General features: G+C 43.2%; 8 protein-coding genes across 8 annotated transcripts; 5 read left to right on the top strand and 3 right to left on the bottom strand.

Moving 5' to 3' along the window:
- Positions 1 to 9526: 9526 nt before the first annotated feature.
- Positions 9527 to 10420, top strand: LOC311051620 (purine nucleoside phosphorylase-like; the record flags this gene model as incomplete). The annotated part of the gene is made up of 1 exon (XM_084066200.1): positions 9527 to 10420. The coding sequence occupies one exon, from the start codon at positions 9527 to 9529 to the stop codon at positions 10418 to 10420; it is 894 nt and encodes a 297-aa protein (XP_083922326.1).
- A 2013-nt stretch (positions 10421 to 12433) lies between these two features.
- Positions 12434 to 12916, bottom strand: LOC311051619 (cytosolic iron-sulfur assembly component 2B-like; the record flags this gene model as incomplete). The annotated part of the gene is made up of 1 exon (XM_084066199.1): positions 12434 to 12916. The coding sequence occupies one exon, from the start codon at positions 12914 to 12916 to the stop codon at positions 12434 to 12436; it is 483 nt and encodes a 160-aa protein (XP_083922325.1).
- A 12492-nt stretch (positions 12917 to 25408) lies between these two features.
- LOC311051618 (translation initiation factor eIF2 assembly protein-like) lies at positions 25409 to 26494 on the top strand (the record flags this gene model as incomplete). The annotated part of the gene is made up of 1 exon (XM_084066198.1): positions 25409 to 26494. Exon 1 carries the CDS (start codon positions 25421 to 25423, stop codon positions 26492 to 26494), a length of 1074 nt encoding a protein of 357 aa, XP_083922324.1. The 5' UTR covers positions 25409 to 25420.
- A 1288-nt stretch (positions 26495 to 27782) lies between these two features.
- Positions 27783 to 28280, top strand: LOC311051617 (acyl carrier protein, mitochondrial-like; the record flags this gene model as incomplete). The annotated part of the gene is made up of 1 exon (XM_084066197.1): positions 27783 to 28280. The coding sequence occupies one exon, from the start codon at positions 27783 to 27785 to the stop codon at positions 28278 to 28280; it is 498 nt and encodes a 165-aa protein (XP_083922323.1).
- A 2423-nt stretch (positions 28281 to 30703) lies between these two features.
- LOC311051616 (ATP-dependent RNA helicase DHX29-like) lies at positions 30704 to 34816 on the bottom strand (the record flags this gene model as incomplete). Its single annotated transcript, XM_084066196.1, has 1 exon — positions 30704 to 34816. One exon carries the CDS (start codon positions 34814 to 34816, stop codon positions 30704 to 30706), a length of 4113 nt encoding a protein of 1370 aa, XP_083922322.1.
- Positions 34817 to 35898: 1082 nt separating this feature from the next.
- LOC311051720 (NADH dehydrogenase [ubiquinone] 1 beta subcomplex subunit 9-like) lies at positions 35899 to 36426 on the bottom strand (the record flags this gene model as incomplete). Its single annotated transcript, XM_084066328.1, has 1 exon — positions 35899 to 36426. The coding sequence occupies one exon, from the start codon at positions 36424 to 36426 to the stop codon at positions 35899 to 35901; it is 528 nt and encodes a 175-aa protein (XP_083922454.1).
- Positions 36427 to 55260: 18834 nt separating this feature from the next.
- LOC311051957 (small ribosomal subunit protein RACK1-like) lies at positions 55261 to 56330 on the top strand (the record flags this gene model as incomplete). The annotated part of the gene is made up of 2 exons (XM_084066695.1): positions 55261 to 56215; positions 56247 to 56330. The coding sequence occupies one exon, from the start codon at positions 55261 to 55263 to the stop codon at positions 56209 to 56211; it is 951 nt and encodes a 316-aa protein (XP_083922821.1). The 3' UTR covers positions 56212 to 56215; positions 56247 to 56330.
- Positions 56331 to 59383: 3053 nt separating this feature from the next.
- On the top strand, positions 59384 to 59929 carry LOC311051615 (NADH dehydrogenase [ubiquinone] 1 alpha subcomplex assembly factor 3-like; the record flags this gene model as incomplete). The annotated part of the gene is made up of 1 exon (XM_084066195.1): positions 59384 to 59929. The coding sequence occupies one exon, from the start codon at positions 59384 to 59386 to the stop codon at positions 59927 to 59929; it is 546 nt and encodes a 181-aa protein (XP_083922321.1).
- Positions 59930 to 72089: the final 12160 nt, after the last annotated feature.

Raw genomic sequence — 72089 nt, 5'->3', positions numbered from 1 at the left:
GTACTTAACATCAGCAAGAGTACACATGTTACCAACAAGATCCTGTATGAAGGAATGCCAAGGGTGAGCGAGGAAATAGCTGCCAGGAGAATGAGACTAGCAGGACACTGTCAAAGACATCAAGAACTGCCAGCCAGCAAATTGGTGCTGTGGGAACCAACGCACGGTCATCGGTCACAAGGACGTCCCACAATGACATACGTGGATGTACTCATGAAATGATGCAGGAACGCAAAGTACCAACAAACTGGCCAGATGTATGGAGAACCGGGACGACTGGAAGCAACGATGGAGGGCTCGTCTGAGGACGGCCTAGAGAGAGATTTACTTCTACTTTTACTTGCACTTTAACTATTTTTAAAAGCATGCACTTTTACTTTTACTTGAACCTTAAGTATTTTTTAAGAGCATGTACTTTTGAATATTCAAGTACATTTAAAAGCGATTACTCTTTTACTTTTACTTGAGTAAAATTGTGACTGAGCTACTTTTAGTTGTAGTGGAGTCAATTTGACCAGGAGTATCTGTACGCTTACTCAAGTACTGGGGTTGAGTACTTCATCTCCTCTGAGTAAATATATAATGTTTATGTCTCTGAGATGTAGTGGAGTAGAAGTAAAAGTGTTGGAAATTGGAAATACTCCAGTAAAGTAAAAAAAAAAGAAAACTCAAAATTGTACTTAAGTACAGTACTTAAGTAAATGTACTTAGTTACTTTACACCACTGCAAATAGACATCACCCAACAAGTGTAATTAAAACAAAGTCCTACTGTACCTGAGCTCCACAGCAAGCAGAATAGAATCCATATTGTCTCCATATCTGTGTGTAGGACAGCTAGCAGGACAGCTGCATGGTCGTGGTGCTGTTATCCAGACTGAAGTGTTAACTGAACAAACCTTTCTGCCTTATAGGTAGCTCTTTACTGAGGACAGGATATACGTATGCCCATGTGGTTTATCTGTTGTTTCATACTGGCAGGAAGATGCAAAAAGCTCAACGCGCTGACCACAAGAGTGAGGGCAGGAAACATTGTTGCAGCTGCATTTCTATTTAACCCTTAAAGAAGTCATGGGTGTCTATAAGACTATGATGAAACAAAACAATATCGTCGCCTTGCTAAACTAATGGCCTAAAGTCATTTTTTAAAGTTTTTCAGGAAAAATAAAAAACTGATCCAAAACAAAACTATATGATATTTCTTAATCATTTCACCCAAAAAAGTTTATAACAAATTATGACTATTTAAATAGAAATAACACTGTCTGTCAGTTATGTAACATAAGAGGTGTAAATAGGTTTAAATAGGATTAAATCTGACTTAGGCCAAAAAAAAGCAAAGAAAATTACAAAATGACATAAATCAGTAAATAATTTGGCTTAAGTCACAAAACCATGTGACTTAGGCCAAAAAAAGGCCTATTTTGGACTAAGTCACACTAGGGAGTTAGGCCATTATACTAAAAGGGGAGTGAACAGCATGATCCTTTTCAATTAGGGGATAGGCCAGTGTCATGAGGAGCTGACTTAGGCAAAAGTATCATTTTCTAAGATACTGTTATACAAACGTATACAACGTATTTTCAAATCAGGTTGCATCACACCCATACTGTAAGGATAATCTTCATGCTCAAACTACAACATTTTAAAACAATTGCACATCAAATGCTACAGGATATAAGATTATTGTGCCCACACTTCCTGCATCTCAGCTATGCTATGCTACACACCCGTACAAGAGTTTTTTTTTTCTTCTTTGTGGTCACATGTCTAGCGTCTGTCAGGGTGCTATACAGGCTGCAACGTGGCTAGACAATGCTTGTGATTCCACCAGACATTGTTTCAGACTAGACCGTTGGGTACCGGCCTACTTGGGAACTATACTTGGTAATGCAGCCCCACCCAGTTATGCCATACCCGTTATACCCGTAAAAATAACCAACAATCCATTTGATATTGAGGGGTGGATAGTAGATCTACAAGCTCGCTAAGAAAGAAAGAAAGAAAGAAACACATTTGCTTCTGTTCTGTGCTCTTGTCTTTAGCAACTTAACCACAAACTTGCCAGTTGGCTGTTTTCACTACTTTTAGTGATTAAGGGTTACAATCATAGATGGAAATAAAAGCTGCTGTATAAATGTTTTGACCCATAGTAGGGACGCTTGGTTTGTCTCTCCAGCATGAAAAGACAAACCAATTTCACTTCCCCAAACATGTAATCAGTGGTGTCTAGACTTTAGAAAATCTTAAAATCTTAAAACTATTGGAATCTCTAGAGTTTGCAAAATCCAATAGTTATAAGATTCATTTTTTTTTTAATTTGAGCCACACTGGTTTTCAAATCAGGTTGCGTCGCACCTGAAAATCTCTTCTCTATAATCTTAAACATGCACACACTACAACATTTAAAAAATAATTGCGCCCAAAAGATTATTGTGCCCACACATTTCCTGCATCTCAGCTCTTCTACGCTACGCTACGCACCCGTACAACAGGGTTTTTCTTTCCTTTTTTCATTGTGGTCACATGTCTAAAGTCTGTCAGGGTGCTATAGCTGCGACGTGGCTGTAGACTAGTGGTGCTAAAAGTGGGGCCTGGGGACACCCAGGTATCCTTGGGGGGTTTCCAGCGGGTGCCCAGTCAAATTAGTTAATATAGAATCAAAATCAGGAATTTGACAGAGCCATTGGTGCAATGGGTGTATCAGTCGGATCGGCGGTAGGGATAGGCTTAGTAATGTCGGAACAATGACATGTCGGAACAATGAACCGGTGTATACAGTAGGAGTACAATTATTTAGGTCTGGTTCCTCAGTCATGTCTATGTTTTTATAGGTGTTTCTGCAGGCTTTGTATAACGTAGTGGTTCTACAAGCACAAAGTGCATGCAGTGCAGGTGGTTTCAGAGAGTTCCTTCTCTGTAACAAGAGTTACAAGGTCCTATAAACTCATTGTGAAAACATTACAGCAATTCATCTATATACAAATTAAGAGATTTATAGAGTATGTTCTCCTCTATGGCAGTGAATGCTGGACCCCGAAGCCAACCCTGCAGAAGTCTCTAGGTGGGTGCTACACCAGAATGTTGTGTGCAGTACTTAACATCAGCAAGAGTACACATGTTACCAACAAGATCCTGTATGAAGGAATGCCAAGGGTGAGCGAGGAAATAGCTGCCAGGAGAATGAGACTAGCAGGACACTGTCAAAGACATCAAGAACTGCCAGCCAGCAAATTGGTGCTGTGGGAACCAACGCACGGTCATCGGTCACAAGGACGTCCCACAATGACATACGTGGATGTACTCATGAAATGATGCAGGAACGCAAAGTACCAACAAACTGGCCAGATGTATGGAGAACCGGGACGACTGGAAGCAACGATGGAGGGCTCGTCTGAGGACGGCCTAGAGAGAGATTTACTTCTACTTTTACTTGCACTTTAACTATTTTTAAAAGCATGCACTTTTACTTTTACTTGAACCTTAAGTATTTTTTAAGAGCATGTACTTTTGAATATTCAAGTACATTTAAAAGCGATTACTCTTTTACTTTTACTTGAGTAAAATTGTGACTGAGCTACTTTTAGTTGTAGTGGAGTCAATTTGACCAGGAGTATCTGTACGCTTACTCAAGTACTGGGGTTGAGTACTTCATCTCCTCTGAGTAAATATATAATGTTTATGTCTCTGAGATGTAGTGGAGTAGAAGTAAAAGTGTTGGAAATTGGAAATACTCCAGTAAAGTAAAAAAAAAAGAAAACTCAAAATTGTACTTAAGTACAGTACTTAAGTAAATGTACTTAGTTACTTTACACCACTGCAAATAGACATCACCCAACAAGTGTAATTAAAACAAAGTCCTACTGTACCTGAGCTCCACACCAAGCAGAAGAGAATCCATATTGTCTCCATATCTGTGTGTAGGACGGCTAGCAGGACAGCTGCATGGTCGTGGTGCTGTTATCCAGACTGAAGTCTTCACTGAACAAGCCTTTCTGTCTTATACGTATATCTCTTTACTGAGGACCGGATATACGTATGCCCATGTGGTTTATCTGTTGTTTCATACTGGCAGGAAGATGCAAAAAGCTCAACGCGCTGACCACAAGAGTGAGGGCAGGAAACATTGTTGCAGCTGCATTTCTATTTAACCCTTAAAGAAGTCATGGTTGTCTATAAGACTATGATGAAACAAAACAATATCGTCGCCTTGCTAAACTAATGGCCTAAGTCATATTTTTTTTGTTTTTCAGGAAAAATAAAAAACTGATCCAAAACAAAACTATATGATATTTCTTAATCATTTCACCCAAAATGTTTATTACAAATTATGACTATTTAAATAGAAATAACACTGTCTGTCAGTTATGTAACATAAGAGATGTAAATAGGTTTAAATAGGATTAAATCTGACTTAGGCCAAAAATAAAGCAAGCAAAATTACAAAATGGCCTAAATCAGTAAATAATTTGGCTTAAGTCACAAAACCATGTGACTTAGGCCAAAACAAAGGCCTATTTTGGCCTAAGTCACACTAAGGAGTTAGGCCATTATACTAAAAGGGGAGTGAACAGCATGATCCTTTTCAATTAGGGGATAGGCCAGTGTCATGAGCAAGGGGCAAGGCTTGGATATTTACGATGAGGCCAACACGGAAGCTTATGAATGGCCAGAGTGGCGCTGTTTTACCCTGCGCCGACCTGAAGTGTCAGAAAGAATTTATTTTAGCGCAAGTGAATGGGTTTTTGACAAACTTTAGACTAGATTTTCTTACCGTAATAAAAATTGTCATAAATTCTATATGCTTCCAGTTGCTAGTTTAAAGTCTCCTTTCAATCATCATGATATGCGTTTTGCTAAATTATGGTCCCATTTATTCTAAAATTGACGATAAAGTAGGCTATGCTCCAGGAGGGGCGGGATGATTTGATTGACAACCTACACAACCAATAGCATTAATTCCCCGCCCCCGCTCTTGATTGACAAGCTACCCAACCAATAGCATTTTTGGGGGTGTTTTCCGGTTCGCTGGTCACGTGTCTGGTCTCAACCAATAGCGTTTGAGTTCCGGACGTGGCCAACTGTATATATTAACGATGGAGGAATGCATGTTCCTGAACTATCGGCTTCATTTTCGTTCTGTAGAAAGCAGGGGAGTGGCTTTGTCCATTCTTTTTTACAGTCTATGGTCATGAGGAGCTGACCTCAAAAGAATGACTTAGGCCATTACTTTAGCAAGGTGACGATATACAAATAGCAAAGGCAGTGAATTTAACTACTCCAAACATGTAATCAGTGATAGACTCGAAAATATTAAAATGTTAAAACAATTGGGTTCTCTATACTCTACAGAACCCAGTAATTCTAAGATACTGTTATACAAACGTATACAACGTATTTTCAAATCAGGTTGCATCACACCCATACTGTAAGGATAATCTTCATGCACAAACTACAACATTTTAAAACAATTGCACATCAAATGCTACAGGATATAAGATTATTGTGCCCACACTTCCTGCATCTCAGCTATGCTACGCTACACACCCGTACAAGAGTTTTTTTTTCCTTCTTTGTGGTCACATGTCTAGAGTCTGTTAGAGTGCTATAGCTGCAACGTGGCTAGACAATGCTTGTGATTCCACCAGACAGACCGTTGGGTACCGGCCTACTTGGGAACTACTTGGTAATGCAGCCCCACCCTGTTATGCCATATACCCATTATACCCATAAAAAAGAACCAACAATCAATTTGATATTGAGGGAGGAATAGTAGATCATACAAGCTCACTAAGAAAGAAAGAAAGAAAGAAAGAAAGAAAGAAAGAAAGAAAGAAAGAAACACATTTGCTTCTGTTCTGTGCTCTTGTCTTTAGCAACTTAACCACAAACTTGCCAGTTGGCTGTTTTCACTACTTTTAGTGATTAAGGGTTACAATCATAGATGGAAATAAAAGCTGCTGTATACATGTTTTGACCCATAGTAGGGACGCTTGGTTTGTCTCTCCAGCATGAAAAGACAAACCAATTTCACTTCCCCAAACATGTAATCAGTGGTGTCTAGACTTAAGAAAATCTTAAAATCTTAAAACTATTGGAATCTCTAGAGTTTGCTAAATCCAATAGTTATAAGATTCATTTTTTTTTTTAAATTGGAGCCACACTGGTTTTCAAATCAGGCTGCGTCACACCTGAAAATCTCATCTCTATAATCTTAAACATGCACACACTACACCATTTTAAAAATAATTGCGCCAAAAAGATTATTGTGCCCACACATTTCCTGCATCTCAGCTCTTCTACGCTACGCTACGCACCCGTACAACAGGGTTTTCATTTTCTTTTTTCATTGTGGTCACATGTCTAAAGTCTGTCAGGGTGCTATAGCTGCGACGTGGCTGTAGACTAGTGGTGCTAAAAGTGGGGCCTGGGGACACCCAGGTATCCTTGGGGGGTTTCCAGCGGGTGCCCAGTCAAATTAGTTAATATAGTATCAAAATCAGGAATTTGACAGAGCCATTGGTGCAATGGGTGTATCGGGAGGCATGCGTTAATCCGACAGACCTTTTCTCCGACTATGTGCTATCCGCGCGCGGTTAGGGTTAGGGTGCGGGTTTGGTTCGGGTTTAGTATTGGAAACGTCGGAGCGCTGCGCTGTCGGAGGAATGCGCTGTCGGACTAACGTACTGCACCCGGGTGTATCAGTCGGATCGGTGGTTCTGGACAACCGCCTATCTGACTCGACGCCGTGCATTCAACTCCCTCGGGTCGTCTGCATGCCGAATTAGAAGTCGGTCGAACGGTTCAAGAGTTAACTACGTACAGTGCATTCGTGTTCAGCAACATGACCACAGACTATTAATAACACTGTGACAATACCCCCAAAGTAGAACACTGTGACAGCTATGAGAGGTGGGACTGCTACGCGTGTGTGTGTAAGCGTGTGCGTGTGCGTGTCCATGTGTGCGTGTGCGTGTGCGTGTGCGTGTCCATGTGTGCGTGTGCGTGTGCTGCAGCAAGGCAAGAAAGATGCAGTTTAGTTCTGGACTTGAGATGAGAAGTGTTCTATAGGTGAACACATGGCTGTTATATTTGTACTTTTGGCATGTTTTTACATGTGTTTTTTCTCTGCATCTTCACAATGTTCTTACTGGCAGGAAGCAGTGAAACAAACAAGAGGCTCAACGCTCTGAGTAGCTGACCACAAGAGTGAGGGGGCAGGACACGCTGCAGCTAACCACACATTTCCTGCATCTCAGCTATTGATAGGCTCTTCTATCATTTAATTTCTCCTTAGGGCTTTGATCACAGCATCAATAAAACAAACACGCGACACACTCGGAGATCTCCTTCACAGTATTTTACTTGCGCGCACAAGGAGACATGCACAGCTTTGACCTGCGTCATTCTAAAGTACAATTACTTTACATTGGTATATATACAGCAACATGAGAAGGAGAGACAGAGAAAAGGCAGGGGCGTGACTAAAAGTACTTAAAAATATCAGATTACTCTGAGTAATAGATACTGAATGTAATAGATAACAGCGTACTTGAAAGCTTGGAGGAGAAAGCTCCAAGGGCTGCAGGCACAAGAGATAACCGTGGAATGACAACATCTGTAACTTACATGGACCTGGTAACAATAATAGACCATCCAGTATTGGCCCTTAGCTCTCTCCTCCTCTCAGTACCCAACACAATAGAAATGAGCATTTATGCATTAATTATATGAACACATTCAAATATGAACAGAACTTATAATCACACATTATATAAAACTGAGAATCGGACCTTTCAGCTATGCTACGCTACGCACCCGTACAACAGGGTTTTCCCCCCTTGTGGTCACATGTCTAGAATCTGTCAGGGTGCTAGATGCGACACAACTCTATACACCAATCTTGTATGGGGGTCCCTAGCACAATTTTCAGATTGTTCATTTTGGGTGTCCTTGACATGAAAAGGTTTGAGAACCACTGCTCAATGATTGTGATTCCACCAGACATTGTTTCAGATGCATAAATATCAAACATGTTTGATAATCATCAGGGTGACACCAATGCATCAGTGAAAATGCCATAGGACCCCATACAGCATTATCTTGTATGGGGGTCCCTGGTAAAAACAATATTCTCAGATGGGGGTCCGTGGCCAAATACAAATGAACTTGGGGTCCTTGACATGAAAACGTTTCAGAACCACTGGTCTAATTTCTGCAAAGTGATAAAACAGGATTTGTGTTTGTGGTGATGAGTGTTGTGGTTTTACTCTGTACTTTCATAGAAATCTGTGTGGTGAGTGTGAGCGTGTGCGTGTGCGTGTGCGTGCGTGCGTGCGTGCGTGTGTGTGTGTGTGTGTGCGTGCGTGCGTGTGTGTGTGTGTGTCTGTGTGTGCGTGTGCGTGTGCGTGTGTGTGTGTGTGTGTGTGTGTCTACGTGCGTCTCACTAGGAGTCTCACACTTGGAAATACATTTTAACTCGCCCTGTACGTTTACACAATAATTGAAGAACCTTGTTTGCATTCCAATATGCCTGATTTATACTTAGTAGCGCGCCTGTGTCACAGCCTGAAAATAGCTGATCTACAAGCTCAAGCAGTGCAAAGCGATGAGAATTTGTAGATCTGCTGTTTTTGATGCGCAACACTGGTGCACAACTAAGTACAACTGAGGTTAAAATGACAAAAGAATAAAAGATGAAAATGTCTTTTATAAACTGCTGTCCTAAAATGTTGATGTTTTCTCGAATATAGTAGTAATAACTATTGTTTAGGTGATGATTTGAGTGTTCATGCATGTTTACGTCCATATCTACTGTGTGTTTACATCTGATCTGGCTGCTTGAACGTGGCTAGTCTAAATCAGTGGTTCTCAAACTTTTCTTGGATTTCCCCAAGAAGTATTGACACATCCGCAAATCTCCACATATGGAGAACCCTGATGTCATCAATATGTCAATTGGTACTGATGTCATATAATGGAGTAAACTCCATATTTGGGCATGCCTGACACAAAACTCCATAATATGGAGTATATTGCTAATATATTATATTGGCATGAAAGGGACACAGACAGACAGAGACAGAAATCTCCATATATGGGCATAAAATGGCACATGATGATATCATGTTGATGACATCAGGGTTCTCCATTTAGGAGGATTTGCGGTTTTATAAATATTTTTGGGGGGATCCGCTGGTCCGACTGACTTCCCACTCGACGCATCAGTCCCTCGGGTGCTCTGCGATACAAGCGCCAAGATTGAAGTCGATCGGTCTGGCTGTTCAGAAGATACTTAGGTGAACACACTCACTCACACGCACACAGACATTTTGTTAACGGCACCTGAGCAAATCGGGGTTGTTAGGCATGCATGGCAACAGTTTGTGTTGTGTCTGATGTCAGAGCAGAGCTCTGATGTCAGCCTACAAAAGGGTTGAAAACCCCTTTAGAATTAATTTAGACACAGGAGCGTCAGACTAAGTGTTTTTTTGTCAATAATAGAAATTTGTTCAAACCATCCAACCATGGCATCTTCCTCCTTTGATGTGAGCAGCAGCAGCAGCAGCAGTAGTTACAGCTATGAGGACTACAGGGAGACAGCAGACTGGCTGCTGGCGCGCACAGAGCAGCGTCCTAAAGTGGCCATCATCTGTGGTTCAGGGCTGGGCGGCCTGGCCGACCTGCTGGACAACAAGACCGTCTTCCCCTATAAGGACATTCCACGCTTCCCCCAAAGCACGGTGCCGGGCCACGCCGGGCAGCTGGTGTTCGGGGATCTAAAAGGCCGTCAGTGCGTGTGCATGCAGGGACGCTTCCACTTCTACGAGGGCTACAGCGTCCACACGGTGGCGTACCCGGTACGCGTCTTCTCCCTGCTGGGCGTGGAGACGCTCATCGTCACCAACGCGGCAGGAGGCCTGAACGGCAGCTTCAATCTGGGCGACATCATGCTGATCAAAGATCACATCAACATGCCAGGCTTCGCCGGGCAGACGCCGCTGCGCGGGCACAACGAGGAGAAGTTTGGAGCGCGGTTCCCCGCCATGTCGGACGCCTACGACCGCGAGCTGAGCGCCCTGGTCAGACAGACGGCAGAGGAACAGGGCTGCGGTGCCTTCTTACAGCAGGGCGTTTACTGCTTCCTGGGCGGACCGTCTTACGAGACCATCGCAGAGTGCAAACTGCTGCAGCTACTGGGCGCTGATGCTGTGGGTATGAGCACAGTCCCAGAGGTGCTGGTAGCTCGCCACTGTGGCCTGCGCGTACTGGGTCTGTCCCTGATCACCAACAAGGTAGTGACAGACTACGCCAGCAAGGAGGCAGCCAACCATGAAGAGGTGCTGGAAACAACCCGCCTCCGATCGCAGGACCTCCAGAGGCTCGTCAGCCATGTCATAGCCAAGATTTATCAACAATGATACATAAACATTCAATTAAATGAGGATATGATTCAATCAAGTAAGACTAAAAATAAAATAAAGAAACATATAAATAAAATAAAAAATAAACAAACAAAAAAAACTTTTTTTTCCATGTTGTGCTGGCCTTGTCAGTCATTAACTAAGCAATATATGTATTTTTTTTATTTTTATTTGTTCTAATTTTAATAATCAATACATTATTGGTTTCTTTATTGTCCCTCCCAAAGACAAACACATTTGTAACAATTAAATGTTATTTATCAAATACCAGGGCGATAAATACATTTCAAGGACTTTTTTGGCCGGACCTTTTAGACAAAGCATTATAAATGTAACTGTGTTGTTTTACATTCTTTTGCCAAATAAAAATTTCAATCAATCAATCAAACCCCTTTTTTTGTTCGCAATTTAAAGTTTAAACTGTCCAACCGATGCCAGTACTATGATGTCATATTGATGACATCAGGGCCATTATAGGGACACAGTCCGACATCTACAGATATCTCCATGTATGGGCATAAAACAATGGATATTGCGTAACCAGGAGGGGCATGCATTTCCAACATGCATCATTCATTGGCCTAGGTCTATAAATACACACGGAGGGAATGCAGTGCAAAAGTCGGTCGGATCAGCGGTTGACTAAAACTGAAAAGCCAAGAATCCCTGTCTGGCTGTGTCCCTTTTATAGATATTGCATAAACTGAGGGGCAATCATTCCCAATAGTCATCAACCCAGGCTTTCACTTACGTTTTATGTTAACGGGTGACACATTGTTTGTCTGGGGTTATGTCACAGACATAGCCATATATGGAGACAACTTGAAACAGGATTTTGAGCATCTATATTTATTATCTTATATTAAAACTGGTTTGAGGGAGTACCGGCCGGCGGACCACGTCGTCACGCTCCTGTCAATATGACTCAGCCACAACCATATAAGGGGTTCCCAATGAAGCTACGCCCAAATATGGAGTGTGTTGTCTAACCTCAATGAGTCGTCATAGCATCAGGCGCAAACAAAACGGGGAATGGCCATATATGGGTATAAAAGGGAAAAGGATATATGGGCATATTGGTCGGATCAGCGTTGAGACGTAGGTGTGAGGGCCAGGGTGTCTAAATGAACCTTTGCGGGTCTGTAACTCTGAGAGTGTACAAATGGACCAAGTCCATCTGTACATTATCCGAGTTAAACTAAAGATGCTGTAAGTGCTTTTTCTTTTGTTAAAATAAAGTCTTAAATAGCTCTGTGTTATCCTACTATCCTACTATCCTACTATAATTCTAGTAACCTCTGTCTGTCTGTAGTGGTGAGTGAAGCTACCCGGTTCTCCTCAGTGGCTGGACCAATTGCTCTGATTTTGCACACAGCCATTGACCATTACCATCTGAACTTAACAGTGAAGCCCGTTTTTCGATTTCACCAAATCTCAGCTGTTTATTAACGTTTTTGTGTAAAAGAATGTCGCCATGGTTTCGGGGCTGCCCAGCTGTGGGATGGCCCCGCGAGCTTTGGGACGAACTCCCTCCCGGGTTGCCAGATCATGTGCGCATATCCCCCCACGGATGCGTCGACCGGGTATGGTCTATGATGCTAATTATTGCTATAGACTAGAGTGTTTGTTCGGTAACAGGAGTCTCCCGTCTCTTCAACTATTTAGTAAACCGAAAATACATGTTCAGGACGGGATACCTATTTTTCCTGATTTTTGCAATCGGAAGAGAAAACATACAGGATACAGAATAAACAAGTGGAATTAGAGGTGATGACAAATAAATGTGTAGACAACATTGATACTGGTCATTAAAATTAAAAAGGTTTGTGAACCACTTCTCTAGCCCATGAAAACCTGGAAAGAATCTGTGTCATTTTAGATGTTAGCGTTAGCTCTTCAAATACTAGCAGATGTACAAGCTTGTACCTGTATCTGCTATTCTTGAATTAATTCGATTTACAAAAAAGTTTGAGAACTACTGATTTAGAGGACACATTTGTGATTGGTTGATCACCGGTGCTTGTCGGCGAGACACTGGTTTACCACCTCCAGGATGTGAGAGTTCTCCAGAGCCGCCGCCACTCTCTCTTTGTCCGCCAGCTGCTTGTTCAGGTCGTCCTCCGTGTCGTGAGTCCCCGGAGCGACGCCGACGTCGACCTTGAACCTGTCCGGCAGGGAGCGCCGCAGGCGGACCGCGATGGACAGGCCGATGAGCGTGGCCATGCTGCAGTGGGGCACGGTGGGCGTGAACCGAACCTCCACCGTGTTGCCCGCGTCGTTCACCTCGACTCCGGACCGCTCAACCACGCCGAGCTCCTCCAGAGACAGCTCCGGGTGCTCCGGGTCGGCGATCGATCTGATCAGGTCGAATATCTCCCAGTCGTCGATGAGGTCGCACGCGCCTTCGTCTCCGTCGGACGCCGTCACCGGCCTCTCTGCGGACCGCTTGAATATGTGAGGGTTGGCGTTGTTCAGCTGACGTTCTACGGCCATTTGAAATAATGAACGCGATTCTAACTTACTTGACTTTAAACTTTGTGCACAACTGGTGGTCTGATGTAACGCTACGTGACACAGGACCTGCTCTATGACATCAGCACTTTGACATCAGTGCTATTGTCATTAATCATCTCCATAATAGGGGAAGATTCAGCCCAATAATGTTCTCCATTGACTTCCAGTATAAAATGGCATTTCAAAATGTTCAAATAATAGGCTACATACATACATACCGATTATGACATGCCCAGAATAGGGAATGGTATGATTTATCTAACCATGCCAGTTGTCAGAGTACCCGTTGTATCAGTTCTTGTTCCGGTTGAAGACCTTAACCGGTTAAAACATGTTGGCATTTTTATAGAATACAATTTGTTTCAACTCTACTTCCTCTCCTCCACATTTTTTTAGTGCTCGGATCTCTTCTTCTTCTTCTTTATACCTGTTGTACACATTTTTTTTGTCAAGAGTGCTTAGAAGCCAGCCTATGATGTCAGCAATATGTTGTAAAATTGATGACATCAGGAATCACCATATTTGGGCATACAAGGGACACAGACCGGGACACAGATAGAGATTTGCAGATTTATATATAGTTCCCGACAACTACTGATTCAATTGACTTCTCATTCAGCACTTTATTCCCTCTGGTTACAGGTGATACACACGACAAGTTTGAAGTCGATTAGTTCTCGGGATACCTGTGGAACACAGCGTGGCGAACACAACAACATTGACGGAATCCGCATTTAGATTATTGTTCAGGTTTACAGCAGCGAATAGCTTGTGCAGTTTGCGAAACAGTCTGTCAACTTTATTGACAAACATCCCAACAAAGCCATCGGCAATCTCGTTGAAACTATAATGCCTCGAAATAAGAAGTCCTTCATAGACAAGAAGAAAGCACTGAGTTTCCACCTGGTCCACGGAAGTCAGAGGGACCCGCTAGCCAAGGACGAGACCGCACCCCAACATGTCCTTCTCCAGCCAAGCAATCGGGTGGAGATGGAGAAGCGACGAGAGGAGCAGAGGCGTCTCGGCGTGTTCTTTAACGATAATTACGACTACCTGCAGCACCTTAGGGAGCTGGAGAAGGCCTACCCCCCAGACCTCCTAGACAGAGACAACTTTGACCTCCGGGATGAAGGAGGAGAAGAGGAGGAAGAGTGGGACATGGACCAGGCCATGCCTGTAGCTACCATCAGCCTCCCTTCGTCAGTGTTTGCTTCAAAGTTTGAAGAGGGGTACGTGGGACTTCTGAACAAGGCCGCTCCCATTTCAGGACCCGGGTTGGACATGGACCCTGACCTTGTAGCGGGTATTGACGATGACTTTGACTTTGATGACCCAGACAACGTACTGGACGATGACTTCATAACCATGGCCAGTGATGTAATGTGAACGGAGCTTTGGTGGGGATTGGGATGATGATTCAATGATGAGCTTGACCTGGGTTCGAGGAAAGAGGGAAAAGCAGTAGAGGCGGAAAGAAACCCCAATATGTTATGTATTTGGCCATAGACCCCCATCTGAAATGGTTTTGTGCCAGGGTCCCCAGAAGAGATTTATGTAAAAAAAAAACAAGAAGAAATTAAAACTAGAAAAAGTGCTCCTCGGAGCACAGGTCTCCGCCAGGTCAGGTATGTTATTGTGGCCTCCTGGTGGCGCTATAATAGGCCAATGTGAAAAGGGTGCCATTTATTCTTAGGCCTTTCACGGCAATCGGACACTGCATTCATGATTTGAGGCATTTTGTTCCAAAAATGTGTTAAACTAAATTAGACTTGCTGGTGGCGCTATAACAGGCCAATGTGAAAAGGGTGGCATTTGTTCCTCGGCCTAGTGGGAATGTGCGTGTTAAATTTTTCAGAAATTACAAGCTGCGTGCATAATTGTTCCAAACGGACCAATCCTGCAAACTTTGGAAGCCAACCTTAGCCAATGAGGATGGCATCTGGAAAATCGGACAGATCAGGGTTGATCACATGACTATAGAGATACCGATTTGCATGACGTTTGGATCAAATCTGTAGGAGTAATATAAAAAAATGGGTTTTGCACAAATTGGCCTCCAGCTGGCGCTATAACAAGCCCATGTGAAAAATTTGGGGCAGAGGTTCTGAATTGGCATCGAGAGAGTGTGTGTGCACAGTTTCGCAGCGACCGGGCCAACGGTGCCGGAGATTAGCTGCTAAGGGACGGACAGGACACACGGACGGACGGACACACGGACGACGGACACACAGACGGACAGGGTGTAAAACATACTCTCTCACAATAAAGTGGTTAAAATGAATGTGACCCTATATTAACACATTTTGCTGGGGACCTGCTGGGGACCGCCTGGACCCCCCAAGGACCACACTTTGAGAACCAATGCTCTTAAGCATTTGATTTATTACATTTATTTGATTTGCACAACATTTTTTGTATACATTTACAGGACATGTTAGTTATTTCCGAGGGAAACATTATGAGATAGTTGTTCTGCCGGTGAGGTAAGAAACCCTGGGGGAATTATGTGAGAACCTCACCGTTTACATTACATATAATAAGAGTTTATTTAATATTAAAAGCAAAGACAAACAGAAAAAACTAAAAACAAAAAAGGAAATATAAAAAGTATATACATATACCTATGATAAAGGGTATAGGACAAAAAAAATAAAAGTACAAGACTGAGCAGAAGAGACAAAACAAAACAAAACAAAAACAAAAAGTATTGAACAAAGCAAAACAATTATGCTGTTACTATTCATGTGAATATAAGGATTAAATGATTTGGAAGCTGATCTAGTTTTCCAGTTGGGTTTTAATTTACTTATTAGGCTTCTTTTATAGGTAGGTAGGGAGGATGTGGTAGCCACCAAACTGAAATGGGCATTCCATAATGAAACTCCTCTGCACTTGATGGCGAACTTCCCCCATTGGTGGTACATAGTGGGACGTGCAGTTGGTTTTCTTGCCTGGTTGTTACGCTATGTTACGCATAACATAGCGTAACACCCCCTCCACATTAAATACAAAACAATGTTTTGTTACCGCTACAACAAAACACCTACAAAACCAATATCAAACACAGGGCCACGGACAGGACACGGACAGGACACACGGACGGACGGACACACGGACGACGGACACACAGGCGGACAGGGTGTAAAACATACTCTCTCACAATAAAGTGGTTAAAATGAATGTGACGCTATATTAACACATTTTGCTGGGGACCTGCTGGGGACCGCCTGGACCCCCCAAGGACCACACTTTGAGAACCAATGCTCTTAAGCATTTGATTTATTACATTTATTTGATTTGCACAACATTTTTTGTATACATTTACAGGACATGTTAGTTATTTCCGAGGGAAACATTATGAGATAGTTGTTCTGCCGGTGAGGTAAGAAACCCTGGGGGAATTATGTGAGAACCTCACCGTTTACATTACATATAATAAGAGTTTATTTAATATTAAAAGCAAAGACAAACAGAAAAAACTAAAAACAAAAAAGGAAATATAAAAAGTATATACATATACCTATGATAAAGGGTATAGGACAAAAAAAATAAAAGTACAAGACTGAGCAGAAGAGACAAAACAAAACAAAACAAAAACAAAAAGTATTGAACAAAGCAAAACAATTATGCTGTTACTATTCATGTGAATATAAGGATTAAATGATTTGGAAGCTGATCTAGTTTTCCAGTTGGGTTTTAATTTACTTATTAGGCTTCTTTTATAGGTAGGTAGGGAGGATGTGGTAGCCACCAAACTGAAATGGGCATTCCATAATGAAACTCCTCTGCACTTGATGGCGAACTTCCCCCATTGGTGGTACATAGTGGGACGTGCAGTTGGTTTTCTTGCCTGGTTGTTACGCTATGTTACGCATAACATAGCGTAACACCCCCTCCACATTAAATACAAAACAATGTTTTGTTACCGCTACAACAAAACACCTACAAAACCAATATCAAACACAGGGCCACTCCAGGATGGAATATGACACATCTAACTTTGTGTGAAATTTGTATAGTATAATATCCAAAAATGTGTTCTACATAAGTCGGCCTCCTGGTGGCGCTATAAAAGGCAGATGTGAAAAATGCAGATCAAAGGTTTTTCCTCGGCCTCCAGGGAGTGCACCAGCTCAGTGGCCTTGTGGTTTTCAGTGTCCGCCATGACACTGGAAGGTCGGGGTTTGATTCCTGGCCGGGTCATACCAAAGACTCTAACAATGGGACCCAATGCCTCCCTGCTTGGCACTCAGCATCAAGGGTTGGCTTGGGGTCCCTGTGACATACTAGCGCCATGTCCAGGGGGTGTACTTGTACATCAATCAAGCTGCCTCACGCTAAGGAAACAGGAGATAGGCTCCTAGCCTCGCGTAGCCAGACTATACTGTGTGGATATGAGTCAGGTGCTTCCATGAGGACGTTTTGTCTCCCAAGGGGCGGGATCGAAACAATGGCCCTCGACGCAATTGGTTAGACCTACAACTATACCAATTACAGTCTCCCATATTCAAATACTGGGCCCTGATTGGTCACCCACGTCTTCTGGAGCAGGAAATGGATTCTCTATGGAGCGGTGCCAGACCCAAATGGCAGAGTGCAATTTGTTTTCGCACTCGCAGATTCATCTGGTCCAAGGCTAATAGGCTCCTGCCCTATGGGCCTCAGAGCTCGGCAAGGCTTACTCTAGGGAGTGTGGCAAGGCTTACTCTAGGGAGTGTGGCAAGGCTTACTCTAGGGAGTGTGGCAAGGCTTACTCTAGGGAGTGTGGCAAGGCTTACTCTAGCGAGTGCACATACAAAGTTTTACACCTATCGGTGCAGTTATAGGTAAAAACACAAATCGGCCCGTTATCGTGCCACCATGAGGCTGATTTAAAATAATTCAAGTGGCATTTCTTCCTCGGCCTATGATGCAAGTCAGAACAATGAAAGTTGTGAATATCCATTGTACCCATTGTCAGAATATCTGTCTGTGTATGTCTCCTTTGTACCCATATATAGAGATGTCTGTATCAGACTGCCTGTCTCCCTTTCATATCCATATTATGGAGAACCCTGATGTCATCGGTAAGATCTGCGGTTCTGGACAACCGGATCTCCATAATGCCTATATGGGCATATCGGTTGGATCGAAGATGCAAGTTGGGAACAATTCAAGTTGGGAATGCATGGCCCACTCGGTTATGCAATACTCGTTGTACCCGTCTGTCTGTCTGTCTGTCTGTCTGTGTCCCCCCCCAGGGGGGGGTCCCCACTTCACCCCAGGGGGGGGTCCCCACTTCAAATATGATTATGAAGGGGGGTCACAGCCTGAAAAGCTTGGGAGCCCTTGTCATACTGTACACCTGTTCATTTTACAGTCCATGGGAAATGCACTATTTCTGGTCCAGAGGTTAGCTAGCCATAATATAACCCACATACTGTATTTACCACGTGGTCACACCAAAAGTATCATGAGCTACAAGGAGCCAGCAGTCATTTTGGATGGAAGCTGGTGTCATCCCATTCACAATGATGCCTGCGACAAGCTGCTGATGCCTGCGACAACCAATTGAAGCAGCAACTAATAACAGAGATGGATTTGTTTTTCTTCCATCTGTAACATCATGTATTGCCATACAGTTCCTTATTAGATGAAACTCATTGTTGTGATCTCTGGTTTTCCAGAGCTTTATGGCCCATAGTTGTTTGTTACATTGTGTAGCCAAGAACCGGGTCAGATTCCTTTGTGTGACCTTGAATAAGTGTCTCAGCTGGACCAGAATAATCTGTCCAGAGGACCTGGTCTACCTCAGTGGTGCTGACGCAAACTTTGTGAGCGATGAAGATTAAATCACCAAAGTGGCGGGCAGGACGGCAACACTGCATCTGCTTAAAAGTTCTACTTTAGGTACAAATTACCTTTGTCCAGACAACAAATCCAGCATGGCTCACAATGTTAACCCTTCACTGGCCCACTCAGCAAACATATTTCAGAATATAGCCTATATTATGGGTGCAAATTCATTTATTTATTATTACTCCTTATTAGTGTTAGCTTAATTTGCACATTAGTTTGGCCATAGGCCTAATTGGTATAAGTTATTACCTATTATTTAAATGTAATCGAAGTCAGCATGTTGCCCAGGGGTTCCAATTGTAAACGAATGAATGCTTGAATGAATGAATACATGAATTCATGAATTTGAATACATGAATGAATGAATGCATGAATACATGAACAAAAAAACTACAAAAAAATGAACAAATAAAAGAAAGGAATAGATACATAAATAAGTAAATGTTCTTTTATTGCAGTGGTACAAGGGGGTGCATTTCTCCTTTCCGACATGTCGCCTTTCCGACGTTGACGAACCCTATACCTAACCCTAACCCTAACCGCACGCGGAAGCCACTAGTCGGAGTGGTGAGATGTCGGAATGGAGAGTGAACACCGGTACAAGGTACTCCAACGAAAGCTCCTCCAGCCAACCAGACTGTGGGTGAATAGTTTGCATCACCTGAAGCTCAATTTATGCGTGAGGATGTGCCTTCAGAAGTGCCTGATGAGACTGGGAACATGTCTGAGGTCATTGATGACCAGGAGAGTAACACCCACCCCCAGCCATGGTGAGGAACCAGGGACACAGTAAAATCCCCAAGATAGGGAAACCATGCGCCCGACATGTCGGAAGAAGTGCTGGGGTAAAATCCATCAAGAAGAAGGCATTCATTTTTGCAAGTGTTTCTCAACGCCAGACTGCACGTCTCACATCTGCTGGTCCTAGCAAACGTAGCAAGTCATCGTCTTACTTTCTTAAAAATGACATGGGTCAGTCACAAGGGGTATGCAAGACATTCTTTCTCTCAACTCTGGGATACCATCCCAAAAATGACAGGATCATCCAAACAGCCGTCGGGAAGAGCTCGCCATCGCGTTTGGAAGCCCCCAGTGATCGCCGTGGAAGACATTCCCCACCTAATAAAATAAACGTGACCCCAATTCAGAAACACGTCGCTTCATTTAATCCAACTGTTAGCCATTACAGAAGAGAACATGCCCCCAATCGAAGCTACCTCCCAAGTGATTTAAGTGTGCAGCTGATGCACAGTGAGTTTGCTGCAAGACAGAAATGTTGTTATGAAACATACCGGAAAGTAGTGAAGAGCAGCAACACACACACACACACACACACACACACACGCACGCACACACGGACGCACACACGCACGCTGGATAAGATTTCTTCCCCTCTACACCAAACTTCTTTGCAGAAAATAGCTGACATTTCTTCCCCTCTACACCAAACTTCTTTGCAGAAAATAGCTGATCTACAAGCTCTCAAGGCACAACACAATGCTTTGTGTGAGCTTTTTTTGGCAATTGGTACCCCCAATAATAGGGATGCTAGGGTTCAAGTGGTTCTGAACCCTAGTGGTTCTGAACAGCCGCACAAGTAGCGCCTTAACCCTTTTCCGAAATTACCCGGCAGAGGAGTGTGGCTCAATTAGCCCCCCCCCCCCCCCACCACACACACACACACACACACAAGGATGTGCCTGCATGTAAACTTGCCTTGCATACGGTCAACTGTGGCTTCGAACATGCCACCGATTTCACACTTGAAGATGAATGAATGAATTCAGTCACTGACGGGACGCTGGCGTGAATTTCGCCACTCCTCAAACTGAGCTAAAGCCTGTGTTTTCAGTGTCTTCTGGCATCTTTTCAACGATCCTTTCACAGCAAATGTCGCTCTACATCTGGAGTATTTGCACAGTTTAATGATCGGATTCGTTTGGTACTCACCGCTTCATTGTGCAGCTGTTTTTCGGTAGCCACCGATCAGCTGTTCAGCGGCTAATGCCAGGCTAATCCTGCTGGAGTCGGCAACAAGTGATCCGCGCGGCGTTCAAACAATCTGCGGATCTTCTATGGTGATACGCTCCACTGGCCTGTTTTCTGCCTTGATATACGGGAATCTCGGACTATCAGGATGTTTTCCCTTCCACCGATAGTGAAAGCTGGCGGTGGCTGCCTTTCATCGTGGAGGACGAGGATATTTAAATACTCCTCCTTGGAACTTCACAAACTTTAACTCCCATGCAGTGATTAAATCCTTTGGACTCTTGCGTCGCCCTCGGTACATACATAGGGGCTCACGGCGTGAGTATATTTAATCTGATTCACCATCTGTACTATCTGTTGGGATGTCTGGTCTCGCGCGACGTCGTCACAACAAACTCCACGTGTGCAGCAGCAATCTCCGCCCACTGGTCTGTGTTGACAGCGTCACTCCTCCCATTCAACCTGCATCTGCAATAAACAATGCTGCGACGTTCATGCTGCTGAATGCTCGCTTTATCAATAATAAACCTGATCTAATCCATGACAGGCAGGAATATTCACATTCTCTGTCTTACAGAAACATGGCAGAAAGAACAGGACTTTGTTGCACTCAATAAAGCCACACCCCCAGCCTATGTATATTTGCAGAAGCCTCGTTCTAAGGGTGGTGGTGGTGGGCTGGCAGTTATACACTGAGCAGACACCCGAATTAAAGAGGTCAGCATGCCTGCTGTCACCTCATTTGAGTGTGTTGGATTCACACTTACTGGGTTGTCCCAGATTCAGTTTGTCCTCATCAACCATCCACCTAAGACAAAACAGTCTGTCTTTTTGTCTGAACTATCTGAGCTGCTCACTCCTGTCTGCGCCTTGTCTCCATCCACACATCTGCTTGGGGATCTGAACATACATGTGGATAACAGCACCAACTAGGGGTGTGCCGATATATCGTCCCGCGATATATCGCGATACGTTTTCGCGACGATATGTATCGTTTTGGAAAAAAAAATATATCGTTTTTGAAAAAAAAAAAAAAAAAAAAAAAATTTTTTTTTTTTTTTTTTTACAATCATAATAATCAGGCATGCAAACGGCCCCGAAGTGAAAAGAGTGACAACATGTTTTTTTTCGGGTCAGGTGTCATACTATTTGGATTCAAAACGGCTATTGTAGCTGAAAAGCTACAAGTTTGCATGTCTGAATAATGCAAAAACATAATTATTTGTTTGCATTTTCTTTTTTTCTCCTCCATATATTTTCATAATAAAAAAAGTGCGTATCGTATCGTATCGAAATCGTATCGAAGTTGTGAGCCAAATATCGTATCGTATCGTTTAGTGAAATTAGTGTATCGGCACACCCCTAGCACCAACATATTTGCGACAGAGTTTCTGTCGCTGCTGGACTGTTTCAATTTCACCCAGCATGTACAGGGCCCCACCCATGAAAAAGGCCACACATTGGATCTGGTCTGTTCCACTGGCACACCTCCCTCCAACCTGGAGTGCCTGGAACTAGGCATCTCGGACCATCGTGCCATCTTGTTCACAATACCCGCCAGTTGTTTGTTGCTTGTTGGTTCATTTGTCTGTTAGTTGTTCATTGTTCTGATGTAAAGCGTCCTTGGGTTTATGAAAGGCACTATATAAATTCAAGCTATTTTTATCGTTATTATTATTTATTATTACCATATCTTTTTTAATGCTGAATTTAACCCGAATTGTAACATGTGATAACTTTTCTCATCGCAGCATCTGACATTTCTTTAAAGACCAAAAAGATGGCTTTTGACAATGTCATACTTCTCCGTCGGCTGAGAGAAGAAGAACGGATTCTTGTTAAAGAAATGCAGCAACACTGGCAGTCGCTATGCACACTACTCTAGGCGGTTGCAAGATCTCTCTAGTGACTTATTGAAAAAATGTAAGTATGTTGATACAAGTCATGTTATTTCATATTATGTGTTAATATAAGCAGCCAGCATACCACATTTTGATAATGTACAGCACATGCATATCTCCGCTGTCCGGCAGGAACCAGCTAACTCCAAAATGTTCATCTTTCAGGAAATGAAAAAAATGGAGTTAAATTGACCTCCGAGCTCACAATGATGCACTTTTTAATGCTTTTCATTGGTTCAATATTTGTTTTGCCAACACACAGATGTAAAGGGTGTTCAATGGCCCTGATTTATTTTTAAAAAATGCAAAAGCGTCAAAATGGAGTTAGCTGGTTCCTGCCGGACAGCAACAATATCAAAAATGTATTAACTTACTTGAAAACGTAATTGTCAAATCATAGCCCGCTCACCTCACAAAGTATTATCATTATTATGATTAAGATTATGATTATGATTATTATTACACTAAATATTGTTTTACAAGATTGAAGAAAGCATACCTAATCCCATTTGATGGAAAAGTAAATCCATCTTTTTGTTCATTAGGGCTTCCTGCAGAATACACTATTGAGGCCTATGAGGGACTGCGGTGCATTTTCAATGTGCAACTGGATGCAACAAAACACTGATGACAGAGATGTAGTCTGTGTACAAAATAATTGTTGACAGAAGTGTCCTGCGTCAAGAGGAGGAGGAGGAAGAGTTATATGAATATCCAATGAACTCTAGTGATGATAGTGACACTGATAATGATACTGGTTACTAGCAGTGGTGGACAGTACCAGGTACACTTACTTGAGTATAGGCCTACTGCACTTAAAAGTACAGTATCTGTACTATGCTTGAGTATTTTTATTTTTGGATACTTCACTCCACTGCTGTTTGACAAATATTGTACTTTTGAATCGACTACATTTCTAGCTTCTTTTTTTTTTCTTTTTTAAGAAATGTCAGGAAAGTCTTCGTTCTGTTTGAAGATGTAATTTGTAATTAGCAAGTACTCCAACCCAGGTAGAAATGTTACTGAGATACTTTACCTCATAGATGAGTAATGTTTGACTAGGACTGTCTATGCTGGGGCTCGGTACATTTTTTGTTGAGTATTTCCTGCATAGCAGCCAGTGCATTATATTAATTTCTAACTTATTCAATAAATGATAGCATAAATAACTGAATTGAATATTTTATGCTTTGTATTTACTTTTTGTTCTTTGTATTTACCTTTTTGTCTAGATTTCATAGATAGCTGCACAGACTTGTTTGATGTCTGGAAGACATCGTATATTGCTCTACTGTAAGAGCCCTGGCCCTCCTAGTGTGTCATCCTGGTTAAATGACTTGTCAACGTTTTTTACTTTAAAAACAAATTAAGGTTAGAGGCCTAACAATCCCCCCCTCTATTATTTTAGTTTTTGTATTAATTGTTTCTACTCTTGTTATCACTGCTTGTATTTGTTTTAGTTTAGTTTATTATTAGCATGGGTTCACAACTCCCCCCCCCCCCCCCCTGGGCATGGGTGGGTGAGGTTGGGTGGATAATTGTGAGGGTTTGTTTTGATGTATAGTAGTTTTCGTTGTCGCTTATATAGTTTTGCTTTGTTTCACTTTATATTCTGCTCTGTATGTGGTCACACATGTCTTGTACAGACACACTTTCTTTTTTAAATTTAAATCACAAAAGCAGATCTCTTTACAATTATTTCCCTGGGACAAGAACCACTGGGCGGAGATAATGACCCTGCTAGCCAGTGTGAGTGAGTGTGTGTGTGTGTGTGTGTGTGTGTGTGTGTGTGTGTGTGTGTGTGTGTGTGTGTGTGTGTGTGTGTGTGTGTGTGTGTGTGTGTGTGTGTGTGTGTGTGTGTGTGTGACCCATAATGTGATGGATATCTGTGACAATAAATACAGTGTAAAAAAAGTGTGTTTTAACAATTCCACCTTGATACTGTATCATACTGGGGAATTATGGCAACATAATTGAGAGATCTTTTTGATAGTGGCAAACATACTTTTTGCAACTACTCCTACAGATTGTGTCCAAAACTCGCACAATTCAGCACACATCATCTCTAGAGTCATCTGATGAACATGTATTATTCTGATATTTCATATTCCATTCTGATTGGCTAAGATTGCAAATCATGAACACAGTGTCCGATCCACCCCACATTTGAATCACACAATTGAGGGGCCTCTAAGCAATAGCAGATCCAAAGCGATTTTCCTTCCACCCATAGAAGGCACCACAAATGCTACTGTTTGTTGTAGAAATGTGATTTTAAAACATATACATTTTCCGTTTTTTACCCACGTTAGGTACAACTGATCTTGTGAGTCATGTGACAATGACTGTCCATAATGTCTGCTTCTGGAATCGGATTTGATTGGAATCAGAGCTGATAATGTTTGTAAATGATATACCTGATCAAAAGAATGCCAATTAAATATGTTTGACAAAGTTATTTAATTAATGAAAGAAATTATTTTGCAGGCTTTATTTTCTTTTTTCTTTCTTTTTTTGCATACCTCCTGAATAAGATGGTGGGACACACTTCTGTTAAAAATAGCTTTCTCAGCATCTAGCTTTGTTACTAACCCAATATGGCTCAATATGGTGATACCAGGTTGCTATGGTTACCACTGTTGCTAATCAGTCTTCTTGCACCCCATATATGGGCATGACTGACTCATCCTGACGACAAGCGGGTCACTGCAGCTGGTTTATAAGCCACTTTTCTTTTTTTAGTAGGAATTGCAGCATGAAGAAGGAACAAGTTCTCAATTGCCAATTTTCGGTTTGGTATCCGATATTCAAGAAGCATACAATTAAAAGTGTTATTCTTCCTTTGCCTCAGAATGTAATGGACTATTTACTGGACGATGGAACTCTGGTAGTCTCCGGAGGTGATGACGTCGCACAGCGGACACGGACGAACAGCAGCGATTCAGACGGGGAGGAAGATATTCAGTGGTCAGACGAAGAGACGACCGCCGCTGTCACAGCACCGGAGTTCCCGGGATTTAAATCCAAAGTGCTAGAGGCCGTCATCATCCTGGGCGGACGTGTCTTTCCTAAACTCAACTGGAGCGCACCACGGGACGCGAGCTGGATCGCCCTGAACGGCTCCCTTCAGTGTCAAACTCTGGCCGACATATTCTTGCTTTTGAAAAGTTCCGACTTCATCGCCCACGACCTCACGCAGCCCTTCCTTCGGTGCAGCGACCGCGAAGACTCGCCAGACCCGCTCGTCGGCTACGAGCTCGTCCTGAGGAAGTGGAGCGAGCTGAATACCGGTGGCGAATTCCGCTGCTTTGTCAAGGGAAACAAACTCGTCGGTATCTCCCAGAGGGACTACACCCAGTACCACCAGCACATCTCTAAGCAGGAAGGCCAGATCTCGCAGTCCGTCCGGACGTTTTTCAGCCAGCACATCCAGCACAAGTTCCTGGATGAAGACTTTGTGATGGACGTCTATAGAGACAGTCGGGGTAAAGTGTGGCTGATTGATCTGAACCCGTTCGGAGAGGTCACGGACTCCCTGCTGTTCACGTGGGAGGAGCTTACCTCTGGGAATGTGAGCCTCTCAGCCAATCAGCAGCGAGGTGGTGACGTCGCCCAGGAGCAGCAGGAAGAGGGCCGCCCGGCGTTCCGCTACGTCACCGGCGAGCTGGCGATGAAGCCGAGCCCGTGTCTGAGCTACGGAGTTCCCCGGGACTTTGTGGACCTGTCCACCGGTGAGGACGCCAACAAGCTCATTGACTTCCTCAATCTGAAGAACCGCCAACAGGAGGACTCAGATGAAGAGGAGGAGGAGGAAGGGGCACAACCATGACTGTGACCAATTAGAACACTAGTTCTCAAACTAGGCCCCCCCAGTTACTAGGTTGCTGTGTCTCTACAGGTCTGTAACTCTGAGACTGTACAAATGGAACCAAATGGACCCGTTAAGTGTCCATTAAGTTCCATTTGTACACTCTCGGAGTTAGGGTTTGATATTGTAGATTATTAGGGTCCTAGAGATAGACAATGTTATCAAATGGGGGTCCTTGGCCTCAAGCATATCAAAATTGGGGGTCCTTGAAATCAAGAGGTTTGAGAACCACTGATTTAGAACACTGGGGTTTAGAATGCCGGGTCTAGGGTCCACCATGGGGGCCCAAATGGAGCCTTACGGGTCTGTAACTCTGAGAGTGTTTAATGGAACCAGATGGACCCGTAATCTGGTTCCATTTGTACACTCTTAAGTTCATTACACAACGGCGATTATGCGAATAGACGCAAAATTCGGACTCGGTCCGAATTAATAAAAGACGCTTTTTCGCTCTGCGAAACTGATGTGGAAGCTTGCATTGACTTTATAAGGTTTAAAAAACAAACGTATTATTCGCATGACAAAATCGCCCCCGGTGTACAAGGACCTTTAGAGTTCAATTAACACTGATAATGTTACAGTGTAGAGCGGGGTTCCAAATATTAAGTGCCAGACCCAAGGGGCTTACATGAGGCTTTGTACCTGTTTTCTCCATACATGGGCATGCCCCCTTTGTCCTTAGGCCCCAGCCATAAAAGTCTGTCCCCCTTTCGTCCATACATGGGCATGTTTTGTACCTGTTTTCTCCATACATGGGCATGCCCCCTTTATCCTTAGGCCACAGCCATAAAAGTCTGTCCCCCTTTCGTCCATACAGTATATGGGCATACACAGGCTGACACGTCATGTGAAGTCCGGCTTTTAAAAGTCTGTCCCCCTTTCGTCCATACATGGGTATAGACACATGGGCATCTGCCGGGTCTGGCAGAACCAGGTCTCCTGGTCTTGTTAGAGTATGGTTCCATTTGTACACTCAGAGTTACAGACCCATCGTGGTCTGAACGTCAGTCCATTGTGGTCCCTGAACCCAATGTTGAGAACCCGTGGTTTGCCATGGAAACACGTAACTACTTATGGAGTCTCCATAAATGGAGACGCGTGACATCACTGCTGCTCATGTCACAATAAGTTACACCAACAAATGCTCTATAGCAGCCATCTCAGACCCCACACCATGCCATTAGAACTACAGAACCTGACAGGATAAGAGGACATATTCTTCAACAAGAGCCTATTAACATCTCCAATCATGGCGTGTAGTGTTCTGCAGTGTGTCCGCTCTGTGGCCCGGCCCCTGGCCAGGGTTTCCCAGGCTCACCTCACCATTAGAGCCGCTGCCTCGCCGGTGCCAATGAGCCACCACCCCCTCCCCCGGCAGCTGTCATCGGTCCGTCGGAGCCAGCGGACACAGTGGCCGGTGCTGGAACCGAGCTCGCGGGCCTGTGGGGTGTTCCGACGATACGGGGACCTACCCCCGCCGCCGCTCACCCCGGAGGCGATCAAGGAGCGCGTCATGCACGTCCTGGCGCTTTACGACAAGATCGACCCGGAGAAGCTGCAGAGCACGTCTCGTTTTATGAAGGACCTGGGCCTGGACAGCCTGGACCACGTGGAGGTCATCATGGCCATGGAGGACGAGTTTGGGTTTGAAATCACGGACGAAGAGGCTGAGAAGCTGATGTGTCCCGAGGACATTGTAGAGTACATCGCCCACAAGAAGGATGTGTATGATAGGTCCCTTCTATAGCAGAGGGTTGAGTCCAAAGTGACTTTTACAGAGAGGACAGAAGTATATTTAAACCCTATATGGTTAAGGAGAGTTTCTCAGGGCTCTATAGTGTAATTTATGTTATTGTGGGGAAAGACAGGCAGTGAGAAACACAAGAGTCCGTGCTGCGCACGCCACGTAGCCGCATAGCCGTTTCTACTAGGGGTAATACCAAACCCTGCGGAGGAGGGCAAGAAAAACAAAACCAGGCACCCGTTTGCACCATGGACAGCGAGGCTCGGACAAAACGCATAACGCAATCAAAGTTTTGGACCCTGATGAATTACTTGGCTGTTCCATTGTAAGAGACATAGGCTTTAGCTTTTTAATAAGACAAGCAATAACATTATTCTCTCCCCCTTTCTCTTTAGCCAGCAAAACGCAAAACACAGACCTTTGATCATAACCTTTGATTGTCTGAGAAACAAAATAGACAGAAGGAATTAACTATCTGGTTTAGCAGATTAAAGAGAATGCTAATGACAGAAATCTATTTTAGACTTAAAAGTGCGGGATGGACATTTATCACAGCCATATTGGTGCTTTCCGGCCCATCAGAACATAATACGTGTAATAGTCATGGGCGGCCAGTGCATTCACGTTAATAACTAAAAATCTGTAGTTTAAGAATATTTACCTCTTATCTATCACATTTGGACAGTGGACAACACTGATGCAATGTTAACGAGTGCTAAAATGTCACCTTTGTGACACTTTAGTGGCATCACATGTGTGTCCCATATGATACAGTCATGCGCAGTGTTCAAGCGGCAATTCGATCGGACCAACGGTTTCTAAATACCGAAAAACCTAGACTAGAAAAACCTAGACTAGACAAAATAGAGTTATCTGAAAATAGTATTAAAATACTATTTATTTTATTATCCAACCCTTATTCCATTATTGTTTATATGAATAAAGTGACACATTTGTTTTGCATCAACAGTCATTCTCATCCCCCTGTGTGGGGATATGAGGGGGTGCACCCTCAGCACCACTAGTTGGCAAGTGGCACATTTTTCAAGAAGGAGCCTTTTTACCCATGCAATGACACTGAGTTTTAACATGAATGTACCTTGTTTTGTAAGAAGTGTCATTCATTTGAAGGCTTTCTTATTTTGCTGCAAAAGATACATAGACACACTCGTTATCCAACTCTTTATGCCCAAGGCACTACAATGGTCAAAGTAAATAATATGATAACATTATTAGGGCATGTTTGCCTCTGTATTGGGAGTATGCGTACACACAAAGTACTGATATGGTAAATTAAATAATACATATGTTTTGTATAGTTGTAAAAGTATGTGGTTGTCACAAAATTCCAATGCACACCTGGATTTGTCTCAGGGCACACTTTGGGAACCACTGCTGTGTGTCACTTTTCCCAGCGATGTCATGGTGATTTTTGTACTGGCAGGACGGTATTTTACCTTAAATTAGTAAACATGTTTGTATAGGAAATGTTTTTAGCTTAGTTTTAGTCTTTTTAAACTAATACAAATTCAAGGAATGCCATGAATTATAGAGCTGAAACTAAAAGTTTGCTTTGAACGAGTATCTTTCTCTTCTTTGACGGTGGCTGAGGCATTGTTGCGTGCAGATAGGATCCTGGCAGAAGCCCTACTGAAGCCACCATGCTGTGTTGCTTAGCGTGTACCCTATAGATGTGAGGAGTGAGGAATCTTAGGATACATTTTTCACACTCACTTGTAAACCTGTTGCTGCAAAGTAGCCATTTGGGTACTTGGCTCGTGAATCTAGGGGGGGGGGGGGGGGGGGGGCACGTTCTAGCGTGCACGTGCGAGGCCACACGCCGTCCTCAATGACACCACTGCTTGTTCCTGCTCAAATATGTTTGTTTTTGTTTTCAAACACTGGCTTTCAGAGCCAACTTCTAAAGCTGTTTTTAATACTTTGGTGGGATGATAATTATAATGAGGCTGTCATTATGTGTGTTTACGATTTATAATTTAGGCATTTAGTAGACACTAAAGCTACTTACATTAAGCAAGATAATCTAGGGTGACCATATTCTGAGTTCCCTTAAAGAGGACACTTCACACGTTCCCAGCGTGCACAGAGCGCCATTTTATTTTTAAAAACATTTTCAGGTCTACTTTTTATTGTTTTATTAGTTTCAGTTAGGCTAATAAACCTTGCTCAATATATGCTTTTCTCTTCACATGTAATGTTGTTAATAAGTTCAGTTTATTTGTAAAGTGTTTATTATCCCGGTTGACTAAGTGTAAAAAGAAGACATACAAAAAAAGAAGACGTTTTTGTACACTCGCACTCCAGTTAAATGGTTGACAATTTTACAGTGTAGATTGTGTTCCCAAAGGGATGAGAATCACTGCTCTAGTGTGACAACGGTGATGATGTGATGTTCTTCTTCTACATCACAGAGCATTGTTCTCCTTTCTGAGCAACTCCAGAATCAACTGAATGGTCTTCTCATCTTCCAGTCGCATCTGTGGATTCTCCAGTTTCTTTTCGAGGAGTGAGTCCATCAGCTTCCGGAGGTGTTTGAAGATCACACCGATTCTCACCGGAGCCTGGAAGTACATCCATCCGTCCAGGACGATGAGACACTCACGGTGGTGAACGTCGATCTCTCCTCCAAACAACAGCATGGGGAAGGGCGATATCAGAGTCGTGTCCCGTAGGTAGATCTTGCCGTACTTGACCTTCTCCTGGTAGAGGAGCCAGCCGTGCGTTTGTAATTGCCGGTTGACGGAAGAAGGGTGGACCAGGGCCTTGCCTTGTGGGGTCTCCGCCGTACAGGCCACCTTCTCCAGGACGTCGACGGAGGGGTTGCAGAGGAGACGGGCCACGCTGTCGTACAGCCCAGCCGTCAGCGCCGCATTCAAGACGAGGATCTGCTCCTTCCGGAGCACACCCGTCGACGTCTGAGGCTTGGTGCGAGGGGACCAGAAACCAGCCTGTTGCATCATCCTCATCAGCTGCTGCTTCGCCTCCTCTATCGTAACGAGAGCTGTGCGGTTGAGGAAGTGTTTTCTACAGTAAGACATCTCTGCTCTGTATCCTTCGGCTCGCGAGTTCCTCCATCCCGCGCACGCGTTGTATATAGTCAGGTGATCAGAGTTGGCCAACGCCAGAGCTGCTTTGGCCAGGTTGGCCTCCTCCTTCCTGTGCATCGGCGTGGAGAACGGAGACTTTTCGGCAATGGCCGCCGCGATGGTCGCTATGGGGTCCAGACAGCCCAGGATGGCGCCGTAGATGAGCATTTTGCCGATCTTAACGTTGACAGGTAGGCTGGCCAGGTGGTGGCCAAGTGGGGTCAGGAGGTGACTGTCCGGGTTACAAGCTCCGATCCTCCGCAACAGACTGACAGCGTTGCTGACGGTCTGTGGCCGGGGCGGGTCCAGGGTGCGGCACAGGAAGTCCTCCGGGGAACCGTACTCACACTTCATTATGTGAAGACAGAGTTCCTCCAGTGGAACCCTGAGTATCTCAGGGATGGAGTACTCCATGAAGGCCTCAAACCTGTATTTGGAGTACAGTCTGAAGCAGAAGCCACTTTGAACCCGTCCCGCTCTCCCCTGTCTCTGGAGAGCACTAGCCTTGGAGACAAAGGTCTCCACCAGAGAGCTCATCTGGCTGCTCACATGGTATTTGCTTTCTTTGGTCTTTCCAGTATCGATGACAAACACCACATCAGGGATTGTCACGCCTGTCTCCGCAATGTTGGTCGACAACACTATCTTCCTGACACCTGCAGGGGGCACTGTAAAGGCAGCAGCTTGCTCCTTAGAAGAGAGAGTGGAATGAAGTGCAACTATCCAGAATCTGTCTTTCTCCTTGAACCTCTTGTCAGCGGACAGCAGGTCGTAGAGCTGCTGGATGTGGGCCATGCCCGGCAAGAACACAAGAACTGCCCCGTCTGCTGAAGCAAACTGAGGAGCCTTGTCCAGGTAGTGGATGAGGTCCAGCAGCAGATCCGTGTTGATCTTGTTGGGGTTCATGTACTGCAGCACATGGCGGGTTCTGCTGCTGAAGTTGTCCAAGTCTGGACCCAGGTCCAAACCAGCACTAGAGTCCTTCACTATCATTTCCTGGTACAGTAAAGTCTTGCCAGCCCTTTGGGTGACTGAGATATTGACCTCCTCTACCTCTTCAATCGTTTTCTGACTGTACTCGGAGTCCTTCTCCAGCACATAGCCAGTCTGCTCCACAATGTCCTCCAGATGGAATATGTCCACAGGAAACGTCCTGCCAGGGATGGTGACAATGGGACAGTGGTTAAAGTAGCTGGAGAACTTGTGACAGTCCACAGTGGCGCTCATCAGTACCAACCGCAGGTCGGATCTCCTCATAACGACCTCCTTCAGAATGGTTAACAAGAAGTCTGACTGGACGCTGCGTTCATGGACCTCGTCCACGAAGATGTGTGTCAGGGAGTTGAGATGTTTATCATGTTGAAGCCTCCTAAGCAGAACGCCGGTGGTACAGTACAGCAGCCGGGTTGAGTCTCCTGAACATTTTTCCATCCGGATCTGGTACCCACACAGTGACGACTTGGAACCGGGTCCATCCTCACAGCCCAGCTCTTGGCTGACTCTGGTGGAAAGACTCATGGCTGAGATCCTGCGGGGTTGTGTCACAACAATGTTGCATGGCTGTGCCACACCGCTCCCTGTCAACAGCTCATCCAACAGAAATTGTGGGATCTGCGTGCTCTTCCCGCTGCCGGTCTCTCCGGCTATCACCACCACACGATGGCGCTGCAGAGCTTCCAGCACGCGCTGTTGGTGTTGGAAGACTGGGAGATGCTCCCGTTCTGCCAGCAGCTTGTGGGCCAGTGGGGAGTTCCGCAGCTTCAATAGGAGCATCTTCGCTGCTTCAACTGCTCCTGCTTCTCGCCTTCTCTCTCCTGCCTCCTTCCTTAAACTCTGAACATCTCCTTCATCTCCCTCTTCACTGTCCAGACCAGCCAGGCTCTCCCAGGACTCTTCAGGCTCATCATCACCAGTATTCTGGGTCTGGGACACAGGTTCCAGGTTCTGGTTGTAGCTCTGGTTCTTCTGCTGTTTGAGCCGCGTCAGTAGCCGGGAGATGAACTGATCTCTGGGTTTGTTGGCGCCAGTACGGGTCTCTTCCTGTCGCCGCTGCTCATTGTCTCGCCACTCTAACCATACATCTCTGTAGGTAGGAGGCAGGAGCTGGTGCACTGACTGTCCTTTCACCAGGTTGTAGAGAGCCAGTGTGGCTCCAAGGTGTTGAGCCTGTATACTGTCCTCAGTCAGAATGGTGGGACATACCTCCAAAATATCATCTGTTCTCTGAACACGCACCTTGCACCTCCAGTATCTTCCAGCTGTGACCTTGTGAAAGGCTGGTGCGGGGCTCTTGGGCAGGTTCTTACGCACCCAGTCTATGAGAAACTGCTTGGGTGACTTTCCCGTCCAGCTGCGAGCCGTGAAGTCAAAATCCCGAACATCCTTTGGTTCATTCTTTTTAACTGTTTTTTCTGAGGGAGGGGGTTTTGGAGCCCGTTCAAATAGACTTAAGTTTATTTCCTCTTTCTCCTCAGTGACAGAAAGTGTCTTCTTTTCTTTCGGAGGTGCATTCACTACCTTCAGAGCTTGGTTGAACATGGGGTGAGACTCAAGAGCCTTCATCTCTTGTTGTATGATGCGTATCCTGTCCTGTGCCATGCTCTGGCCTGCCGAGTCACGTTTTGTCTTGGCTGCAGCTGCCGTTTCCTTTGTGTCACACAGGTGAGCCATCAGCAACCGGTACCTGTCATTTGGATCAGACCTTTCATCCAGTTCTGGATTGTGTGACGCAGCATTCATCCCTGCATCCTCCTCCAGGTGGTCACTGTCCTCGTCACTGGATTGCTCTGCATACCTTAGTATCCATTCCTTTATGCTTGCAGCCTCATCCTTCACAGGGGCCATGGCTGTCTCATTGGGGGGTTTGTCGACTGCTTTGAGGCTGGGTGGGGCCTCTGGCTTGTGTTGTAACGGGGGCTGGAGCCTTGGCCTGTTGCAAGGTTGGCTCTCCTTCTCCTCCTGCATCTTCTGGCTAAAACCTTCTGGAAGCTCGTCATCTTTGAGATTGAGGCACAGCCAGTCAAGGGCAGAGACGAGGTCTCCTCCGTAGAATACACTGCTCTTCATGGCCTCCTCAATATGTTCCGTCTTGAAATTGAACTTCTGCAGAGCCGTGTACATGTCCACCAGCTTCCTGCTGGTGAGTCGTCCTGAGATGGGTGATTTTTCACCATCCTCCCGTCGAAAGTCGTTGATCAGCTTGACTATTTTCTTCTCTAGGTCCGGTTCAATGACAACTTTCAGAATAGATTTGTCAGACGCTCCACCGGTGTCAACTTGTGCCGTGTTTCTGAGACTGTAGATCTTTGGACCTTTACGCTTGGATGGTTGTTTCTTCCCGACAGGAAGATCTCCCACCATGCCGTTCCTTGCAGCTGCTGCTGCCAGGGGGGTCACCACAGATGTAGCTGTGCCGTTCTTCTTTCCACCCATAGTGAAGACAAATATACCTTGATGTGTAAGCCTGCCAATGAGACGACAAACCTCAATCAATCAATATTTCATTAGCTGTCATATTATTAGTGCTGATACTTGCAGTCCCCTCTCTCTAACTCACAAACAAAAATAAAACAGCCTAAAATATGTTTTCTATCTCATCTCAGATTCTACCTCAAGTGTCTCATGTCCATGTTGAAAGCATCTATTTTTTGACTGTCGTATGAATTTATGAGTTCCAGTTGGGGCTGGCAGGCAGGCAGTGTCTGTCTTTGGATGTGTCTGTTGCAAGCCCACAGATATGCCCATATATGGACTGGACATTTGTGACACGACATGTTTTCAATGCAATAACCTGGCAACAGGTCAGGCACTAATAAAGGGCTGTGTCATTAGTCCAGACATGTGTTTGACGTCACATGCCCATTTACGGAGATCCCCAACATCAGAGCAAATTTATTATGCCCAGATATGGACAGAGAGAGAGAGAGAAGGGGGAGCGAGAGGTTGATCAGCGAGCAGGAGAGGGAGTGAGGGAAGTGAGAGGGAAGTAGAACGGGAGGTAAAGACGGATGGAAGGAGAGCCTAGCGTAGTCATGTTCAGTCAACTACTACTTTGGGTAGACCCAAAAGTTACATTTAGTGTCTCCCTGGGACCCAATATAAAGGTGCACATCCAAACCCAAAAGTTTGGCAGGTGCTGAGCGAAAAAGGGAAATATAAAACATGAAACGAAGAGCTTGCACACTGTAGACACCTGCATGCTGGGACCCAGGCCTACAAAAACATATGTTATGAATGAACCAGCCCTCATTTCATTTGAAAATAGCCGATCTACAATATCACTATTTATTTAAAAAAATATGGATTTTATTGATTTGTTTAGATTTGTTTTTGAACATTTTCTTTAGAATGTCTTGTTTATTTTTTGGACAATCTTTGGGATTGACAATTTGAAACACATTGTAAAAAAGGGGTATTTACTCATGACCCATACATTTTGTTTTGTCCCAACGCATTGTTTGGAAAGCACTGATATAAGGAGATGGCAGGGGCGATCAGTCAGGAGAGACGGAAGATTATGTGGGGCGCTCCCTGGCGCGAGTGACATACTGCCACCACAGAGGAGGGAGGTCGCCTTCCTTGCGGGCTGGTGGGAGAGCCTCGGTCCTGGGACCACCGGCTGGGGTCTCGGCCTCGAGCTGAGCAACCTCTCTGTCCCAACTCTGCTCCCTCAGTCTCTTCCACTGCTCCCTCTTGGCAAAGTAGTCCGGGTATATGGCCTTCTCCGAGGGGTGCCAGTGGTCCAATGTCCACTCCGGGACCTTGTAGCATTCATATCTTTCATAGGAGGTCCCTCCAGGAGAATCGGGGAAGACGTAGGGCTGGGGGTGCTGGTTGGCCCAGAACTCTTCCTCCCCGGCCTTCAACATCATGGTAGCTTTCACCATGTCCTTCTCGTTCTTGTTCTCGTCAAAGCGAGCCCGCAGTGTGCAGGCATAGAAGCGGTACTTGTCCCTAAATATGCACCATGATTCCAGATGTCGCAGTGATTTTTTGTACAGTCTCAACACTTTCTGTTGGTGAGTAAGATACGCAGAGGCCATTGTTTGTTGCTGTCCCTTTGTCAGTTTCTCGCCGAGCGAACCGAGAACACTTTTATTTAGGCTCTCGGGTGAGTGTGTGTGAATCGAGGGATTCCCATTTAGATTGTTAGTATGTGTATGAATTCAGGGACAGCTATCTGCTCTAGCATTTGTTCCCAAGCTGTGGGAGATATATTCAGCTGAGAGTGCTACCTAGAATTCCTTTTATTTACGATTCTGGCCATGATGTAGATGTCTATATTTGGGCGCTATGGTGGTGGACGTCCATAGGATCTGAAGATGTCATATGTCATACGTCATATGATGTCACATCACGCTATGTTAGGGTTTTTTTTCCTGTGCCTTTACACCAATGAAAAATTGTTCATTAAGTTATGTGTTCAAGTGAAAAACCCAACGAGTTCAGATATTGTTATAGGAGGAAACCAAAGGAATGCAATGTCCAGGCAGATCAGTTTAGAATTATAAAAGCCAATTATTTATTAATATTCAATTAAGTAATGTCCAGTATAAGATGAACTTAAGCTAATACAGAATGAATGTAAGAGATCAAATGGTACAACCTGAAGTACAGCAAATACAGCGAATCAGCATGCAACAGCAAGAGCTCTGATGGAAAACTAATTGTCCCTCTTCACAAGTATATCGGTAAGGAAGGGCGAGAAGTCTTACATACCGATTTCTAAACTACAGAGCGTATATATACAGTCCATGAACACAGAGTAAACATTGATGATAATGGGAGGTGACAATCAGGTCTGTTGATGAGTGGTAGATGTTCCATGATGCCCTTGACTTGGCGCGTGCAGGACGCCCCCTTTCAGCACGAGTGTAGACAGAGGGAGGGGGACTTCTTGGTTTTCTTTGCTGAAAAATAACTTTATGCCTAGGTCTGGGGTTTTCTTTCAGTAACATGATATCCTGTCGTTATCTGATTTATGATCTTTTGATTGTTTCTGTGTTTTTCCTCTGGGGTTTTCATTTTCTTTTGTTCACCCACTGTGTACTTTATGAGAGGTTACTGACAGGTGTTCTGAACATATGTTTAGTTAAGTTTCCGACCGGGTCACCCCCTATGTACTTTATGCTGCTGTGTACATCAGGGACATCCATCATTTATGATTTCTATGCGTACTTTAGGCTGCTGTGTACATCGGGGATATCCATCATTTATGATTTCTATGCCTGACACTATGTACTTAAGGCTACTGTGTACACCAGGGATGATTTCTGTGCCTAGTGGTATTTTTCCAATCCATGATTAATGTAATGAACCTTTTGAGTGGCTTTATGACTTTGTACCTATATGAACTTAATACCTGTATGAACGTGCTTAAACGAACTTGATACCTATATGAACTTAATACCTGTAAGAACCCACTGAACTTAATTCCTCTATGAACCCAATGAACTTAATACTTGTATGTATTTCTATTTAGAGTGTTTTAGTAATTCTTATTTTATGTAAAAGTAAAGCTATGTTGTAAAAGTAGAACTATGTTGTATTATTCTGCATTATGCATTATTTCTCAACAATTCCCTCTTCTCACCTGGTCTAACCCAGGTGAACACGCAAAGCTTTGAGGGGATCCTCCGTGGTCTCAGGAATACCCAGTTGAGTACTCAAAGCATCGAGGGGTTCGTCATAGAGGGGATCGTCTTCGGTGTCAGGGTTAGGGTACAGGTCAGGACACTCTCCTAGCAGAGGGGCCCGCCTCACAGGAAAGAAGTCAGGGGAACAATGATCAATGTACACAGTGCAAATTTCTTCCACCACGCCATAATAGGAATCCTCAATGGGGGGCGTTGCACATCGGCTGCTATGGCCACAAGGGGGATTGTCAATAATTTTACAATAGATAGGCGACTCTGTCTGCCTCTCTGTTACAACAGTTCGGAGATTGGGCATGCGATCAACATATATGGGTTCAATGAGCTCAATCTCTTCCTCAATCAGTGTAGAATTAACATGGTCCATGACATTAGAATAGCGAGGGGCAGTAGGCATCGGCATAGTAGAAATTTCGCGGTTCAAAGCAGAATACAACTCTCGTGGTTCCGTCTGCTGGATCAATTGGTAGGCAGGGGGTATCTCAGGGATTTTACCTGAAACCACCGTCTCGATCATCCTGATGCATAGTGCTCTAGCGCATGGAATGCAACAGCATCCACAGGTAACTATGATACCCATAAACACACCTATGGACATGAGCATGGACGCAACTATCCCTTTCCACTTGCCAAATTTTCTGTCAAACCAATCAGGGAATGGTCCTTCGCTAATGCCAGAATGCTCTTTTATCTCTACGGATAGAGCGCGGAGTCCGTCCAGGGCACGGGTCACTCTTCCATCAGGGGCTGTATTGTTGGGAATAAACACACAACACTGAGAAGACGGAAACATGGCACACACACCTCCAGTGGCAGCCAACACATAATCTAATGCAATGCGATTTTGATAAGTCATGAGGGAGTTAGCGTGAAGTTCGGCTGCAATACCAGTGGTGATGTCCTTGGTGATGTTAGTAAGACGTTGTACATTAAAGTGGACATAGTTAAGACTGTCCACATTCGAATTGATGATACACCATGGGCAAACAATAGATGCAAATCCTGCTCCTACTTGATTTTGAAGTTTATACTCGTCAGGGACGCCACGGGGAATTCCCAGGGCGTCCAAATATACCGGGCTGGGGCCATACAGATCAAAAGCATCCCTTTTTCTGCGTTTGAGAGCATTGGTCTCAAACCTGTCGATCTTATTAATTAATTCATCGGCCGATACCTTAGTGACGGAAACAGGGGTTATCAGGGAGATTATGGCACAAGTGCCCGTCCATCCATCGGGCAGAACACCTAGTAAAGCCCTACCTCCGCAGTACCACCACACGTCTGCTCTGGCGACAGGGAACTGACTTGAATTTTGCCATGCTGTAACGTCAAGAGTTTCAATGCAATTATCAGGGTCTAGGTCTCCCATATATACCCCAGTAGTGGATTGTTGCCTGGTTATGCATGAGTGGTTAGCAACTACCGGAGAGAAGATTGGTGGTATACCTGCTGGAGGGGCGATGGGAAAAGCTTTTTCCAACTCCAAGCATTCTTTCTCTGGATTGTCCTGGCGATGGAGCTGTAAGAGACAATGCCTGGTTCTTGGTTCATAGGTGTAAACAGAAGGGGTTAGGATGAGATTTGGCCTGGGGCCCGAGCAGACAACACAATCAGAACCCTTTGTTCCATGTGATGCCACCATTTCCAGCCAAGTGTTTGATTGAGCAAAACCTGTCTCAACTGTCTTTGCAATGCTATGAGGCATGTTATCCAGGAATACTTTCCCTTGTTTGAGAGTGGTTGGTGTGGTAGGAGGGGGTGGAGTGACTACCCTAAATAAGTCAGAAGAATAATGATGACCTTTAACGTAGGCTTTATGTATCAGTTCTGCCTCTTGTCGCTTACTATAGTCCTTCCAAGTCTCAATCTTGATCTTAAACACACCAACCGGATAACCCGAATCGTAAGATCCCAACACATAAGTGTCAGTGTCAGAAAGTACAGCGTCGTATAAGTCTATCCATAGTGGGTTAATACCCGGACCGGCTAAATGGCCGCTTTCTCGTCTTATGCTGAGTCTGGCTCCGAAACTTTTAGGCGTGGCCTTCTTCCATCGATCTCCTGAGTTATAGATCACATCGGACCAGTGGTCACACATGCCCCACTTTTGGTCGTTGGATGCCCATTTCTTGTGACATACATACAGTTGCGCTTGGCTATTCTTGACACATCTAGGGTTTATAATGCATTCATCTATTCTAATTGCACCACCTAGCTCCTCTGGAAAGTACAATGTCGGGCCTTCTACCTCCGCATATTGTACACTGCATCCAGAACATGGTATACGGGTTTCAATATCTGCTATCATTTTAGTCACCATTTTTTCCAAAAAGGGCTGTGGTGCGAGAGGGTCTTCAGCGTATTGCGGATTGGTCACGTTGTTATTCTGGTGGTCAGTGGTGGAGTCAGTTGCGTCAGTCACGGGTGGTCGCGGTGAGGGGCCATAAACCTGGGAGGGTGATGGCAAGGGCTACGCAGAGGGTGACGAGCACCAGACGCTGTGGATAACATAACATCTTCTTCCTATTTTTTGGTCTAGATCCTACTGGTAGGAACCTGCGGCGTCCTGGAGCATTTTGATAATGGGGGTCAATTGTGGACATGGTGCTACCCTCAGGTGTGTTTGTCAGCAGGGCGCAAATTTACGGTAGAATTAACTGTAATGGGGCTGTTGTTTCTCACAATATGTGTAGTATTTCTTCTGCCAGATCAAGTAGGGATATTTCCCACATATAAAATTCTTCGAAATGGTCACAATCTCTGAACCCAGTGATATGATTGTGATAATCTATTCTCCACCGGTTATGCCAATACACATGGATTTTGGTTGTGTTTGGGTGTCTATTTACTACTGCCCTAAGAGGCATGCAACTACTTTTCGTTCTGTAATTTACCTTTACTGGATTTTGCAACTATTTTTCCTATTTATATACTTCTATCACTTCTACTCATTATTATTATTATTAATATGTATATATATATATTTTTTTTAAAGTATTTTTTCTTTGTTTTTTGTTAAGCAGCTTATCCTTACGAACCTTGGTCTGTAAGAGAGAAATGGTTATTTATTGATCATTTCGGATCTACGCCAGGACTTGAAGTATGCCTGTTAAAAGGAAAAAATGCAATGAACGTTTGTTAGAGGCGAGAGAAATATAGGGCCAAAGACTCTTCTTCAAAATATTGGTCCAGGTCCCTGTTAAAAAGATTCCCGATTGCCTGTTCCCACTCCCCGTGGGTTGCCCAGATTTGTTCCTCTACCAATGAATCCCAGATTATAACTTCAATACGCCAATTCCCACACTCATGAATGTATATACTACACTCTTGTGTGTCAAAGTTTTCAAGAGTTATTTTAGCCAAGAGAGGCATTGATTACACAGATCGTAATTTTCAGTTGATCTGGATCGGACTTCAGTGCCTAACAATTTTGGAAAATAATGTAGTTAGGTAGGGAAAGAGAAAACAGTTAGACAGTTTGAGTATATACAGTTAGATATAGGTGGACTCCTCCTCGCTGGCTGCTAGTCTCTTATGGCTCTCGGTTCCCTCCCACTTCTTCCTGCAGATGCGCCCCCTCAGGATCGTCCAGCCAACTGGTGATAATGTCCTCTCGGACTTGCGCCAGGGGCCTTTCCCCTGGAGCGTCTGCTGGTGCCAATTGAGTCAGATGGTACCAGGTGGAACCTTTTCCTTCTAGCTGTACAGAGTGAGAATTTTTGACAGTTACTTTGAAAGGACCCGTCCACCTAGGTTCTCCCCACTTCTTCTTTATCACTTTCAGGAAGACCCAGTCTGCAATGTGGATAGGTTTTCCAGCTAGTTGTTGATCTACCCTCTTCTGGTGCACCTCCTCTCGTTTGAGTTGAGCCTGTTGGGAAATACACGCTGCCAATGTGATTAGAGCATTGTAGAACGAGGTGTGATTTATCCTTGACAAATCCACTTCGGTCCCCCTTACAGCTGCAGTAGCTGGGCCGGGGAAAGGGTAACCTCTGATCAACTCAAAAGGGGAGTACCCCGTGGTGCTATTTACAGAACTACGCAGAGATGCAAGGGCGATCGGGAGAGCCTCGGTCCAGCTCAGTTTTGAGTCAACACATATCTTTTCTAGCTTCTCCTTAAGGGATCTGTTACACCGTTCCGTTTGACCCTGAGAAGAAGGCTTATAGACCGAACCGAACTTGTGGGTGATTCCCATGAATTTCTCCACTTTTTCTAGATGCTCATTCCGGAAATGTGAACCCGAGTCACTCCGTATTTTCTGGGGAAATCCATGATTAGGAATGTGGTGGTTAATCAAATACTTGCAAACAACCTCGCTTGTCTCTCGTTTGCATCCATGGCCTCCGGCCATTTTGAAAAGGAATCTGTCACAACTAGCATGTATCGGTAGCCCTTGTGCCTATTGTCCCGTCCCATGTCAGTGAAGTCAATGACTAATTCTAAGAATGGAGCATGGGGTACAGGATAATATCCCATTGCTGGTTTACCTGTTGGCTTGGCATTATACGCGTTACATATGTCGCAGTTGCTCAGTTGTTCCTTTACCATGTCTTTCAGATAGGGGTGCCACCACTGGGAGTCTAAGTTGTGTAAAGTCTGTGCTTTAGAGCAATGAGCTAGACCATGAGCTTCCTTGATAAAAATGTGAGCTAAACCAGCGGGCAAAACTACTCTTCCATCATGTGCTCTCCACAAACCTGTGTCTGACTTTGTTGCTCCCTTTTCTATCCATGCCTGCTGCTCGTAAACTCCTGCTTTTTCCTGCAGCGTGATTAGATCTTTTAACGTGCATGTGGGCAAGGTAGTTATTGGGGGGTTAGAGGTCATTATTAGCGCAGGACTCACATATTCTGCAGCCGCCTTAGCAGCTTTGTCTGCGGCGTGGTTGCCACGCGCTATCTCTGAACCTGCTTTGTCATGTCCTTTACATTTCATGATTGAAACTTTATTTGGCAGAGTGAGGGAGTGTGCCAAGTCTATAATTTCTTGTTGGTGCTTTACTGGGTTTCCGGCTGATGTAATAAAATTAGTTCTAAACCATTTGCCTAGTTCGTAGTGAACTGTCCCGTGTGCATAGGCTGAGTCAGTGTAGATATTAGCGTTCTTTCCCTCGGCTAAGGTGAGAGCAGTAGTCAGACCAACTATTTCTGCTTTCTGAGCGGAGGGGTTGGTTTCTATCTTACCTGATCCTATTGTCTCCCAACTGCCTGTATCTGTCTTGGTTACTACCGCATATCCTGCCTGCAGCCCTTTTTCATCGTCTCTGAAACAACATCCATCAGTGTAGTATGTGACTGTATCCGTGTGTGCAAGTTGTTCATTTTCTAGGTCAGGTCTGAGTTTCAAACCTGCTTCCGTCCTTTGGACACAATTGTGTGGTGGCAATGGATTCATGTGATCTGCCATGTTGACACCTTCGTGTGCATACTGTATGTTGGGTGCCAATAGAATTTTCTCCATGCGTGACTGTTTGAGTGCTGTGAGTGTAAATGCCTTGGATTCGATGAAGGCTGTGATGCTATGCTCTGTGAGTATGGTGAGTGAGTGGCATTGGACTATGTGTGCAGTTCTCTTTATTGCCTCTGCCAGTCCTACTGCATAGCGTGTGCATGGAGGTTGACCTTGTTCGGCTTGCAAAAGTTTCGTCGAGTAGTACATTAGTACATTCCTCTCCCCCCTTTGTTTCTGAAACAACGCAGCATTCACTATCCCTGCTTTTTCAGAAACATCCAGAAAGAATGTCTTAGTGTAATCTGGGACACTAAGTTCTACACGAGAGTTCAATAATTGTTTCAACCGAACAAATTGCATTTCTGCAGCTGCTGTCCAATTGAGGGATACCTTGCCATTTTTCATGCCATGTTCGTTGATCATGGCCCTCAATAATGCTGTGCTGTCAACATAGGATGGTATGTACTGTCGTGAGTAATTTGTGAGACCCAGAAATGACATCATTTCTTTGACAGTCTCAGGTTTTTTATGACTAAGAATTGTAGTCAGCTGAGAGGGGCATAGAGAAGTGTGGCTGTGGCTGATTATTCTACCTAGGAATGAAACTCTCGGTCTGCAACATTGCAATTTGGATTTGGAGACTTTGTATCCCATGTTGCAGAGGTGTCTGAGTAGAGAGGAAGTGACCGCGAGGCACACTTCCGCTGTAGGGCATGCCAAAATCAGGTCATCAACATACTGTATCAGACATACTTCCGGAGGAACTGTGAACGTGAGCAGTTGTTGTTTCAACACCTGGTTGAACAGACCTGGTGACAGGCGCATCCCTTGTGGGAGTCTAGTGTAACGATATTTCTTACCCTCAAAAGTGAAAGAAAATATGTCACGAAGTGACGGACACAAAGGTAAACAGAAAAATGCGTTCGACAGGTCCACCGTGGTATATATAAAATGTGACGGCTTAAGTGCATTTATAGCTACATAAGGATTAGGGACTGGTGCCAGTGGAGTGGTAATTAATGCGTTGATTTTACGGAGATCATGCACTAAACGGTAAACACCAGGTTTACCTGCCTTGGGGACTGCCAGAACCGGAGTGTTCCAAATAGATGTACTAGGCTCCAACACTCCTGCCTGCAATAAGTCATTGACTATGTGACGTACGCCTAGCGTGGCCTCAGGTTTCATTTTGTACTGTGGAATGTAAACAGGGTCAGCTGTGTCAACAGAGAATGTGATGGGTGCAATATTACAGAAACCCACATCGTTCGCTCCTTGTGACCAGATATGACTAGGCAACTGCTCGAGCATCGGCTTAGCTGACTCATGATCGTCTAATTCTCGGCCATGATATCGCTCTACATCGTGATATTCCAGTAACACTGTGTTATCTACAGCGGGGTATGTTATTTTGTAAGCTTGTTGTGAGACTGAGTGCATTAGCCGAGGATCATGAGTCATACACCAGTCTGTTGTTTCGTGTAACCTTTTTGTCATGGAACCTAATTCGCGGGCTTGATGGCCAGGGGACAAGAGTAAGGAAACATGTGGGACCGCATATGATGACAACTTGTCATCATCATCATCATTTATTTAACTCACGACCATGTTCACATGGTATGGAGCACAGATATCATACATTTTCATTTCATAATATTCATACATACATACATAGCAAAAGGCGAGCCTTACTTAAACAGAGGTAGAACATTTTTCAGAAAAGCACCTAATTTATAAATAACTCTTTGCTTATCACATTGCAATAGTAGAATTAATTTCTGCATAGATGGGCGAGTTATATAGTACTTTGGCAGATATTTTTGTCTAAGACTCATAATGGTAGTGTTTTTACACTCAAATATAACATGAAACTCATCTCCAACTTGATTTCCATTGCATAGATTGCATAGCCTCTGGCTTCTTTCAAGTCCTCTATATCTACCAATGATCTTTGGGATTCTGGTGTTGTTCACCCTGAAATTACAAATGGCCTGTCTATTCTTCTGGTTGTCACACAACAGATATTTTTCCAACTTAAACTCTTGCTTATACTCAACATAAATGTCACATGATGTCATATTATTAAGTTCACTTTGCCACTTTTGCAGGAACTGGTCTTTCAACCTTTGTTCGACTGTTCGTTTCAACCATTCACTGTTATTACAATTCTGTGTCAGCCATATGTAAGACATACCACAGTCGTCCAATATGTGCTTTACCTGCGAAACCCATGGTGACGTGTATACACCTGTATTAAACAGGTTAAGCAGACAGTCATACATTATACGACTCAATTTGCTCTCTTTCCCTTCAAGCAACCGGGCCCAATAGCCAATGAGTCTTTTTTTAACTAGAATACAAATTGGGTACCTCCCCAGCTCTCCATACACCATATTACTACATGTGGTTGTTTTTACTTTTAGGATATACTTAAGGAATTTAAGATGTAATTTTTCTAATATTTCAATTTTTTCGAACCCCCAGACTTCACAAGTGTACAACATGACTGGTGAAACCAACTTGTCAAAAAGATCTAGTGCAACATTTACTGGTAAATCAAAATTTCTACATTTACAAAGGAGGGAATACATGGCACGTGAGGCCTGCTTATGCAGCTCTTCAATAGCAATCTTAAATGAACCATTATAATTCATAGTGATTCCGAGATACTTAAAGCTATGGACGACTTCTAGATTTTCTCCATTACAGGAAAACTTTAATCTGCTGGCGTCAGCCTTTCTACCTCCAAATACTGTTACCTTTGTTTTTTCACTGTTGATCTTTAGTTTCCACTTTTCACAGAAGCCACACATGTGGTCAATTGCCTTCTGTAAACCCTCCTTCGTATTTGACATGACGATCGTGTCGTCCGCATACAATAACAACATGAGCTGTAGGTAGTTATCAATCGTTTCATCATTAAAATGTATCGGCTGACAGCCATTGTGTCTGAGGTATTCCTCCAGGTCATTAATAAATAAAGCGAACAGTAAAGGTGATAGATTTTCCCCCTGTCTTACTCCTGCTAAACTTACAAAAAACTCTGACTTCATGCCGTTTACAAAGACACATGATTTAACGTTTTTATACATATTCTTTACTACAGCCATAAATTTGCCCTTGATTCCTACCGCTGATAGTTTAAACCAAAGAGCATCCCTCCAGACTGTATCAAAAGCCTTACTATAATCTATAAATGAACAAAATAATCTCTTCTTTTTAAGACAAAATAAATCAACAATATGTTTCAGGACAAAAATATGGTCACTGGTGGAATAATTCTTTCTGAATCCTGCCTGAGTTTCCCTCAAGATAGAACTGTCCTCACAGAATATAATCAATCTTGTATTTAGTATATTTGTGAACAATTTACCCAAACAGCTCAAAAGTGTAATCCCTCTATAATTATCACAGTCGGCAGTATTGCCTTTCTTCTTGAAAATTGGTACAATCAAACCAAGCGTCCAATCTTCAGGAAAGGTACCGGAGTCAAGGATCTTGTTAAACAAGGATACATACAATGGCATGAGTATATTTACTGAACTTTTGATATACTCGTTCAGAACTTGATCACTTCCTGCTGCCTTACCATTTTTTAATTTTGAAACAACCTCCCTGATTTCCTGCTCTGTGAAGTTTGCATTTAGAATACTATTGTCATGGGAGTATGCTTCGGAATCAACTTCCGGTATCTGACTCATTTGCACTTCCCAGTCAGATAATATTTTAAAATGTTCATGAAAATCTTCCAGTGAGATTGGACAGTGCTCCTTTTTTCTATCAGTACCACTAAGCATCTTCCAGAAAATCTTTGGGTTTTTAGACTTCATACTCAACAATTCCTTGTTCAATTTATTTTTATGCTCTCTCTGGGCTTTGTACATCTCTCTCTTATATTCTTTACTTTTTATCCTTGCATTTTCGATATTAGTCTCATTTCTGTGTACTTTAAGCATTCTTTTTGCTTTGAGGTATTTTTGCCTTTTTAATCTGCATTCTTTATCAAACCACACTGCGTTTTTATTTACTTTCTTGCCCTTTCTGTGTCGAGCCACTGTTTTAGGAAATGTGGCTGCTGCGCTACTAATCAAAATACTACAGGCTTCTTTTGTCATTTCATCTACTGATAGGTTTTCTTGGTCAAGCAACAATTTATTCAGCTTATCAAGCTGAATGTTTTTTATGTACTCATCTATCTTGTGTGCATCCCATTTACCAATTTGTTGACTTCCACTATTTACAGTATGTTCCATGGGGCCCTCGACCTGATAATGAACCCTTTCCATATTTACCTCCAGGGTCACTTCCACCATACAATGCTTATCAGAAAACAAATGATCGAATTCATGTACACAGAAGCCTCTCACCTTGCTCACAATAAAAGGGGAACCTATCATGTAATCAATTACACTATCTTCAACTGTAGTTGCTTTCCCAATATGGGTGTCATCCCCACATCTTCCATTCAGTATACATAGCTCAAGATTTCTGCACAGATCTAACAGTGCACTGCCATAATTTCCGAAGTCTCTGTGTACATCAGCTGATTTTCTTTCTAGAGGGATATTAAACATTTCCATCATTCCCACCTGACACTCGTTTTCACAGACATCTTCATCTTGGTTCCATTTATCACCCTCATATAAGACAAAGTCATCCCTTTCCTGTGTATGGGCATTCATATCACCACAAATAAGAAAATAATTATTTTCCAATCCAATATCGGCTATTATTTGCGTCAGTTCATTAAACATGCTAACATTTGAGTATCTAGTTTTGTATGGTGGAATATAGACCGCTAGTATCACAAGATCTTTGTCATAATTGAGTGCATGTTTATTACATTTTAGGCAAACACCTAAGTCACTGTTTATACATTTTTGCACCCATTTATCTGCAATTTTCATGTTCACGGCTATTATCACCCCCCCAGAGCGCCAGTTTGTTAACTTGTGTCTATTACTAGCAAACATTAAGAAGCCCATTGCTTTAAATTTGTCCAACATCTCGGGTGTATCAGCATCATCAGTTTTCGTTTCATTGAAACAGAGTACATCATAACTTTTGCATTTTTCAATAAAGTCAGGAGTATCCAACTTACTTCGTATACCACAGACATTTAAGGAAAGAACCCGTAGCCCCTGGGGACCTGTCCTCCTCTCCCCAGGGTCAGACGCAGCCTCTTCTGTCTGTACTCCATATCTGTCCTACACGTCTATACCAAAGTCTTTGTAATCCACGTCCTCGTATCCAATCAGGAATAGGTCAGGAATTGTACCAATCACAGAGTTCACTTGGTAAACAAACCTCAGCTACTACCCCCTCGGGGCCTACGTACATAACTGAGGAGGTTATTTTGTATGAAGTGCCCAGTAATCTTTTGTCATACTCCTCTTTATACACTTCCCCCTCCTCAGTCTGTTCCCTCAGATAATTTAGCGTAACATGAGGAGGATCCTGGGGCGCTACGTAGGGAGACAGATTGGATATCCATGCTTTCCACTGCGTAAAAGCTGTCAGAATACCAACATGACCCACAGTGTGCGGTTGGAGAGCCCCCCAAAAAACTTCAGCTGGAAACGTCTGTTCGGTTGCTTTCTTATCCATCAGTGGCCACTGGCCGGTTATGTTGAGTCTGTCTGTACATTTAACAGATGTCCCGTCTGGAAAATTGATAGTGATGCCATCGGCGGTGCATAGAATGTTAGCACCCAATGCAAGCAATAAGTCTCTGCCCATGAGATTGACAGGGCATTCAGGAGAGTACATGAAGGCATGGGACAGCTGTTGCTTCCCAACTTCAGTCAGGAGAGGTTTGGTCAGTGGCATGGTTTGTGTTTGTCCTGAAAATCCCACCACGGGCATGCGAACGTCAGATAAGTCTTTTTGTGTGATTCCCACATTCAGTGTGGAGTAACGCGCTCCAGAATCAGCCATAAATGTTCTTATCTTCCCGTCAACCCGAATGTGTAGGAGTGGCTCTGCCATTGCCGACTCCTGACTGGGAGTCTCTAGGCGCCCCTATGCGTTCTGCGGTGGCCACCCGTACACCACCGCACCCTGCAGTGGAGGCAAGGCTGCGGCATTGGGTGGTTGCTGCATGATCTGGTGCGTGCCATGCTGCACGCTCTGCTGAGGTTGCACACTCTGCTGCACGATCTGTTGTGGCTGCACGTATTGGTACTGCTGTGGCGGTAGGATGTAGTGAGTCAGTGGCTGAGTAGCTTGTGACATGTTTTGGCGAGGCTGGGCACCCTGTGAGTCATTGTTGTTATTCTGCTGTTTTGGCCTTCTGCAGTCTTTTGACATATGGCCATAAATGCCGCAGTTAAAGCATTTGCCGGGAAATTTCCGGTTTCTCTGATATCCCCCCTGGTATCCCTCGTTCCCCCCTCTGAATTCCCCCTCACTGTTGCCCCTATAAGGCTTGTACTGACCCCCGGGCTGCGCTGACTGTGAGCTGGTTTGCTGTGAGGCACCTTGAAACATCATTTTGTCTCCCTCTCCCTCCCCATCTGTTCTCCGTGGCTGCACCTCATCCTGTGGTGTGTGTGCGACTAATTGTTTGGCCGCCTTGTCCTTTTCTTTGTTTTTCTCTTTAGCTTTCTCCTCTGCCTCCTTCACCTGAGCTTTGAGTAGTCTAAGTTCGAGCTGTTTTTGCTCGCTATCCGAGACAGCCAATTTGTCATTGTGTCGTTTGAGGTGATGTTTAACATGTGTGGTCCATATGTGCATTGGTTCGGCAACCAGTGTGGCTATGCCGTCCAATATTGTTTTGACGTCAGGAGGGAGTGCTGTGTAGACAGCCTGTTTATAGCAAATTCTGGACGTCTCACTATTTGTAGGGTGCTCGCCTGTGACATCAGACCATTCGTCTGTGGTGCGTTGAAGAAACGCATCAGGTGTCTCAGTCTTTCCTATGGTGAAAGCCAATGTCTTGCGTTTGCCTGGCCACATCTCTGTCATAATCAAGTACCATGTTGGCCTGTGCATGTACCATGGGTCGTCGTCATTAGCCATCAGTGTTCCTGCACGTCTATCTATTTCCTCCATTTGAGAGGCGCTAGTACAGGCCGCTGTGAGTTGGCGCATATCGCCCAAGCAAAGATCCATGCCGACTGTGAGTGAGCCTAATGCTCTATACCAACCAGCGTGACCATCAGTCATGTCAGGGAGCAATTTCTTTAGCTCGGTCATTTCTTTAATTTTCCATGGCTGATAGTCCTGGTGGGGGCCTCCCCCAATGCTAATGAGGGGCATCATGAGGTTTTGGGAAGGGGGTGCCTTTTTGCGAACAACTTGGTTACCTGGGGCATGTGGAGAGGCGTTTGCAGTGTGTGAATCAGTGTGGACCCTATTTCTAAATGTCTGGTGAGCTGCACGTATGAACTGCCCTACCTCGTCTGTCTCTTCCGGAGAGCGTCTTTCCCTAATTTCCTGTTCCTGCCGTCCCTCATCCTGTTCCTCTCTATCTCTCTCTCTCTGTCTTTCTCTTATTTCCTCCTGGAGTTTTGCCATTTCCCGTCTTCTCTGTCCTTCTCTGGCTTCCTCCTGGAGTCTCAGTCTCTGCTGATCTCTCTGTCTCTGAACTTCCCTCTCATTTCTTCTATTCCTCTTTCTCTCTCTTTCTTTCTCTTCCTGTCTCGCTCTCCGTTCCTCCTCCCCCCAGGCTTCTATTAGCTCTGAGTCTGACTCTGATTCCCCAACGTCCTGACTATCCTGTCTGTCTTCCTCTTTGTACTGTCTCATGTCCTCCTCTTGGCACTGTCTCATATCCTCCCCCTGGTACTGTCTCATCTTGCGTAACTCTGCCTGTGTGAGCTGTGTGGGCCCTGTGTGGATGATTCTCCTCTCCCCCTGACCCGTCTCGCGCTCCTCGCTTGTGCACATGTCAGGACGTGTGTATTTAGAGAAGTGTGATGTAGGGCTGACAGGGCAAAACCTTGATGATTGTGGCTCCCTTTCTCTGCTGCTTAAGCCAATGTTCTGGGTTGTTTGAGTCAAATCTAGCATTATATTTCTCTCCCTGTCCCTATCTCTGGTCCCTTTGGTCCCCTCTACATCTAACCATCCACCCTTTACCTCTATGACGGGAGCCTGCATGTTTGTAACGGGGCCTGCATATGGGGGTGGCACCCCTTCAGGCAATGAAGGGTAGATAGGGGGTGTTGCAGGGGTGATGGTAACAGCGGGTGCAGGGGAAGACGCTGGAGGCGCGGTAGCCTCAACCTTTTTAGCAAGGATTTGCATGGCTGGGGGCGGAGCAGCGATCGCTTTTTTCATACTGTCTATTTGTCCCTTGCGAGCGTTATGTGCATGGACCAAACTGTTAATAAGTGCTAGTCTCTGCTCTAAGCTCTCAGCCGTCTTTTTCAACTTTCTTTTTCCGGTGAATTTTGATGTTGTTTCCAATTGTTCCTGAGTCTCTCTTAGTTGTTTTGTCAAGGCTATTTGGGCACGCTTAATGCCCACCATTTCATCTCTGGGGTGTGAGTCTTGAGGACACTGTCCCGCAGCCTGCCATTCCTCTTTTAGTGACATTAACTGCTCTTTCTTTGTTTCTTTAGCTTTAGCGCCCGGTTCACATTCCAAACACTTTGCGACTAAATCCTCAAACAATTCACCCCAATTGGCCATGATTATGCTTTTGTTTTACGCTATGACTTTTTATGACTTTTTTTTTTTTTTACGACTTTTTATGATTTATGACTTTTTATCGTCTAAGTATTAATTTTCCAGTGGCTCGAGTCTTTCGGTAGTTAATCAAATTTATTCAGTCTCCACACTAGAATACAATTTAGAAACGTACTCTCTGTTTGTGCTAGAATATTCTCAACCTATTTTTGTATGTCTTTACCTTGCAATAAATGATGGACTACTTAATTGTCTTGAGTTCAGCTTTTACGCTTATTTACTACAATTATTCTCCAAAGATGCTTAGTTCTAAATGGCAAATAACCCAGTGAGGCGGGAGGGATATCAGTGATTCCCCCTTCTTACTATCCGTGAGTCAAAAGCACATTTATCACTGCGGCCTTAAATGATGGTCAGGTCTAGTGAAAATCACCGATCTACAAGTTCCTAGAGTAGTGCTTCTCAATACAACAATTGTCCTTTTTCAGTACATCGAAGGTGTTGGAGATGGTTTAGAAAAACCCTCACCACTCGATGCTTTACAACAACACAATGTAACTGGATGTGATAGAAAGGGATAGACAGAGGAGATACGATCTTACGATCGCGAGCGCATTCCCTCCCTCAATACAGTTGTTAATGCAAACTTACTCAAAAATTTCAGAAAAGCGATCAAGATCGTTTTTAAGAAATTTTTGCATAAGGAAACCTCCCGCACTTTCCCACAACAAAGAGTCCCCGACTCCAAATGTTAATTCCTCGTACGACACTCACCTAAGTGCTGTGTCAACCACTTTAACTTTACTTTATACCACAGTTAACACCAGCCCCCTGGACTGTTCAATACATCTGATCCTTGATCAGGCTAGACTTCTTAAATGTATATTCGCTCCTTCTGGTCCCGGACCAGGATAGACGTAACAGCGACCTCTTAAATGTATTTTCGCTCCTTCTGGTCCTAGACCAGGATAGACGTTAAAGCGACCTCTTAAATGTATTTTCGCTCCTTCTGGTCCTAGACCAGGATAGACGTTAAAGCGTGACCCTATTCCAACTCGTTCTCTTAATTATAACTGACCACTATTTCACTTATGTTCGTATTGTAATCAAAACACAGCTTCAGGTGTACATATAATTACGGCGAATTATACAATCATTAATTCTTAGCATTCATTCTTTTATGTGTCAACACTTTACTCTTTATACTATGCTTTTGTATTACAGTGACACTTTACTTGTTTGGACAAGGTTCTTTTTAGAGTGTCCAATTGCAGATTTCGTTATAACAGGTATCCGCTTACCGTTTGATGTTTACCCCGGGGTTCGAACCAGTCCTTACAAGAAAGCGTCACCGTGACCGCTTCAGGAATGATGTCCAGAGGGTCACCTGGTCCCAGGGTCTCCCCCACAATATCCCGGACGAGCCCCCAAGTTGTTAGGGTTTTTTTTCCTGTGCCTTTACACCAATGAAAAATTGTTCATTAAGTTATGTGTTCAAGTGAAAAACCCAACGAGTTCAGATATTGTTATAGGAGGAAACCAAAGGAATGCAATGTCCAGGCAGATCAGTTTAGAATTATAAAAGCCAATTATTTATTAATATTCAATTAAGTAATGTCCAGTATAAGATGAACTTAAGCTAATACAGAATGAATGTAAGAGATCAAATGGTACAACCTGAAGTACAGCAAATACAGCGAATCAGCATGCAACAGCAAGAGCTCTGATGGAAAACTAATTGTCCCTCTTCACAAGTATATCGGTAAGGAAGGGCGAGAAGTCTTACATACCGATTTCTAAACTACAGAGCGTATATATACAGTCCATGAACACAGAGTAAACATTGATGATAATGGGAGGTGACAATCAGGTCTGTTGATGAGTGGTAGATGTTCCATGATGCCCTTGACTTGGCGCGTGCAGGACGCCCCCTTTCAGCACGAGTGTAGACAGAGGGAGGGGGACTTCTTGGTTTTCTTTGCTGAAAAACAACTTTATGCCTAGGTCTGGGGTTTTCTTTCAGTAACATGATATCCTGTCGTTATCTGATTTATGATCTTTTGATTGTTTCTGTGTTTTTCCTCTGGGGTTTTCATTTTCTTTTGTTCACCCACTGTGTACTTTATGAGAGGTTACTGACAGGTGTTCTGAACATATGTTTAGTTAAGTTTCCGACCGGGTCACCCCCTATGTACTTTATGCTGCTGTGTACATCAGGGACATCCATCATTTATGATTTCTATGCGTACTTTAGGCTGCTGTGTACATCGGGGATATCCATCATTTATGATTTCTATGCCTGACACTATGTACTTAAGGCTACTGTGTACACCAGGGATGATTTCTGTGCCTAGTGGTATTTTTCCAATCCATGATTAATGTAATGAACCTTTTGAGTGGCTTTATGACTTTGTACCTATATGAACTTAATACCTGTATGAACGTGCTTAAACGAACTTGATACCTATATGAACTTAATACCTGTAAGAACCCACTGAACTTAATTCCTCTATGAACCCAATGAACTTAATACTTGTATGTATTTCTATTTAGAGTGTTTTAGTAATTCTTATTTTATGTAAAAGTAAAGCTATGTTGTAAAAGTAGAACTATGTTGTATTATTCTGCATTATGCATTATTTCTCAACAGCTACCGGGTTGAGTGTCTAAACGGGAGTACTAAAATTTGGTGGAGGTACCGCCCAAGGAAATTATGTTGAGGCTTTACAAATCTGTTTACATTCTCTGTGTGTGAAATGAGTGTTGTGATTGGTCGAAAAAGACAGTTTCCGGGGGAAACGCATGATGGAATTCCTCCCTTATAGACACTCATTACTTTAGGTCGTCCCCAGGCTTTACCCCTCCGCGATGAGAAAAGGCTGGGAACCAGGCTAGATGTCCATATATATCCATATTAGGTCACGGCAAAGGAAGATATCCATATTTGGTGCAGAGAATGTCATATGTTATATGATGTCATGGATCTCCATATATTAGAATCCAAATGGCAGTGGAGGAATCTATATTGTCCCTTCTCAAATATCTTAACGTGTAGAATAGAAGTAAAGTTGCCGTGATTTTTTTGGCTGAATTTAGACTCTATCCTTGTTAAAGAAACCAAACCTCACAAAGATGGTAGAGATGACAGTGAGGGGGATCCTAAAGGGGCACAATGGCTGGGTCACCCAGATCGCCACCACTCCTCAGCTCCCCGACATGATTCTGTCCGCGTCCCGAGACAAGTCCATCATCATGTGGAAGCTGACCCGCGACGAGAACAACTACGGCGTCCCCCAGCGGGCCCTCCTGGGCCACTCTCACTTTGTGAGTGACGTCGTCATCTCCTCGGACGGACAGTTCGCCCTGTCGGGGTCCTGGGACGGCACCCTCCGCCTGTGGGACCTCACCACCGGCACCACCACCCGCCGCTTTGTCGGCCACACCAAGGACGTGCTGAGCGTGGCCTTTTCCGCGGACAACCGTCAGATCGTGTCCGGCTCCCGCGACAAGACCATCAAGCTGTGGAACACCCTGGGGGTCTGCAAGTACACCATCCAGGACGACTGCCACACCGAGTGGGTCTCGTGCGTGCGCTTTTCCCCCAACAGCAACAACCCCGTCATCGTCTCCTGCGGCTGGGACAGGATCGTCAAGGTGTGGAACCTGGCCAACTGCAAGCTGAAGACCAACCACAGGGGTCACAGGGGCATCCTGAACGCGGTGACCGTCTCTCCCGACGGCTCCCTGTGCGCCTCCGGCGGGAAGGACGGCCAGGCCATGCTGTGGGACCTGAACGAGGGCAAACACCTCTACACCCTGGACGGCGGCGACGTCATCAACGCATTGTGCTTCAGCCCCAACCGCTACTGGCTGTGCGCCGCCACCGGTCCCATCGTCAAGATCTGGGACCTGGAGCAAAAGATAGTCCTGATGGAACTGAAACAGGAGGGGCTCAGCACCAGCAGCAGGGCGGAGCCCCCGCAGTGTCTTTCCCTGGCCTGGTCCGCTGACGGACAGACCCTGTTTGCAGGCTACACTGACAACCTGATCAGGGTGTGGCAGGTTACCGTTGGAACGCAATAAAGAGGTTTTCCAAAGCCGAGCATTGAATAAAACAGCCTTTCTCAAACTTTGTATTTCAAGGACCCCCAACTTGGTATGCATTAGTTAGGCCACAGACTCGCTGTAACTCTGAGAGTGTACCAGATGGAATGAAATGGACCCATAAAGGGTACATTTGATTCCATTTCTACAATCTCAAGAGTTACAGATCAGTATGGGTCCAATTGGTTCCTAACTATCAATATTTTAGTTGGGGACCTCCTGGAACCCCTCCAAGGACCCCTTGGGGTTCTTTGGGCCCCACTTGGAACCAATGGAATAAAATACACACAAAAAAGGAGACATAAGAAGACCACACTGGTCACTATACTGCCACACCTGGTCAGTATACTGCCTCCCCCTGGCCAGCCGGGGCGCCTGATGGAGGGGAAAGGAACTGGTTGGAATAACATGTTCCCTCCACACACTACGTCCTACCGGGGAAACTACTCCCTGTCGGGTGATAAGAAGGCTTGTTAACTCTCATGCATTGAAGAAGGCATGAGCTCGGCTCTGAGCTCTCCCTAGGCTGGCAGAGGGAGTGTAGTGCCCAGGATTACTTAGACAATTGGCACTGGATGAGAAAATGGGGTTACAAAATCGTGGGATAAAAATGTAAGAAAATATTTAAAAGACCACACTTCAGTTTGTTGTGAAAAGGATGACCATATCAAATACCTGCACGAAGAATATTTTAACCTTTGCATTATGTTAGAAAGCTGCCAAAACGTGTAGTGTTAGCGGGTCAAATTTGACCTGTGATTTAACTCAGCCCAAAATACTCCGAAAATATCTTTTTTTTTTCCCCCTCTCATAGCTGACTTGTTATGCATTCATATCCATGTACACACTGTTTAGATATTATTTTGGGGGCCCCTTTCATCTTTCAATATAGCACTCTTTTTTAATTATAAAAATGTTAAAATTCATTCATATATGTTCATATATAATATTCATATATATCCTTTAATGAAGACAATGGATAATGATGTTATCTGGCTATAACAGACTAATATTATTAAAACACACTTCCAAAAATAAATTGTCGAGAAAATAAAATGCTAAAATAAAATGCTAAATAAAATGCTAAAGTGCTCCTCGGAGCACAGGCCTCCGCCAGGTCAGGTAGGTTAGTGTGGGCCAGCAATGTTTGAAATTCGCCAATCAGGCTGGAATGTGAAAAATCAGGCGTATGGGACGAATCCGTCTTGATCACTTAACTAAAGAGATCATTTGTCCTGATTTGCGTGATGTTTGGACAACATTTGTAGGTGTAATATTGGGAAAAAAATGTTTTGCAAAAATCTGCCTCCTGGTGGCGCTACAATAGGGCAATGTTGAAAGGGTGGCATTTGTGGCCTCAACCTAGTGCAAATGTGTGTGCAAAGTCTCACCGCAATCGGACGCTGCGTTCATGATTTGCAACATTTTGTTCAAAACGGGCCACTCCAAACTTTAGGTGTCAATCGTAGGCAATCAGGATGGAATATGAAACTAACAGATCCGTCATGATCACATGACTATAGAGATCATGTCTAACTATTTGCGTGAAATTTGGATAAACTCTGAAGGAGTATCAAAAAATATGTTTTATAGTGGCGCTATAAAATGCAGATGTGAAAAATGCAGGGCAAAGGTTTTTCCTGGTGGCGCTATAACAGGCCCATGTGAAAAATTTGGGGCAGAGGTTCTGAAATGGCATCCAGGGAGTGTGTGTGCACAATTTCACTGCGATAAAGCCAACGGTGCCAGAGATTAGCTGTCCACAGACGGACAGACGGACGGACATACGGGCGGACAGGGTGCAAAACATACGGCCTGGCGGAGACAACAATAGTGACTGTGGTATTAGGGGTCAAAATTGCCCGTATAGATTTATGTCAGGAAAGAAGGTTGTTGTTTAATAAGAGCTGTTACTGTTAAATTACAAAACATTCTAAAATAGAAAAATTCTCTACACTGGCTCCCCGTAGCGGCTCGCATCCAGTTTAAAATGCTGGTGCTAGCCTATAGGGCAGTGAAAGGAACAGCTCCTTCTTACCTCCGGGCTATGGTCGATGCTTACACCCCTGCCCGACCACTTCGGTCTGCCACCTCGGGGCGACTGATTGCCTCGTCACTCAAGGGTCCTTCTGGCCGATCTACACGGTCACGACTTTTTTTCTCCTCTTCGCCTTGCCTACTTGTTGTTAACTAGTTGTACGAACTCTTGTTGTATTGTTTTATTGGATCTTGTTTAGTCGATACACTTTGTTTTAGCTCTTGCTCATTTGATGTTGCCATTTGTCTCATCTGTTTAAGAAAGTAGGTAGCTGATATATTGCACTTTTACCTCAGCGCTAGGTATACTGTACTCTTGGTTGCTTGTTTTAGCAGAAAATGCACTTAAGACTTCTGGTGATTAGTAGCTTTGTTCCCTACCTATGTTGAATGCACTTATTGTAAGTCGCTTTGGATAAAAGCGTCTGCTAAATGACGGTAATGTAATGTAATGTATGGTCATGAGTTCATAATGCATAATTCATCATTTCAGGGGTAAAAATAAATGAATAATTGGTTTCATAATTATAATGTAAGCATGATGATGTGATTAAAACGTTTGGCAAGGCACTTCCTTGGGTTGGTCGGACGTTTTTTGAGATACGTGGACCACAGACAGACACACATCACTACGTACGTTCAGATATTTCACGCCTTTATTTTCTACTAGGTGTTTTGATTCTCGTTTGGCATGTTTTATCAAGGGTTCATCTGAAGCTCACACCCCAAATCTGGGACCATTTGGTCTATTGCTCCCCGGACACAGATTATGTACACAGATAATTATTTTTATGGACAGCGAGTTGGTGGCTTAATATTATGATGATGATAAGACTAGATCGGTGCCCCTTGTACCCGTTGTCAGAGTACCCTTTGCGCCCGTCTGATTTTGTCCCTTTTGTGCCCATATATGGATATCTCTATATATGTATGTCCATGTCCCTTTTATGCCCATAGATGTCACCCCATCAGTATGCCCATATATGGGCATAGCGGTTGGAACTGTGGCTCTGGACAACCAAATCTCTACATATGCCTATACATGGGCGTATTGGTCAGATCAAATTCATTTAGCGTCTAAAGCTGGAAGGAACAAGACTCCATCAACAACAACATGCTGTGTGCCAGAGTCCTGCAAAGATCCGCCCAGAGCTTGAACATCTCCCTTCGAGCTTCCCCTGTTTCCTCGATTCTCATTCTGTCTCGGGGTCACAGACTTGGTCCTAGCGATGACGAGATGTACCAGCGCACCACTGTGTCTGTCATGCAGAAGGAGCCAGGCGGTGGGGTCATGATCCATAGCTACAGTCCCAGAGGATTTAACATTGATGGCAACAAAGTGTTTGGGCCCTGCGCTTTACTGCCTCCAGCTGTCCTACAGTGGAATGTCGGCAGTCATATAGACATCACAGAAGAGAGTGTCTCACTTTTTCACACACTGGAGCCACGGATAGAGATTCTTGTGCTGGGGACAGGAGCTCGGGTCGAACGGATTGATCCCAACGTCCTAGCCCTTCTGAAGAGTAAAGGCATTGCTGTGGAGGTTCAGGACACGCCAAATGCATGTGCAACCTTCAATTTTATGTCCAGTGAACAAAGGGTAGTAGCCGCTGCGCTGATCCCTCCACCTATCAGCAGAGCGCTGGACCTAACAGGATAGGTCTCCTGCTCAAACTAAAATAGAGACAAACCTTGGTATTCCTCCTTCACTGACACAACCCAAAAAAAGCAGTTGGAGGTTTTACAGTGATTCCCCACTTATGTGCTGAGTCATGCTGTGCTGTGAGGGAGCTAAAAAAATAGCTGATATACAAGTAGATCAGCTATGTTGAGTATGAAAACAATTTACATCACAAGCAGTGAAAAGTGAAGTTGATTATGTAAACATCTCCATCACTAGCAGTGAAAAGTGAAGTTGATTATGTAAACATCCCCAGAGAGACAGAGCCTCTAGCCCGCACCTCATTTGAACACATTGACAAGCTGATGTGAAGAGTGGAGGAGAATTACAAGCGTCTATAGCTTTACCTTTGATGGTCTATAGCTTTACCATTGACATGCAATTCAGCCAGTAAATGCTAGAATGTGTATAGAATTATGTATCACTGCTGTGTTGCAGTATCAGTCATTTCAGTAATGTTCCCCATATGCATATCAAACAATCATTGCAGTCTCTTTAACATTTAAATAGATAGCCAATGTACAATTAAGATGATACAATCTTTATAAAAGAATAATCCAAAACCATGTGTTAGAACCCTTAACAGACGACATCATACTGGCTCCAAATGAAACCCATTCTGTCAGGTCTCGCTAGGATTATGACAAGTAACATAGTGTGTCTTCACTCGATCCTCATGTTGTGCCGTAGTATTTTACATAGCGCTTTTACTTTTGTAGTTCAAAATGCAACCATTTGCAAATGTTTTTTATAAAAAGAATTAGCATAATTGTACACAGATTAGGATTTACCAATCTTCAAGTTGCATAAACTCTATGCACTATTAAAATAGTACATTTTTTCCACTCGACAGCTGTCTTTGGATTAAAAAGGGATCAGAATCACTGATTTAAAGGAACTCCCTATTCCCTTCATGTTCTTCTTTCATGGTTTAAGTTTACATAGTTACAAAGTACCCTTTACATTTATTTAGTGGAACCAGGCTTCATGATATACTCAGAAACAGCCATTTTAACGCAACAATATACATTTTCACCATTTTAATTCATTATGATGGTCTCTATAAAGAGAGGGAATTGTGGCTCAATTCCCCCCAAATTGTCGATATTCAATGTTTACATGTTTGAGAGAGAGCGAGAAAACTTGTCCTCAATATGCATTTGCTATTAGGAGTAAAATAAAGTTTGGGTTCATGAAAAATAAATTACTTCACCTTCTTTACTGTATATGGGTCAATTTTGACCCGTAACACCACAGATGTCATGTCACTAGTGTTAATAATATTAAGTTAAAAGACAAGTGATTTATTTTGTGGAATTGTGTTCTAGTATTAGTTTATTATAGCCCAATAACATCATTATCCATTGCCTTCATTATAGGGAATAATAATATCCAGTATCATTGTTGTTGTGTAGGTCTGTAGCTGTTAGCACAGTCACACAGACCTTGCCACATCTAGCTGTTTGTGTCTGAGTAGTGACACATAAACCCTTGATTCTTGGTCACGTTTTATTGATGAAAATGCATACACATCTTTCAAAATGGGAGGAAAAATCAATAAAGCTTATTTCCATTGTGGTTCCATTAAAGGCTAGTTTTGCTGAATGTTGTTCACCAAAACAGTGGACATCGTAAGCTAAAGTCAGGGGGTAAAGTAAGTAAACAGTTACAGACATTGAGTGATCCATGTACAGTAACCTATAATGGATAGAAGAAATCATCATTCTGTGTGATATCTGTCAGCAAAGATATTCCATTAATGCTAAATGAACAACTTTTTCCATGTATTGTCATGTTTCTTCAGATGTCCATTTTTACTTAGTACTTGTCACAGACTGTAAATGCCTTTTCTCTTGTATGAATCATCATGTTTTACATCTTATTCATTTGACTGTATTATTCATTCGACATAAACATTTGCCACAGTATGCAGGCTATGCACAACTAAAGGGGTATCCCTTGTATGAATCCTCATGTGGCGATTCAGGTTACCCGTTTTCATAAAACATTTGCCACAAACTGTGCAAAAATTGGGCTTTACCCCTGTATGAATCATCATATGTTGCTTCAGAACACCCATGTCAACAAAGCATTTACCACAGATTGTACAACTAAAGGGCTTTTCCTCTGTGTGAATTGTCATGTGTCGCTTCATACTATTATTACAAGTAAAGCTGTTACCACACACTGTGCAACTAAAGGGCTTTTCCTCTGTGTGAATCATCATGTGTTGCTTCAGATTTCCATTGAGACTAAAGCATTTGCCACAAACTTTGCAACTATATGGCTTTTCCCCTGTATGAATCATCATGTGTTGCTTCAGACCATGCTTTTGAATGAAGCCTTTGCTGCAAATGTTGCAACTATATGGCCTTTTCCCTGTATGAATATGCATGTGTATCTTTAAGTTACTATAAAAATTAAAGCCCTTGCCACAAACTTTACAACTAATGGGATCCTCCCTATAATGACTCATCATGGATGTTGTTATTGACTGTGTGCGGCTCAAAGACAATCTTTCTTCTTCCACGTTTGGTTTGAGTGGTTTCAGTGTGTCTGGATGGTCTTCCCTATTCTCCTCCCACTCATCACTGTCTTCAGTGTCAGATTCAGAACAATGAGAAGAGAGGACATTTACACCAGCAGGCGACTGCAATGCTCCACTGTTCACATGTTCAATTGAGGTGCTGGCTAGAGGCTCTGTCTCTCTGGAGATGTTTTCATCATCATCTTCACCTTTCACTACTAGTAATGTCTGTGTTGACCCATCATCATCCTCTGGTCGTTGGTGTACGTCCTCCTGTTCCTCTTTAATCTGCAGAGGCTCCGGTACCTCCTTCACCAGACTGTAGCTCCACTCCTGCTGTTCATGGGAAACCTCCTGGTTTAGCACAGAGAGGTGGAAGAAATCTAGACAAAAGATGACAAGAGAGTAAGACATGAGAGTTTGCATTTTTCATTTGTAAATGACGGGTTTGCATTACAATTGTGTTGGCAGATGTTTTGATACATTATACATTATATAGACACATCTTAAAACACATCTGCAAAACCTCTCTATAATCAAAGTGTATGTATAAAAAAAGCCATATTCAAACCAGTGTTTAAACTAAGTTACGGTAGGGATTTAGGGATTTTACCTGCTCTGTGTAATTCAGCATCTGGCTTCAATACCATATCCAGGTGTCTGCGTTGGCGGTCAATCTCTTGCTTGAAATGGAAAGCTTGGTCCTCGTACTCAGTTATAATTCTTCCAACGATCCCAATGATCTCCTGAACAGCAGCTGCAGACAGTTGCTTGTTTACCAAGGACGTCAGTGTTTGCAGTAAAGCCATATAGTTAGCCATATAGTAGTTAGCTATATAGTCAGCTGTCTGTGTTCTTGATCCAAATAGACCAACAATAGGTGGAAACTGCAGAATAGTTTTGGTTCAAACACTCCAATCCAAATTCTCAAATCCAGTACAAAATAATTATCAGAGCAAAAAAAACAAAAGATGTTTACTGTCTACTTCACCTAGTCCTGAAGAGAGAAGTTCAGCTCTCACCAACGCACTCAGATTAAAGTGTCACCAAACAAAGCAGAACTCTCTTAAATACTTACTGATTGGGCCTGATGGACCAATCAGAGTGGGGGGGGGGGGGGGGCAGGCCAAGGTTAGGCAAAAACTGGCACAAACTGGTTGGTTAACTGGCCTCCACTTAGCCCTTATAGGCACTTAGCTGTGCCTATAATCATGATATTGTGTGACCCTGAGTATTTTATTGCATTTATACAAAGTAAGTACACAGACTACATAATCTTAAAGATTATTTTTTAATGTACCGTGCACACAACATATATTTAAAGGGTTATTTCTCTTTCATACATGTTTGCGGTCATTCTAACATCTACTCAGGCTTTTGTGAGGACCCCAGACACTTTAAGTTGCTTGATGCTCACAAAAGCCAGAGTAGACATTAAAATGACCCCAAACATGTTTCAAAGTGAAATATCCCTTTAAATAACTAAATGGATAATTTATGGATTATTATTTTATAATGTTGGTCTTCATTTTACACCAACTGTCTATTTCAATGTTAAACTAGAAAAAGTGCTCCTCGGAGCACAGGTCTCCGCCAGGTCAGGTATGTTATTCTGGCCTCCTGGTGGCGCTATAATATGCCAATGTGAAAAGGGTGCCATTTATTCTTAGGTCTTTCACAGCAAGCAGACACTGCATTCATGATTTGAGGCATTTTGTTCCAAAAATGTGTTATGCTAAATTAGACCTGCTGGTGGCGCTATAACAGGCCAATGTGAAAAGGGTGGCATTTCTTCCTCGGCCTAGTGGGAATGTGCGTGTGAAATTTCACGGAAATCGCAAGCTGCGTTCATGGTTTGAGGCAGTTTGTTCAAAACGGACCAATCCTGCAAACTTTGGATGGCAACCTTAACCAATGAGGATTGAATATGGGAAATCGGACAGATCAGGGTTGATCACATGACTATAGAGATACTGTGTACCGATTTGCATGACGTTTGGTTAAAAACTGTAGGAGTAATGTGAAAAAATGGGTTTTGCACAAATCCGGCGCTATAACAGGCCCATGTGAAAATTTTGAGGTTCTGAATTGGCATCCAGGGAGCGTGTGTGCACAGTTTTGCAGCGACCGGGCCAACAGTGCCGGAGATTAGCTGGTAACACACAGACAGGAGGGCGGACGGATGGACACACGGACGGAGGGTAAAACGTACTCTCTCGCCATGCCTTCGGCCTGGCGGAGACAAAAAGACAATAATTGTTTGGTATGCATGTTGGGGACATTATTGCAATGACTGATAGTGCAAGACAATGGTGACCCATAATTCTGTACACATTATCGTACTTACTGACTGAATTGCATCTCAATGGTAAACCTATTGACCAAGCAATTGCAAATGACCCACAATCATTACACACTATTGTTACATACAGACAAAACCATGTAAATTTCACCTTCAATTAAAAATATAAGGAACAATAAAGTATACATTTAATCTCTTAGTCTCCAGAGTCACATACCAAATTATTTTCCCTAATGTATACTACGGAATCTTCAAGTTTCTTGGTAAAAAATATATTTACATATGGGGGGAGATGATCCAATGTGTCCAATGTGTGTCCGTGCACATGTGGGGAGTCTCGGCTTTTGCCACACATAATAAGGGGGTCTCCATGATGGGAACCAGTGCTCCACATGTAGCCTCCATCAACACACATTATGTGCTGTATGTGTGGCTCATTTACACTTATTTCTGCAGATAAAACTGAGCTTTGTATGTTTTCCTTCCATTTAGTGTGAATCACCCACAAACAACCAAACCACAATTCCACCATAGTTCTTCAGAAAACACTAGATTGTATAGTTGTTGTTGTTGTTTCAGTTGGACAGAAGTCACAGTAGGAATCAGATGGAAACAATTGAAGAATGGATTAGTCATAGTTGGTCATAGTTAATAAATAATAATAGCTGCAATGGTTGCATTTTTAAAACTACAAAATCATTATGCAAAATCCTATGATACAGCAGTAAGAGGGCATGAGAATTGAGCAGGAAGTGTCTTACTTTTGTCATAATATAAGGAACAATAAAGCATCAAATGTTTCTCTTTTTTAATCGTGATATTATTTTTGCTCTTGTATTAATCATCACGTTTTACAGATTATTCATTTGACAAAAACCTTTGCTACAGTCTGCACAAAAGGAGTTTCCTTTGTATGAATCCTCATGTGCCTATTCAGGTGACTATCATGCTGTACAAGTTGTAGTACCTACTGACTGAATTGCATCTCAATAGTAAATCTATATAGACCAAGCAATTGCAAATGACCCACCATCATTACATGCTACTGTTCCATTCAGACACAACTAGGTAATTCACACCTTCAATTACAATGAGGTTGTGCTGATTGTCTGATTTAATTACATCTGAATAGCAAAGCTATAGGCCAATCAATGATAAGGTGTCACAACCCCCAAACTAACCCCCTTCTAACAATGAACCAGGGCAACATGGGTAAAACAATGGTGAAATAGCAGGCATACTATGTTTACATTACGCAGATTTGCACTATAGTGCGGCCCACTTATGCACCAAATATGTACCTTGTGCAGAAGAACCATAAATACTCTGTTTAAGCTGTATTAGACATTTTACTTGGGTTAAAGCACAATGGCATTGGCATCAAAAGTACCAACAGTACGTGTGAAAGCATTGAGAGTGTGTGTGTGTGTGTGTGTGTGTGTGTGTGTGTGTGTGTGTGTGTGTGTGTGTGTGTGTGTGTGTGTGTGTGTGTGTGTGTGTGTGTGTGTGTGTGTGTGTGTACACGTCAGTTAGATTGTATACATGTTATAGTTGTTGCTGTTGGAACAGAATAGAAGAGATTGAAGAGAGGGATAAACAGTGATTACTAGGTTATAGTTTATCATTACATATTGGCCCCTATTGTACATCAGTTTTGCATGAGCATAGTGCTAGTTCTAAGTGAATAAAACATGTGAACCTGCTTGGTTTGTTCACATAGGGAATGTTGCATTGTTTTATATATTGAAGAGTCAGTTGTGCTTCCAGGTGACACCACTCGCATAACTGGGCTGTGTCTTGGTGGACAGACTATGCAACTATATGGCCTTCAATGTTGGTCAATGCAATAAAACATCCACATGGACTCATGTGCCTTTCAGAATGTTCTCTCTGTAAGTGAAACATTACATGGGGGTTGGTTTCCCAAGAGAGCCTGTTCTACCAAATCATCAGTTTGAGAGGGGTTCCTCAACTCTGCATTTTGATAGGGATATGCCCTTACACGCCCCCTGCGTTCCTTTCTGCATGCAAAAGAGCATCCAAACCATTAAACTGCTTGTGAGGCTCTTTGAAAGGACCCGCTTTTTCAACACCGGCCTAAGTTTACCTAATTCTCAAGATACATTGTTCTTCTAGTCGTATTTATTCATAAAAATCAAGATGCATTAACATTTTAAAGGGGGATGCATTTTGGTCATACTGGAAACAACACAGATGACTATCAAATTGTTTAAAATATGTAATATTAAGAATTTATTTTGCCATGTAGGTTATAGCCATAAAATCTTGCTGAAAGTCATCCAAATTATATAGTTTACAACGATTGTTCGGTTCAGTTAGAACAACATATTTATAGTTATAGTTGTGGTTATTGGTGTGAACTGCACTTTTTAAACATTATTTTCTGTATAATTATTTTACAGTATCATTGTGTAGGTATATAGCTGTTACACAGTCAAACAGACCATGCCACACGGGCATCTAGCTGTTTGTGTCGTTTGTAGTGACAAATAAAGGCTTGATTCTTGATTGTGTTTTATTGGTGAAAATGCATATACATCTTATAAAATGGGAGAGAAAAAAACAACAAAGCATGAGAGCTTATTTCCATTGTGGTTCCATTTGCGGCTACTTTTGCAGAATGTTCAGCAGTGAACACTAAAACAGTGAAAATCGTAAGCTAAATATGGGGGCACAGTAATATATAGTTACATACATTGAGTGATTGATGTAACTTAGAATGGCTATAATACATCATGTTAATGAACAATTCACAACTTTCTCCCTTTATTAGTAGTCATGTTTCTTCAGATGTTCATTTTTACTTAGATATTTGCCGCAAACTGTAAATGTTCTTTCTCTTGTATGAATCATCATGTTTTACACATTATTCATATGACCATGTTATTCATTCGACCAAAATCTTATGCACAACTAAAGGGGTATCCCTTGTATGAATACTCATGTGGCGTTTCAGGTGACACGTATTAATAAAACATCTGCCACACACTGTGCAATTATAGGGCTTTACCCCTGTATGAATCATCATATGTCGCTTCAGAACACCCTTGTCACCAAAGCATTTACCACAAACTGTACAACTAAAGGGTTTTTCATCTGTGTGAATAGTCATGTGTCGCTTCAGACTTTTACCAGAACTTAAGGCTTTGCGACAAACTGTACAACTAAAGGGCTTTTCCTCTGTGTGAACAATCATGTGTTTCCTCAGATATTCATTACAAATCTTGTAGTGTTTCTTCAGACCACGCTTGTCAATAAAGCCTTTGCTGCAAACTTTGCAACTATAGGGTTTTTCCCCTGTATGAATCATCATGTGTTGCTTCAAGTTACTATAAAAATTAAAGCCCTTGCCACAAACTGTACAATTGATGGGATCCTCCCTATAATGACTCCTCATGGATGTTGTTTGGTTTGACTGTGTGTAGCTCAAAGACGATCTTTCTTCTTCCATGTGTGTTTTCAGTGTGTCTGGTTGGTCTTCCAAATTCTCCTCCCACTCATCACTGACTTCAGTGTCAGATTCAGAACACAGAGAAGAGAGGACATTTACACCAGCAGATGGCTGCAATGTTCCACTGTTCACGTGTTCAATTGAGGTGCTGGCTAGATGCTCTGTCTCTCTGGAGATGTTTTCATCATCATCTTCACTTTTCACTGCTAGTAATGTCTGTGTTGACCCATCAGTATCCTCTGGGCTTTGTTGTATGTCCTCCTGTTCCTCTTTAATCTGTGGACACTCTGGTACCACCTGCACCAGACTGTAGCTCCACTCCTGTGGTTCAATGGAAACCTCCTGGTTTACCACAGAGAGGTGGGAGACATCTAGACAAAAGATGACATGAGAGTAAGAATGTTTAATTAATAAATGACATGTTTGCATCACAATCGTTTTGGCCAATGTTTTGATACATTACACATAATAAAGACCATGCATTTTTATGGTTTAACAAAGACATGTGGTAACAGTTACCAGCTGCCACCATTCAAATGTACCTACAATGTGTAGTGAAACTTGGACACAAGTAAAACTAATAGAAGTCATTGATATAATTTGCCAAATTTTATCTCACCTGTGTATTAATAGTATTAGCTGCAACTATGTTTAAACTTATCTCACATCAGTCAGTTCAGCATTTTTTACCTTCTATAGTTCTTGTAATTAAACCTACTCTATACTGAAAAACAAATGTGTACTCCAACCAACTTTCTGGCTGTCATCTTAAAACACATCTGCAAAACCTCTCTATAATCAAATATGTATTTAAAACAAAGCCATATTCTAACCAGTGTTTAAACTCATTTACGATAGGGGTTTAGTGATTTTACCAACCTGCTCTGTGTAATTCGGCGTCTGGCTTCAATACAATATCCAGGTGTCTGCGTTGGCGTTCAATCTCTTGCTTGAAATGGAAAGCTCGGTTCTCGTACTCAGTTATAATTCTTCCAATCTCTTGCTTGAAATGGAAAGCTTGGTTCTCGTACTCAGTTATAATTCCTCCAACGATCCCAATGATCTCCTCGACATCAGCTGCAGATAGTTGCTTGTTTACCAAGTACTTCAGTGTGTGTAGTAAAGCCATATAATTAGCCATATAGTCAGCTGTCTGTGTTCTTGATCCAAATAGACCAACAATAGGTGTAAAATGCAGAACAGTTGGCCGACTGCACCCTCACTGCTGGTCCAAAAACTCCAATCCAAATCCTCAAATCCAATGCAAAATCAGTATCAGTGCAAAAACAAAAGATGTCTCTTCACCTAGTCCTGAAGAGAGAAGTTCAACTCTCACCAATTTTCATGGATGAAAGTGTCACCAAACAAGGCAGAACTCTCTTAAATACTCACTGATTGGGCCTGATGGACCAATCATAGTGGGGGGTGGGACAGGCCAAGATTAGGCAAAAACTGGTTGGTTAACTGTCCCCCACAGCCCTTATAGGCACTTAGCTGTGCCTATAATCATGATATTGTGTGACCCTGAGTATCTTATTGCATTTATACAAGATAGATGAAAATATAATACAACACGATGATGTAAATAATAACAAGAAAACATACTATTATAATAGAGCATACATATTTAAAGGGATATTTCACTTTCATACATGTTTGCGGTCATTTTAACGTCTATGCAGTGACCCATAATTCTGTACACATTCTAGTATACTTACTGACTGAATTGCATCTCAATGGTAAACTATAGACTAAGCAATTGTAAGTGACCCACCACCATTACACACTACTGTTACATCAATATCAAATATCTAAATACTGAATCAAGCAACTTAAACTTAAAATTAAAACTGTCTGGGGGCTCACAAAAGCATGAGTCGACGCTAAAATGCCCCAACGTTTTTTTTAAAGTGAAAAACCCCCTTAACTTACAGAGAGAAAGTTCTGGGAGGCAAATGAGTGGTACATGTGGATGTTTTATTATAGTGTACCAACATTGAAGTCCATATAGTTGCATAGTCTGTGGCAAAGGATTTAATCAAAATGGAAACCTGAAGCAATACTTGATGATTCATACAGAGGACAAATTGTTGCAAAAATGTAAAGTCTAAAAGGATACTCAGTCATTGTATAGTCCACCAAGACAAGGCCCATTTATGCGATTGGTGTCGCCTGGAAGCCCAACTGACTCTTCAATATATAAAACAATACAACATTCCCTATGTGAACAATGTCACTACTTTCACATGTTTTATTCACTTAGCACTAACACTATGCTCCTGCAAAACTGATGTCCAATCTGTAATGATAAACTATGACCTATTAATCACTGTTTATCCCTCTTTTCAATCTTTTCTATTCCAACCTTCTATGTATACACACACACACACACAATCTTGTGTTTTTCAACATTTTAACCACTAAAGTCCTGCATACTGTACTCTTGTATACTGTACAACTGTACGCTTTCATAAGTACTTTTGTGAAAGTGCTTTTATGAAAGTGCTTTTACTGAAGTAAAGTGTCTAATGCAGCTTAAACAGAGTATACATTGTGGTTTTGCTACTTTATACGTTACATAAACAATATATAAGTATAGGCCCTGGTTGCATGCAGTCCACGACTCCTTAGTCCAAATAACAAGGGTTCTTCTGCACAAAGAGAACCCATATTTCAAGTCATTTATTTGGTGCATAACTGGGCTGCACTATAGTGCAAATCTGCCTAATGTAAACATAGTATGCATGCTATTTCACCAATGTTTTACCCAAGTTAACCTGATTCCTTTTAGTTAGGGGGTTGTGACACCTTATCATTGATTGGTCTATAGCTTTGCTATTCAAATGTAATTAAATCAGACAATCAGCACAACCTCATTGTAATTGAAGGTGGGAATTACCTGGTTTTGAATGGAACAGTAGTGTCACAATGATGGGTCATTTGCAATTGCTTGGTCTATAGGTTTACCATTGAGATGCAATTCAGTACAGCATGATAGTCACCTGAATAGTTGTGCAGACAGTGGCAAAGATTTTTGTCAAATGAATAATCTGTAAAACGATGATTAATACAAGAACAAAATAATATCATGATAAAAAAGCAAACATTTGATGCTTTATTGTTCCTTATATTATGACAAAAGTAAAGTATTGTCTCATAAACTGTATTCAATTCCTACTCAATTCTCATGTGTTCTTACTGCTGTATCATAGGATTGTACATACTGATTTTGTAGTTTTAAAAATGCAACCATTGCAACTATTATTATTAATTATGACCAACTATGACTAACGCATTTGTAACCCATTCTATTCTTACTTCTGTCCAACTAAAACAAGAAAAATTATACAATCTAGTGTTTTCTGGAGAACTATGGTGGAACTGAGGTTTGGTTCTTTGTGGGTGATTTACAATAAATGGAAGGAAAACATACAAAGCTCAGTTTTATCTGCAGAAATAAGTGTTTGAGCCACACATACAGCACCTAATGTGTGTCGATGGAGGCTACATGTGTCAGGAACTGGTGTTGTAGGACCCAAGCGCAGGAACTCAGACAAACGCAGGAGATGAGTATCACAAACGTAAGGTTACATGATAACAATGTTAACTTACAGAAGCACTCTGGTAACTAATACAATAAACTGAACAAGAAACTGGCAACATAACAGAGGACCTGACGCACATCTTATGACCCAGCACTGACCACTCACATCACAGAAACACAGTCTTTATAGTCTCAGCAGCTCGTCACCAAACCATGGCTCAGCTGGTCCTCACAGGTGACGGCACCCAGGGCAATCAGACTCATGGAGCAGAGCAAGGGAGGGGCAGAGACACA

The sequence above is a fragment of the Gymnoscopelus microlampas genome (genome assembly GCF_963454915.1).
Source record: "Gymnoscopelus microlampas genome assembly, chromosome: 9".
Taxonomy (NCBI): domain Eukaryota; kingdom Metazoa; phylum Chordata; class Actinopteri; order Myctophiformes; family Myctophidae; genus Gymnoscopelus; species Gymnoscopelus microlampas.
This window is presented reverse-complemented; position numbering and strand designations above follow the sequence as displayed.